General features: G+C 47.8%; 1 protein-coding gene across 1 annotated transcript; it reads right to left on the bottom strand.

The window, feature by feature from the left end:
- Window positions 1–38,466: 38,466 nt before the first annotated feature.
- SCD (stearoyl-CoA desaturase) lies at window positions 38,467–51,963 on the bottom strand. The gene is made up of 6 exons (XM_040992301.1): window positions 51,567–51,963; window positions 50,854–51,139; window positions 47,831–47,961; window positions 46,045–46,250; window positions 44,517–44,749; window positions 38,467–42,056 (listed from the first exon to the last, which is right to left on the bottom strand). Exons 1-6 carry the CDS (start codon window positions 51,588–51,590, stop codon window positions 41,857–41,859), a joined length of 1,080 nt encoding a protein of 359 aa, XP_040848235.1. The 5' UTR covers window positions 51,591–51,963; the 3' UTR covers window positions 38,467–41,856.
- Window positions 51,964–71,575: the final 19,612 nt, after the last annotated feature.

The following is a 71,575-nucleotide window of genomic DNA, read 5'->3' as shown; positions in this document are numbered from 1 at the left end:
TCAGTTAAGGGAGGAAATGCATCACAAGAGGGAGCTAAACATCAAGAATTGCCAATGGGGCAGCAGAGACAGGGACAGAGACACCATGAATTGTAAAAGGCGCTTTTGCCAAGTAACATCAACTTCCAAGCTCATATTGATAGTAAAGACCAACTCTGCAGTGGCAGACAAGGCCTAAACATATTACAGAAATCCCAGCGGGGTTGTCCAGTGTCCATGCAAAGGGAGGTGGAGATGCCTTCAGGTGGTTGTAGAGACATCCGCCGCGCCCTGCCATGCAGCAGGAAATTCCTTGCAGCCCTGCCTGCAATGGAACAATACTCTTCACACTTTCGTGTCTTCCACACCCACGGTCCAGAGCCCAGCACCCTGTTTCCCATCCAGCTTCCTGTTTGTAGCCTGGGAAAACAGCTGAAGACGGCCCAAAGTCGTGGGACCCTGTACCCACATGGGAACCCTGGAAGGAGTTCGTGGTTTCTGGCTTTAGATCAGCTCAGCTGTGGCCATTACAGCCTCTTGGGGAGTAAATCAACAGATAGAAGATCTTTCTATCTTGTCTCTCTTCTCTATATATCTGACTTTGTAATAAAAATAAATAAATCTTCAAAAAATAATAAAGCCATTTCCCCAAGAGCAAAGTGAACAGACAGGAACAATAAGAGGAAATGAGAAAAATGAACAGGAAAGGCCACAGAAGGGTAACAGTTTGTTCACAGCATTACTTTTATTCTTTCTTGGCTCATTTTGGCCAACATGATGGACTCATCTTTTACTCCACTTCAGATTTTATGCACACACACACAAACACACACACCCTGATAAAACACATACATACATTTTAATAGAAGTAGAGCTCATACAATATAAAACTAATCACTCTAAACCAAACAATTCTTTAGCATTTACTATATTTTCTGTATAGTGTAATCACCAACTATGGTTTCAAAACTTTTACATCACCCCACAAGAAAACCCCAAGCCATTGGCTCCACCTTGTCCTCTCCTCTTGTCCCTGAATATCAATATTGCCTTTCTGCGGTTATGTCTTGAACTATGTGAGAATTTCACTGAAACAGAAAATGCAGTATGTGACTTTCTTTTCTCAGCTTCCTTTCTTAAGCCTAAAGCTTTCAATATGCAGGAACAGATGTGCACACCTCCCACTGCCAATGGTACTCCTTGTACACTGATTCTACAGCAGGTTCTCTGGTCCATTCAGACGTGAATATAAGGATTTATTCCAATATCCCACCCTGGACCCTGCGCCATTTCTTCTTCCTCACTGCTCACAGAATTCGCGCCAGTCCAGCCATCCACCAATCAGATGTAACCTGGCATTCCACCTGAGAATCCCACCCCCACTCTCCCAGCCCCTTCCCCAACCCGCCCACTCGCCAATCATCCCCAGGCATTCACCTGCAGGCACCAATCCCCTGGGGCCTTGACCTCAATCCCTCCCAATCCCCGCCCCCCCCACACCTGGCAGACAAAAAAGGCCCCCAGGTGCGGTTCGCCCTCTCTTGCTCTCTTGCTTTCTTGCTTTCTTGCTCTCTTTTGTTCTCTCTTGCCCTCTCTTGCTCTCTCTCTTGCTCTCTCTTGCTCTCTCTCTCTCTCTCTCTCTTGCTCTCTCTTGCTCTCTCTTGCTCTCTCTCTTGCTCTTGCTCTCCTCGGTTCTTCTCCTCTGCTCTCCCTCTCTCTCCTCCTTCTTACCTCCCTTCCCCCCCTTCCCCTTCCCCTTCCCCTTTTCCTGCCCCGCTGGAATAAACTTCCTAGGATATGTCGTTGCGTCTGGTGTTTCAGCTCACGGTAAAGAACCAGGTTGCGAGAATTAGCTGCGCGTAAAGTATCTTAATATCGTATAACCTAAAACTAGAACTCTTACATTCTTTTAAATAACTAACAGTGACCATCTGAGTTGTCCCCATCTTGTTGCTGCTGTCAACACCTCCATACAAACACTGGGGGACCTGTGCAACTCACTGGGGCATCTCCCAGACAGGAGGGACTGGCATACAGGGCTGCTGGGTGTGACTGCTGTCTGGAGACACCCAACTGCTGTCCACAGGGGCTCATAACACACCAGCTCCCCCATGCCCTTCCTGTGGACACAGCCGTCCTCTCTCCTCCCTACTTCCCAGAACATCAGTGCCCAGACTGCCCTTGCCCTGGGGGACAGCGTGGCCAGAGTGGCATCTCTGCTAGAAACACTCTCCCCACGCCCAAGTGTCCACTCTCGCTTTTGCCACCCTGGAGCAATGGGCACTGCAGCAGGCCACGTCATGCGCCCCCTAACCGTGGTCACTTGGGCACAGCCACTATGCCACCCATCTGACCACAACACCATGCCACCAGCCACCTCCAACACCTCTGTCCTCACGCACACCACATTAAACTCTCCCAAACAGGCACAGCCCAAGCGGCTCCAAGCAGAAGCTGCCAGCCCGCATCAGCCCTGCCCTGGCGGTGGGCATGCCAAGCTCGGCTCCAGTTCAACAACACTGACACACATCCCACCCTCCTCTCGCCCAGCCCCCTCTGCTGAGCGCAGGCAGACCTGGCTGGGCCTGGCTGGGCCTGGCTGGTGGCCAACAGGCACCAGAGCATGGCTGCGCGCCCCGCCCTCCCACCGGGGTTACTGCCGGTCAGCGACCCGGCCCCGGGCGCTATTGACATTCACAGAGGCCAACAGCGCCTGACCCGGCCGAGCCAATCAGCAAGCGCCGAGCTTGTCTGATTCTGTCTGCTCCAATCAGGAGGCGCGATCCTACCATCCTCTCCTGCTTTGGGAACAGCCCAGAGTCACGTACCATTTCAGCTGGGGAGCCACCTGCCGTCTAGAAGCGGAAGTCTCATTGGAATGGAGAAGCTGTTCTGTGCCAGCCAAGACTTGTGGTTAATCTGTTGAAAAAATGTTCAGAAGCTTTTAGCCTTGCTCATCGGCTGCCCCTCCCTGACTGAAAATTACCTCTCTGATGGATCTTGTCCTGCAGCTGCCTTTGAGTGCTGTGGTTCTTGTTAGCCATGGCAGGCTCGTAGGCTACTGCTCTGTTTTCCAACCATCTCCCTTCTTGGCCTGCACCCACGAGGAAGACCCTGAATAAGCTCCTGGTTCCTGGCTTCGGATTGGCTTAGCTCGGGCCGTTGCAATCACTTGGGAGTCATCAAGTGGACAGATCTTTCTCTCTCCTCTCTGTAAATCTGCCTTTCCAATAAAATAAATAAATTGTTTTAAAACTGACATATCTTGGGGTTTTGACCTGCCGGCAGGTCCCAAGGTCACCAAGGGTGAGGCAGAGGGTGGCCTTTGGCTGAACCACCGGAGACAAACTGGGGAGGAATGTCCACTTTATCACACACAGGATACAGGTTTTAAAGGGTAAGGATGGGGAGGGCAGGAGGGAGCCTTCTGGTCGCCCCCACGCCAACCTAAGACACTTTAATTGGCTGTATGACATGTCTACCTAGATCTTTTGGTGATGTCAGAGGTCATGTTCAGGTATACTTCCCTTGACCTTCTAGCCATGTTGGAGGTCACACTCCACATGTAGGCCTGAAGGCTGTGCCTCAGGTCAAGGGGAAGGTTAGGCTTAAGCCACGCCCCCTAAGCAGAGGGCAGGAGCCTGGGGTGATCACCTACAGAAATATATACTCAGGTAATATCACTTTATGTTTGATGGACATATACATGAATACACAGTAATATCTGAGCAGGGTAAGCACATTTACCTACTCAAACACTTTTATTGTATGGATAACATTCACAATCTTTTTCAAGAACACACAGGAAGCTATCATTGAAAGCAGAGAGAGATCAATTGCCTAACTGCTGCTTCAGTCCCTAAATATCTGCAGCACCAGTGCTGTGCCAGAGGGAAGTCAGGAATCCAGGAGTCAGCCTAGGTCTCCCTGATCCAACCACTGAGCTATGGTTGCATTGCCCCCAGGGTAGGCTTTAGGGAGCTGGAACCAGATGGAACCCAGGACTGGATCCCACCCACTCCTGGATGTGGCCATCCCCAAGCAACATTGCCATCCCTGTGTCAAGTACCTGCCCCCAATCATCCTGCTGAGCACAACACTCAAACTTCTTTATTAAACTGTAACAGGCTGTTATTTAAACTTCCTCTATCCCTCTCTTCTCCCTAGACCAGATATTCTGGCTATTACCATTGTACATTCATTTTTTGTTGTATCAATTATCTTACAATCTACATCTTGGCGAGCTTGTGTGTATTTTGTACTTGGCTTTTTTCCCACTTAACCTAATGCCCTTTAGTTCCATTCAGATATTTCCAACTGACAATATTTGTGTGTGTGTATGTGGCTGAACAGTATTCCATTGTATGCATCTATCATATTTTCTTTATCCAGCCATCAATGCATGGACACTTTGGTTATTTCCAGTCTTTGCTATTGTGAGAAATGCTGCCATAGGCAAGGAGTGCAGGTGTCTCTTCAATAGACGAAGTTCATTTTCCTTGGCTGTACAACCAGGAGTGGAACTGCAGTACCTTAATCCATTTTGAATTGATTCTTTGTATGATGAAAGACAGATGGTAGCCATGTGCTTGTTATATACGGCCTCTGTTACGATGGGGTGTGTTCCTTCTACATATACATTTTTCAGTGGTACTTTCTTGGAGAGAGATGTTGAATTTTATTAAATACCTCTTCTGCATCTAGTGAAATGATCTGCCTAGTACTGGTTTTAGCATCCTGTGATTTCTTGCTCTCTGTCCCTTGGCGGCCTAAGCTAAGCCAGCACTATGCTGGGTCACACCTTCTCACAGTATCTCAGTGGTGAACACCAGGCCTAAGCAAGTGGAGATGATACATGCCGAAATGAGTGTCTCCATGGGATGCAGGTCTCCATCTGCAGGCCTGCATGTCTGGAGCTGCAGATGCCAGCACCACAGTCATGCAGAGGACTTAGGGATTTTTTCATTTACTGGTTCTGTGACCCAACAATGAATTTTTTTTTTTTAAGATTTGTTTATTTATTGGAAAGTCAGATATACAGAGAGGAAGAGAGACAAAGAGGAAGATCTTCCGTCTGATGATTCACTCCCAAGGTGAGCGCAACGGCCGATGCTATGCCAATCCAAAGCCAGGATCCAGGAACTTCTTGTGGGCATCCCACACGGGTGCAGGGTCCCAAGGCTTTGGGCCGTCCTCGACTGCTTTCCCAGGCCACAAGGAGGGAGCTGGATGGGAGGTGGGGCCACCAGGATTAGAACCGGCGCCCAGATGGGATCCCAGCACGTTCAAAGAGAGGACTTAACCGCTAGGCCACTGTGTCGGGCCCAACGAGTCAGTTTTTTCTCTTTTTAAGATTTATTGATTTTTATTGCAAAGTCAGATATATAGACAGGAGGAGAGACAGAGAAGATCTTCCATCCAAGTGACTGCAACAGCCAGAGCTGAGCTGATCTGAAGCCAGGAGCCAAGAGCTTCTTCCAGGCCTCCCACGTGGGTACAGGGTCCCAAGGCTTTGAGTCTTCCTCCATTGCCTTCCCAGGCCACAAGTGTGGAGCTGGATGGGAAGTGGGGCAGCCAGGATTAGAGCCGGCACCATATGGGATCCTGGCACATTCAAGGAGAGGACTTTAGCCGTTTGGCCACTACGTCGGGCCCCAACAATGAATTCTGAGGCAGAGTCCTGGCTTCTCTGTCCTGACCTACTTCCCAGAAGCTGGAGTCTTTTTCTGGTCGACCAGAGTTTGGGGGAGGGGTGGTGTGGGGCAGTCTCTTATGTACCTGGCCGAGGGCCTCAGGACTCAACTTACAGGTACGACTTTAGCCTTTGGGAGTCGATGTGTGAGGCCCCATTTGTCTCTGTTTTTTCCCACAACAGGCCTGACATGGCTTTTAAAGTCTAGTTCTCTGCAGGGTATCCCCTCCTCTCTCCAGCGGAGAAGGCGTCTCCACAGCGGTACTTGTGAGGGAAGGTTGCTGCCGGCAACTCCTTCCTGCCTTCTTCCGTGTGATTTTCCTTATTTTCATACCGTATGATCTCTCACCTGGCTCCTGTAGCTCCCGAGGAGATGAATTGGAGCATGAGTAGTTATTCAAGCTGGTCTTTCTGAGGACAGCGTCACCTGAGCAGGACTCAGCCGCCATCTTGTGCTATCCCGGCAGGTTATGATGGAGCCGCTAGGGGGAGCTGTTGCCTGATGACATCATCGTCGCCGCGCTGTCGCAGAGTGACGTATCACGCATGTTGATATCGCGGGTGCTGCCAAGCCAGACCGAGCAGAACTCGTGCAGTGAGAAAGATGCTTATAGTAATTATAAATACCTGTGTTACTGATCTGTGGACCGAATGCACCTCCCGTCATTATTTTAGTGTTGTTCTATGTAGAAAAGGAAAATGTCAGATATTAAGCAGTTAACTTCGAGCTCATGAATTCGTGCTCCGGAGGAAGGCATTGTTATCACAGGAGGTGGCGGCTAGCTACATGGGTGCATCTGGCCCTCACGACCAACCTGTGGGACAAGCTGTGGACGCTGAAGGCAGATTTCCGTGATCCTGACCTTGTATTGGTCCAGGTTAGCGTGTGTGTTTGCGTCTTCGTTTTTAACAACCATAAAAAGTTTTAAAAAAAACACTAAACATTGTGAAAACAGGGGGAAAAAAAGCTTATAAAAGTGAGTATGGAAAGGATATGAATGCTTTTGTCAGCTATATATGTGTTTATGTCATAAGCTAACAGGAAAGAGCCCAAAAGTTAATCAAATTGTAAAAGTTACAGTACACCAGATTTATTGTGGGAAGAAAGAAGAATGTTTTATAAAGTCACAGAAGGCTGAGTCTGCAGTGTTTATAAAGTTTGCAGTAGAGGACAGTAACATCTTAGACCTGCACGTTCACTCATCACTCACTGATTCACACAGAGCAGCTTCCAGTTGCCATCATGGCCTGTTCAGGGCCTATTCCGGTTGATCTTTTTCTTTTGTAAATAGTTAATTTATTGGAAGGCAGCATTCCTTAGAGAGAAGGAGAGACAGAGAGGGATCTTTTTTATCTGCTGGTTCATTCCAAAAATGACTGCACCAGCCAGGGCTGGGCCAGACTGAAGCCAGGAGTCTGGAATTCATAAGCGTCCCTGTAGGTACAGGAACACATACACTCAGGTCATCTTCCATTGCTTTCCCATTTCCTTTAGCAGGGACTGGATCAGAAGTGGAGCACCTGGGCCTATAACCCACACCTGTATGGAATGCTGGCATTGCAGGTGGTGGTAGCCCATTGGGCTACAAGCAGACGAGGCTGGTCTTTTATTTCATATTTTTACTGTGCTTTTACTTAAAGACACAAATACTATTGTATTATAGTCACCTAAAATATTGAGTATGTGCTGCTCAGAACCTTGGTGTGAGGTGGGTTATCTCAGGTAGGTTTGTGTAAGTACCTTCATCATGTTTGTACAATGATGAAATCCCCTACCAGTACATTTCTCAGAGCATCCCCATTGATAATTGGAGCATGATTGTACCTAAGCTGCTTCATTTCTCAGACAGGCATGCTAAGCACTCTCACAAAAAATTGCACAATTTTTTAAAAAAAATATTTCTCCCTGTATGCCTTTGTTTTTCTTTTGTGAATTCTGAGACTCAGCCACCAGAAAGGCCAAGTAATTAGAAGATTAGAGGTTTTAGTCTCAGGTACTGAAAGGCAGAGCCTGGAACTCTTAAATTTCAGAACACATTGGGGAACCAGGCAGGCAGTGCTTGAAGAACACGCACCAACCCCTTCCCACCCACACACCTGCATTTCTTTCATCTAGACTTAACAAACCAACATATGTATACAAAGTCTGTCCCTGAGTTTTGTGAGTCATTCCAGCCAAATTAGCCAACCCGTGGAGGGAGCATGGGAACCCTTGACTGATAGACGGTCAATACTAGGGGTCCAGTCTTCTACTTGGCGACCTACATGGAGGCAGTCTTCTGGAACCAAGCTCTCAGTCTGTGAAATCTGAAGCTAACTCTGCTAAACAGTGTCATTATTGAATTAGACTATGGATGGAATGAGACCCAGATGGATTGCAGAGAGTTGGGTAATTATATCACATGCGCAAATTCATCCTGGGTGTCACACATGTTGTCTGAGAGTATAGAAAAAAAGGATGTTTTCCAGGGTTTTTGTTGTTGTTTTCCTTTTTCTCCCCTCTTACTTTGCTTTAGGCCTATATCTTGTAAATAGTGTATGGCTGTTACAGTTTCTATTTTTCAACCCATCTGGGAACCTACGCATTGATAGGGGAGTTTAATTCCTCCAATTGAGTATGATCATTAACTTTGGGATGTAACCATGTTTCTACTTTATAGTGTCTGTTTATCATACATTCTTGTTGCTTCTGCATCTTCCTCTCCATGCTCATCATTTATCGCAGTGTTGGCTTCATGTTTCTTCTCTAACTCTTTATAAGTTACATTATGCTAATCTGTCCTTTAGTAGTCACCCTTAAATTTTAAACTGTTTCATTTATAGTTTCCTGTTGGCACATAGAGTTTATCTGCACCTATATCCTTTTCCTGAACAGCTTTTTGTCTACAAATCTTCTTGGCACCTCTGGTGACACTTTCTATGCCTTTCTGCTGGCTGGACTATATTCTCTCTCTCCACCTCCCAGCACTTCCTAAGTGCTTACAAATGTCAGCCTTAATTCTTGTGAAATAAGCATACAACCTTGGGTAAATATTGTTATCACTCAATAATAAAAAGTTGTGTCCAAATGTGGGTATTTGGTCTAGCACTTACTATGCCTGCATGCCATGTGGAAGTACCTGATTTGATGGAAAACTTCAGTTCCTGAATCCAGCCTCCTATATATTAATTGAGACTCTTGGAAGTAAGTGGCTGAGTTGGCTCAGGTAACTGGGCTTCTGTTAACCAGATAGGAGACCCAAATTGAGCTCCAAGATCTTAACTTTGACCCTGGTTATTTTCAGCAGTTTTGGTCATTTGGAAAGTGAATCAGCAGATTAAAAACTCTCTTGATCTCAACTTAAAACCAAACAAAAACAAATCAAACCAAACACAGTCATGTTCAGTTTTTGGTTGTACTCTTAGTCCATGAGCTAGGGGATTCACCTGTTTTGTCTTTCTCTTATTTCCCACTATGGCTGTTCCTTGCCTTTTTTTTTTTTTCTGATTGCTTTAACACTGTGATAAAATTGGTGAACACATGGCACGAGATGATAATGATTGCTTGCTCATCATGACTCCTGTCCCCTCTCTGATGTTATTCTGAAACTGATCTTTACATGCACATCTGTATTCATACATGAACTTATGAGTAACCTGTTCATAGCTTTAGTTCTTTAAAAGCTCCTGGTATTTCACTGGCTGGAAGGAATGTCAATGTTGTGCTGCACAATTTTAGTTGCATTTTCCCCTTCTGGAAGTTTCCTCCATCTTAGAAGGCTGTACAAGCCTGAGTGACTGCTACCAGCACATCATCACGTGCCTCAATTTTCTTGGGGATCTGTCCCCTCTCAACTGCCCTGATTCAAGTATGAGAAAGCCTTTTCTTCCTTTAATTCAGCCAAGATAAAACAGTTGTAAAATAAAATAAAATAAAATAAAATAAAATAAAATAAAATAAATATTTGAAAAGTTAAAGAATAAAATTTGAAACCGTACAAAGGGGTAAATTTAGAGAGCACAAAATTTCTAGTAGTAACTAAATATATCAAGCAATTCCTCACCTCTATAAAGGGGTATACATCAATGAGGTCATTTCCTTACCACAAGCCTGTGGGGGATGCAGAGTTAGTACTGCTCTCATGTATGGGTAAAGTACCGGAGTCTCAAAGAGACGAAGGTAAAATGCACTGTTTTACACTGTGTACTCTAGGCAAGCATTAGGCAAGCATTAGGCTGTGAAGGTACAGCTTGGGATGCCTCCCATATCAGAGTGTCTAGATTCCAATACTGACTTTGTTTCCGATTCCAGCTTCCTGCTAACATATACCCTGAGAGGTGCCAAAAGATGGCTGAAGTCCTTGGTTCCCTGCCCACAGAGAGGCTTGGGTGGAGGCTCCTGGCATTGGTCTGACCCAGCCCTAACTTTAATGTGTAATGGGGAAGAGAACCTGCAGAAGATAAGTGTCTTTCTGTATCTGCATCATTTGGCCTTCCTTCCAGCCAGTGAAATACCAGGAGCTTTTAAAGAATTAAAGCTATATTAAGACACCACCAAAGTTGCTGTTTTAGAAACCCTCATGAGCCCCATAGGATAAGAACAAATGAGTGCTGAGGGCTCCCCTGCTAGACCACCACTCCCACTGGAGAGTGTGACTTGGGATGGGGACAGACCAGGCTGGGCAGGGCTACAATAACTGTTGACCTCATGTGGGCTGAATCAGGAGCAAGCCAGGCTGGGTTGACTGTTCTTACTGGTACATGTCTAAGTCAGAGTGAATGTGGGCTGGGTGGGTTTTGCTGCAGCAAGAACTGGCAGATGCTGGCACAGGGGGCAAATTCTGTTAAGTTAAACTGCAGAACCACCTGGAGAGTGCAAAATCTGGGAGTGGGAGTGGGTCCAGCAGGGAAACTGTGGGCATCTCCCTCTTGGGTTGCCACTCCAACTGGTGAGCATAAGAACCAGGACTGGGTCAGGCATGACTAGACATAGAGTGACACCCACCAACACGTGTGTGGGCTAGATAATGGGGCTGGTCGGGTTGAACTAGGCTACCATGCCCATTGACATATATGAAAGCTGAATGGGATGTGAGACAGATGGGACCAATTGCTGTACATATTGGCAAGCATGGGAACCTGGGTAGCGGGTGGGCCTGATGGAGGTTATTGTGGATCACTCCAACTAGGCTTCAGCTCCCACTAATATACGTGAAGGCTGAGTGTGCAGTGGGCAAGATCTGCTAGGCTGCAACACCCAACACCCATTGGCTCACGTGGAAGACAGGACTGGAGGCAGAACTGATCCAGCAATAGCAACCACCAGCATGTGCATAAGCTGATTGGGGCAACAGACAGTGCCGGACCCTGTATTGCCAAGCATGTACACACGAGAATCAGGTCTGGGATCACCTCAGATGAAGTTTATATGGGGATCCCCTATCTGAATTGCTGGACTCAGAACCCCAACCATAGAGAGAATTGCAGTTCCATGGTCTGACCATGGAGTGCATGTGTCAGAGCTGTGACTCCTTAATGGCTTAGATGGAGCAGTGGACAGCATATTGAGTTATACATGGAGGATATGACAGTACAGTGGCATCTGCAGATGACACTTAGTACCACAACAGAGGATGGAGGATAGAACAAATCAATCAACTACCCTAGCCAAGTGTTGGCAGAGAATAACTGGGTAGAGACTCTAAGGTGGATTATGTCAACCAGTGGACTCTAGAGAGATTTCATCATGCTTGGAGTGGTGAGATCAGCAGTAATTTGGAACTGTTGAACTATTGAAACCTCTTGAACAGGACCTCAGAGCATGCCCCACATCGGGGACCCTGGGGTGGTGTTGGATGGCTGTCTTCCAACAGGGTGCAGAGGCATCTGGGAGATTGGGTATGGCTTCTCTCTTTGTCTCCCCCTCTCCCCAGATACAGAAAGGAAAAAAAAAAGAGAGAGAGAGAATGTGGAAATGGTTATCTCACTCACCTTCCTGTAGCCCTTGACCCTTTGCACCCTAATCAATTATGTAAAAACCATCAAAAATAAAAATAATTAATAATTTTTAAAAAAGGAAGACATGAGTGTCATAGTGTTGCAATTCAAACACAAGTGTGGTTTCTGCAGGATCAGTGACCTGTAATACAGAGTGTAGAAAATCAATTTCCTCATTCTCAGAGCAACAGAGGCATGACCCAGAAGACAGGAACGTTCCACAGGGAATGCTCATGTTGGTGCGTGTTGAGTCCTAGGAGAATGTCAAAGAATCCAGTGCCAATTAGGAAATTAATGTTAGCATGTTCCCCAAGGGCAAGCTGGGCCTTGTGAGACAGGAAGCAGCTGCCCATTGTGGGACAACCCTGTGAGAACGAGGGTGATAATTATAAAGTTGGTCAGCCAACTCTGATAGATACCCTCTGCACACACAACTGCCCATAATCCACTTTTCCATAATTTAGAAAGCTTTTTCTACTTTCAATTATCTTCATTTGTTTTTATAGTTCACTGTGCTGTGTGTTTTGCCTTTGCATCACTTCCAAACAACACAGATATAAATTGTGGCCATTGAGAGAGGTCTAATGCATTGTGTATGTTTGTAAATTCAACTCTGTGAGAGCACCTTGTCACAACAATGAGTGCACAACACTGTGCCTGTACACAAAAATGTTGCAACTCCCTCCATTAATGAAGAGATGTCCTCTTCGTATGTCTGCGTTTGTGAAACATCAGTCATCTCAAGAGTCTCTGGGCAACTGTGTGGGCTGGACGGAGGTCTGAGCTGTCTGAAGGCTTAGGAGAGGGCAAGCTCTTGGCTTTAGCTTTGAAGGCACCTGCCGGACTTCCTGATGTGGCTCTGTTTTAGATTGCAGCTTCCTGACAATAGCACTGTGGGAGGCGAGAGGTGATGGGTCAAGTGGTTGGATCCCCGCCATACATGTGGGAGATCTGGATTAGTTCCCGGACTTGTGGGGAGTGAACCAGCAGCTAGGAACTCTCCATCCATTTAACTGTCTCTAAGAGAGAAAAAGAGAGGGATAGAGGGAGAAAGGAAGAAAAAGAGAGGAAGGGTTCATGCGCTTATCACCATTATAACCCATTGGACTGTTAGTATATCTGCGTGTTTACACTTGCAAAATATATATGCTATGATTATCTATTTAGTTACATAAAAGTGTTATGTTTTTGTTTCCCAAATTCCCTTTTAAATTGTAGACAAATGTCAAGAAAATTATTTTTAAATACTATTTTCCACAATTAATATTCCTGAGATTTTAATCTTTCAGAATTTCAGCATTTAGGATTATGGTCCAAGCCCATCTACTTCAAAACTTCTTCCCATTTGAACTTAACAATTTGTCTGAAAGTTCGAGCATTCTCACAAAAAGGTGCTATGAAGCACGTGTAAAATCTAAAGAAAAAAATGATGAAGAAAGAGATGGAGAGACAGGCACTGTGTCACACGCACCCTATGTGGGAGCCAGTTCACACTGTTCATTTTCTGATCCAGCTTTACATACCTGGAAATGTCACCTAGAAAAACAGCAGAAGACGGGCCAGGTGGTTGGGCTGCTGCCACCCATTGGGGAGACAGGACAGAGTTCCTGGTTTGTTATGTCTATTTGGGGAATAAAACCAGAAGATAGAAGATTCTCTCCCTGTCTCCTCCTCTGCCTTTCAAACAAATAAATAAATCCTTATGGATTTATTATATTTTAATTTGAAAGTCAGAGTTACAGAAAGTGAAGGAGACACACACACACAGATCTTCCATGTACTGGTTCACTCCCTAAATGACTGCAACAGCCAAAGACAAGCCAGCCCAAAGTCATGAGGCAAAAGCTTCTTCCAGATCTGATACATGGGTGCAGGGACCCAAGGACTTGAGCCATCCTCCACTGCTTTTTCAGGTCATAATCAGGGAGCTGGATGGGAAATGGAGCAGCCAGGACACAAAACAGCGTCTAGGTTTGTACAGCAGCGAGTAGTCAGTTACCATAGGCTGAGTCTTGGCCTACTATGCCACAGCAATGGCCCCATAATATTTTTTAAGAGATGGGGTGATGTGAGGTCTACCCTTTTTATTTTTTTATTGGAAAGTCAGGTTTACAAAAAGAAGGAGAGATAGAGAGAAAGAAAGATTTCCCATTCGGTGATTCACTCCCCAAATGGCTGCAACGGCCAGAGATGAGCTGATCCAAAGCCAGGAGCCCAGAGCCTCTTCCAGGTTTCCCACGCAGGTGCAGGGTCCCAAGGCTTTGGGCCATCCTTGACTGCTTTCCCAGACCACAGGCAGGGAGGTGGATGGGAAGCAGGGCTGCAGGGATTAGAACCGGCACCCATATGGGATCCTGGCATGTGCAAGGCAAGAACTTTAGCCGCTAGGCTACCATGCTGGGCCCCAGGCCTGCCCTTTTAAGGCAAGTACTTAAAAATGGATATTTCCTTATGAGGATGATTGCAGGCAATGATGCACTGATTATGAGCTTCCAAAATGAAGGCCGAGGCAGGAAACTTCAACAGGAGCCAGCAGAGAACAGGAATATGAGAAATCATGGGAAACAGAACTAGCGTTTGGAGGGCCCAGTGGAAAATGGGTTACCATCAGACCAAAGCCCTTTACCAGACACCTAGAAGACCAGAAACCTCTGCCTCCTACTCCTCCCCAGGAGAGAAGGCAGCTGCTTGAGGAAGGATCCAGGCAGCTGGAAGGAGGAACTTTCTGACATAAGAGCTGTTGGCAGCCCGACTCACTTGTTGGAAAGTGGAGGTTCTTCTCCTGAGACACTGAAGGAGAGGGCAGGCCAGTTCTGGGGGGCTGCTTGGTGTGGGGCAGATTCGTTGAGCACAAAGCCCATAGAGCCACACCCCGAGCCATGACCTGCAGTGCAGCGGAGCCATGAGGGAAGAAGATGCGACCTTGTCTCAGGAGGAGGTGGTGGAGGTGAACAAATGGAAAGATAATTTCTGGTAGTACATGTTATGAAACTAAAAGCTTAATAGGGATGATTGGAGGCCCTTTTTTTAATGTGGTCATGAAGTAGCTGATGGGTAATGATCTATGAGGACAGATCTGAAATCAGCAAAGAGTGACCAGGCACACAGCGAGGGACGACCAGAGGCCAGAGGCGGTCAGGCAGGTTTCCAGAACATAAGAGCTGCGCATGCTCACAGCAGAGGCTCCGGAGAGCGCCTGGAGCCAGGGCAGCCTGCAGGCAGGCAGGCAGGCGATGCAGGCTGTCAGGGAGAGCCTTCCTGCAGCTGCCTGAGAGTGGAAAGCTGGAGGAAGCTGTGCATGGGAGCAAGCAGGGAAGGAGTGGGCACTGTTTAAATGGAAGAAAAATGTGTGCTTGCCGGGTGAGGAATAAAATAGAGGGGGGTAGAATGAAAACATTTGACAGGCAAGCCGGATAACATGGAAACATTTGACAGGTGGGTGCTGTGGCCAAGTGTGGTGGCAGTAGTGGCTACACAGACCAATGAAAAGAGCAGATGGCTTTTCCAGTAGTTTGAGTGATATGATTTTTTTCAAAGGAATTGCATTGCTATTATTTCTTTAAGATGTATTTATTTTTATTGAAAGGTCAGATATGCAGGGAGGAGGAAAGACTCCCTAAGTGGCAATGACTAGAGCTGCACCAAACCAAAGCCAGAAGCCAGGAGATTCTTCCAGGTTTCCCACATGGGTGCAGGGTCCCAAGGCTTTGGGCTGTCCTCGACTGCTTTCCCAGGCCACAGGCAGGGAGCTGGATGGGAAGCAGGGCTGCCGGGATTAGAACTGGTGTACATATGGGATCCCGGCATGTTCAAGGAGAGGACTTTAGCTGTTAGGCTACCATGCTGGGCCTGCTATTATTTTCCAATGAAAGTTAATGTAGATGAGCAAGAAAACAGGAACACCTGGCTCAGCGATTTCACAATGGTGACTGGGAAGGGGAAAGGTGTGCTTTGTGATGAGAACACTCAAACCAATATCCAGCTGGCATTATGGCATTGACGTATGGAAGACACAGCCCCTGCTTGTACATCCACAGCAGCTTTTCTCTTGTGCTCAGCTCCCAGTCTGCCATGCTGACTGGCTGCAAGGCCAGCGAGAGGGGTGAGGGCAGACTGCAAAGCTGGTAGGTATGCTGGGCAGGATGCCTCACCTTGTCCCACAGCAGGAGTCACTGCAGGTGCATCTGAACAAGAATAACATGACCAAGACATTATAAAGAGTTACCTTAGTGAAGAATGGATCCTAGGACAGAGACCCTAGGGACAGGAACATTGCTTATGAAACTATTGCAATTGTGCATACAAAAAGGACAAAGTGTTAGACACGAGAGAGCTTGAGGGGAGGATGAGATGGAAGCTTTTGGACGCTGAGTTGTGAAGAGCAGCATTTACAGCATTTACAGGTGGAACTGATAGGAGTTAATAAGTGGAACAGAAAAAGTCAGGGCTTGATGTGGAGATTTTCAATGTCTACCACTAAGAGAAAATGGGGGTACCAAGAGTGAGATGGTTCGGGGAAAGAGAACAGACCTGACATCCGTGTATCCTTAATACTGAGCCAGACACAGAAGATGGGCAAAACGTTAAGTGTCATGCACTTTTCACCACAACAGAAGACATGGAATAAAGGGAAGAATAACGAGGCAAGCTCTCTGACAGTGACAGCAACTGCTGGAGGGCAGGTGGCAGAGAGAGAAGGATGCCTGAGTCTGGTGTCTCAAGACAGGCCGCTCAGCCCAAATCCTGCCACACACACGGGGATCTGGTGGCCCCAGGAGCCTCTCCCCATGCATCCTGCTGCAGAATCCCTTGGAGATTTAATTTCACTCTGAGTGCCTAAGGGGCAGCTTCTGTGTTTTCAAAAAGATGAGCAGAATACGTACCCAAAGTTGCCCCCACCTGCTTCTGCTGGTCTCTCTGCTGCTGTGCTGGAGAGGAGAGAGGAAACCACAGCTCCCCTGTGCAGCACCTGGCTCCTTGCTTGCCCATTGCCTTTGCCGCATGGCAGCCCCCATTCTCCTGAGCCTAGCCTGGAGGGCTCCTGCTAGGGTGCCTCATGGCCAAGTTTCCCATCAGCCGTGGTTTCCTTCTCGTCAGATGCTCCCCAGGCCCTCACTCTGTAGGAACATCACGATCCATGGATAGAGAGCCGGGAATTGAGTGGCAGCTCTGTTCCCGTCAATGTTGTCCTGTTTATTGGGATTCTACAAAGTACATAAGTGACCATTGTTTCCTATGCATTAGCCTCCAAGGATCGTCAAATTGGTTTCATGCTAGTCGGTAACAACCTACAACTCTTAGATACTATGAATGCCCATGAAGTAACGTATTGCAAGAAGCACATGTTTGGTTCATGTCAAAAGTAAGATGCTTAGCTGAGATGACTAGCTAGCAGAACAGCTACAAGAAGCTAGCTTGCACAGTAGCTAGGTTACATGCACCTGGAAAGTGTGTAGGCAAACAGGATGTTCAGTATAGACAAATGCTAGGAGGATCCTAACCCCATAGTTACTTATCCAATGAGGAAGTGGGGCAAGAGGCAGGGGGCACTCTGCCTTCTGTGCTAGGAAATAAACAGCCCACCCACTTCCCAATCATGCAAGATCCTTAATAAAGGCTATGCTTACTGTCTGAGTTCATCCTTTAAGTGGACATGTAAGGGTATTTCTCACACATATCACCTATTACTATGCTGTTAGCATTGTTACATTAAAATTTTTTCTAACTTCTTTAAACAGGCATGGTTGGTAAAGTGTATACTTTGTATAATTTTGCATTGGAGTGCACCTGTGACTACACCACAGCAATTAAGATATCGGACACATCCATCAAGCCTCAAGCCTCTGCTCCTCCTCCCCTCTGGACCTCCTCAGCCGACCGTCCCACAGCCCGTCCCCAGGCAATCACTGACCTCTCCCAAGGCGAGTTTGCACTTTCCACAATTTTATATAAATGGATTCATACAGCATGTACCTTTTGGGTTCCCTCACTTTGTGTAATGTTTCAAGATTCTCCCAAGTTGTTGTCATGATAAACAGTTCATTTTTCTTATTGCTGAGTACAATTCCAAAGTATGACTACACCACTTTCTGTCTTCAACCACCTGTTAATGGTCATTGGATTGTTTCCAGGTTTGCTTGCATTTAGACCTTAAAAATATACATGTTGCTGAAGCAAGCACTAGACATTAAAAATAAAGGACATATAAGCATTCGGGATAGGTCATATGCAGAGATATGCTTTCGTTTATTCTGGGTAAATATCTAGATATGATGCAATGGCTGAGTCATATGGTGCATGCATGCTAAACATTTCTAAAATTGTTAGGCTTGTCAAAATGGTTTTGCCAACACTTGCTGTGGTCGGACCGTGGATTAGGGCTCTCCCAGTAAACGCGCTGTGCTGTCCCGCCAAGGCTGTCACTTGCCTTTCGCTGCTGGCTAGGGATGCTGAGCATCTTTCTGGGTGCACCCTTGCTATCTGTGAGTCTTCTCGCCCCATTCTACAACAGGGTTGTTTACTGCCTTTTTACCAACTTTTCAGAGTTCTCTATTTGGAATGTAAGTCTTTTCTCAGATAGACTTGTAACTGTATTCTCTCAGTCTTTTGCTTCTTGTTCCTTTAGTATTAAAAAAAACCAGCTATTCTCAATTTTTTAAAACAAAGAGAGATGTGTTTATTTTCATTTGAGAAGCAAATTTACACAGAGAAAGAGAAACAGAGAGATCTTCTATCCACTGGGAAACTCCCCAGATGGGCTGGTCTGGGGCCAGGAGTCAGGGGCTTCATCTGGGTTGCCCACATGGGTTTATAGACCCAAGGACTTGGACCATCTGCCCTCCCATGCATATCAGCAGGGAGATGGATTGAAATAGGAGTAGCCAGGATTTTTACCAATGTGCACATAGGATATCAGCACCATAGGCAGACACCCAAAATGTCTAAGCCATGGTGCCGTTCTATGGTCTAAGCCATGGTGCTGTTCTCCACAATTTTGAGGACATTCAAATTTTCATTTTTTCTTATATGGACCATGCTTTGGGTATTACATGATTTTTTTTTTTTGCTGTGTCAGGCACAAAGACATGTTTTTTTGTTTGTTAAGATGTATTTATTTTTATTGGAAAGTCAAATTTTACAGAGAGAAGGAGAGAAAGGGAGGAAGATCTTCTGTCCATTGATTCACTCACCAAGTGGCCGCAATGGCTGGAGCTGAGTCAATCCGAAGCCAGGAGCCAGGAGCCTCTTCTGGGTCTCCCACACAGGTGCAGAGTCCCAGGGCTTTGGGCTGTCTTCGACTGCTTTCCCAGGCCACAAGCAGGGAGCTGGATGGGAAGTAGGGCTGCCGTGGTTAGAACCGGCGCACATATGGTATCCTGGAGCATTTAAGGCGAGGACTTTAGGCACTAGGCCGCCATGCTGGGCCCAATGACAGTTTTCTATGTGATGAAACGTGTGGATGGCTTCCATTTGCTGGTAGTACAGGCAGGGAACTGTACTTTGATCACTTTGCGTTCTCTGCAGGTGATGGGGGCAAGGTCCAGGAGCCCTCCTCAAAGCCAGGCACAAAACAGGCTCGTGGAGATTGGATGACAATGTCTCTGGGCAACTCAGGCAGCAGTGGGCATGTAGGAGCTGACACCTCCATCAGAACTCACCCAGCACCGCTTACATGCGGGGTGCAGCGCTGGCTCTGTGATATACTAAACTAAGCTTCTGCCTGGGTGCCAGCATTACATATGGGAGCAGGTTTGTTTCCCAGATGTTCCACTTCCCTTCCAGCTCCCTTCTAATGGTCTGGGAAAGCAGTAGAGGATGGCCCAAAAACTTGGGACCTTGTACCTACGTGGGAGACTTGGAAGAGGCTCCTAGCTCCTGGCTTTGGATCAGCTCAGCTCCAGCCGTTGTGTCCACTCTGGGAATGAACCAGCAAATGAAGGATCATTCTCCCTGTCTCTCCTTCTCTTTATAACTGTGCTTTTCCAAGAAAAAAAATAAACAAAAATTTAAAATAAATAAAAGTAACATGTGGAAATCTGGAGGTTTCAGCTTAGTCAGGTCTGGGGACTTCTCATGGGGGACACCACTCCCAGAGAAGGGGATAACTTTCCAGAAGGCAGTGGGTCACATTCTAGGTGCCAGGGAACCCTACTGGGCAAGAAGAGCCCCCCTTAACTTTCTTCTTTCCCTCTCCCCTCCTACTATTTCCTGATGCCCCTAACAGTCCCCCTCCATTTCCTCCACCAAATCTGCACCACACCAAAAAGCCTGTATAGTGGCACTTAGAGCAGCAGTGCCACCTGGTGACAACAACATGCAGCTCTAGAACCACGCAGACCGCTGCCGTGAGGCCCTTGGGGGGGGGGGGTGCAGTAACCCTCCTGGGCTGCAGGGAGCAGCACTTGCCTACTTGTTCTACCCAGCCCTTCCTTGGTGTCCCTGCATAGGGTGTGACTCAGGGGACATCCCCTGGAATGGACATGGGGTGTGGCCTTGGTGGATCTGGAATCAAAACCTGCACGTGATGCAAGCTGAGGAAACCAAAGATCAGGAGGGCATGTTGTAGTTCAGTGTGATGTGCTTCTCCCTGATGTGTCGTGGTTTTGTGTAAGGTGCCTCTCCCCACGTGTCTGCTGTCCCCTAATGGCGCTGTGGGCCCTGGACCACAGGCTCCGAGCGCGGACCTCCTGTGGCCCAGGAGCTCCACCTCCCACACTGCTGGATGCTGCTTGCTCAACCCAGGAGTCTGGGCTGGGAGCTGGTAAGGAGAGGGTGTCACAGAAGAAAAGAGGCAGGAGGGAGAAAGGAGTAAGGCAGCATGCTGCTCAGACTGACCGAGGAGAGGCAGTCATGTCAGCTGAGGCCACCTGCAGGTAGGGGGCTGGGAGTCTCCTAGGTTCCCAAAGTGGGAATGCCTCTGTCACAAGCCCAACTTCAGAGGACACAATCCAGGGCAATGGAATGAGACCTCCTTGTATGGAAGGGGCAGTGAATGGCACCGGGGTGTCCTGGGAGGCAGAGCTGCCCCTTTGGACAGGGTTCAGTTTGATGAATGACTCCCCGTGTCTGATACAGGATGGGCTTAAAATGCTCTCAAGTAGGAGAAATGAATGTTGAATATCAAAATCACATATAACTCTTGCATTGTTGTTCTACAAGTTAAAGTGATCTAATGGACCATTCAAACTTGAAATAAAAAAGGATACTTGGAAAATAGATGAATAGATGGTTCACTCCTTGTATTTGAATTTACTTCTGTAAGATAGATTTTTTTTTTAAGTCTTTAAAAAACTACATGTTTAACAGCAGAGTGATGGAGATTATCTACCCCCTGGTTCACTCCCTAAACGGTCACAGTGGATAGGCCAGGGCCAACCCTTAGCCTAGAGGCTGGGAGCCCACTGGCTCCTGTATGTGGGAGGCCCGGAGCCTGGGCCTTCACCTGCCGCATCCTAGGACCCCAGGTAGGAGCCTGAGTGACAAGGACAGCAGCTTGAATGTCACTCCCGCTGCTTCTGACTTGCATGATCATTTTGTTGCCTTGTAAGAGACTGCTCCTGCGTATGTGTTTCATACTGTTTGCAGCAGGAGAAATCACTGACTTTGTTCCTATAAATCTTGAGGAACAGGAATCAGCAATTTGGTCATGGTTGTAAAGAAGAATAAATACATCGGAAGTAAAGATTGGGAAGAAGGCATGCTGGTTAGCTGGGTTTCTGATGAGTTGCGGATCTCCCTTGAAGAGCACTGTCCATTTCTGGGCTTTGGTAAGTGCTCTGAGGAGCATCCAGAAGTCTGTCCCAAGGTGCTGCCCACCAGGGCACAGGGACAGCGTGGGTGAATGGGCTGTGACTGCCCTGTGGCTGTGGCAGGCTGTAGGGCTTCCCTGGGCACACAGGCTGTGACTGTCCCATGGCTGCCGTGGCTACGGTGTCACCTGGCTCCCAGGCACTCCTCTCCTTCACAGTAAGCCCCCATGGCCTCCCTGGCATCGTGGACATGTCTATCTTGACCATGTGCAGAGACATCACTGCCCACACCCTCAGCCCACAGGGGCCTGTGGAGATGAGGAACTCGCCATCCTTACTGACCAGATGAGACATGACGCTGCAGCACACAGCCCAGGCGGGAGTAGACTGGCCAGGGCCAGCCGGGACCTCTATGGCCATGCTAGTGGCTCTCCTGCCATGTTTGCTGTCCCAGGCTCCTGCGGGTTAGGATACTTGTCATCTGTGGTCTGGAGCCCCATAGCGGCTAACTTGCAATTCAGAACTGGGTGTTTGAGTTTCTCAGTGAGGGAACTCAATTCCACAGAGCGTCATCCACACAGGGCAGAGCTGACTGTGCTGTCCCCTGCCGTGTACCTGAGGCTGGAAACACCATCTGTCCCGAGAGGCCCTGTGGGCGTGTGCTGAGTGAAGAAATGAAACAGGGGGTGGCGTGTTCAGCTGACGCAGGGAGCTGGATCTTGAGCTGGGGGCCCACACAAGGACCCCACAGACCCCTCGGCTCTCTGAGGGCGTGCACGTTCCCTAGCTGGGTCATCGGCGCCAACACCCGAGCATGCAGGTGCACAAGGCAGAAGAGATGACTAGGGAGTGATGCTGTGGAATGGCATCGTGACCTTGTCTCCTGCTTTGGCCCTGCGTCTCACTCTGGACCAAAGCTGAGTGTTCTGAAGTTAGCAGCCTGCATGTTAGATGGTAAAGCCCTCTTGAGAGTTGAGCGAATGCACAGGTGGGGAAGTGGCCAGCTCGGGCTCCGCACAGCTCCACTGATGAGGACTGTGGTGACCCAGGCTGGCTGACACGGGTCTCTGTCAGCGAGGCACACACAGGTGACCATCCAGCCAGTGTCCTGTTCATGCTATCCCACGTGCCCTGTGGCTCTCACAGCTGGGAGTGTGCTTCAACACCTGATAAGCCCTCCAGGGTTGAGAAATACTCCAGCCACAAGCCCCAGAATGGACACATTGCAAAAGCCTCTGCCTCAGGGGCAGTTTAAAGTTTAACAGTGTGGTCAGGCCTTGGGCTGTGCCCACAGGAGCAAGAGCGTCCCAGCAAAGCATCCAGAGTCAGGAGCTGGTGAGAAGATGTGGCCACCCTGATGCCATGCTCACCCTCTGCAGGACTGGGGTGAGAAATCCCACACTGCCTGCTCACAGGTCCCCAAGGCCACTCCCAGAGCCTGCCTGTGGCCTTCTGAGGGGGCTGCCCTGCCCGTGCACACCTGGCCGGGCCCACGAGGTGGCTGTGTGCAGGGTCTGTGACCAGGACTGAGCTGTGTGAGCTGCAGTGTTCCCGTGAGGCAGCCTGGACCCTCACTCCCCCTGTGCACAGCCAGGGCTGGGGAGAAGGGAGCTGGCTGCAGGGCGGGGCCCAGCTCTGCCCCCAGCTCCACCTGCCACTGTGCATCTCTGCGTGGTCTGAGAGTTCTCAAGCCAAATTGAGCCTCCCAGGTCACGCAGGCTCATGTGTCGAGATCAAAGGAAAGGACACGTGAGCATCTCTGAGTGGCTTGTCACTGCAGACATCCACTGTCCCTCTTCTCTTCCCGTGGCCCTGCCAAGGCTGGGCCCCATTTGGGGATCTTTGCTATCAGGAGCAAGTTGGGAAAGTGCAGATTAAAGAGCCCACTGGGCCTGTCTGTGCCTTTTGCCACAATAGTTTCATCTGCTAGTTTGGCATTGATGGGCCAAGTTGGCCCTGGAGTAAGTCAGCACATGCCAAACAGAGCCAAAGGTCAGTGACTGCAGGTGGCCTGAGCCGGAGGACCAGCCCTGCCTCCCTCCCACGTCCCTGGATGGGCAGGGCCCTGTCGCAGTCAGCCCTGCCGAGCCCACCTCCTCTATGCATGCGACCTTCCAGGCCTCCATCTGCTTCTCCAGACAGGTCTCCCCCGCTTCTCCTTCCTGCCTTCTTTCCTCTCCCCTCTTTCCTTTGGCATGGCACCTTTTGTTGGGATTGTCTTTGGTTCTAGAATGCCACAACCTTGGATTGCAGCATGCTGACCAGTGTGTGGCACCAAGCCAGACCCTTGCTCGTCCCAGTGTGCAAGGCCCCGGGAACCCCTCAGCAAGGCCTGGAGCTCCCCTGCACCTCTCTCCCCAGCTCCCTACACAGAGTGGACTCTGCTCTTACTGCCTCTGCAGCCTCTGGACACAGAGCAGCGCAGACGTGGCTATGTTTTATTCATGAGGAACGGCATGTAAGCAGTGCACAGTGAGGAAGAACTCTGTCTCACAGGGCAGTTTTTTCATCCTCACCCACATGGTGGTGACAATCTCAGCACTTGTGTCCTTTCTGATTAAGAGTTAACATGACCTATCCTGGCTGTTGCACAGTCCCACTCATGCAAATAGGACAGTGGAGACTGGACCCAAGGGTAGAGGATTGTGGGTCACTGAAGGGCAAAGCTTCCTTCTGGTTCTAAGGGTCTGGAGCTTTAACTTATGGACACTTGGGTAGTGGGATTCTCAGGGAAACAGGAGATGCTTTCCGTTCTCTCAGTGTTGACATTGCCCAGTCTGGCTGAGTTTGAACTTGACACCTTAGCTCTCATCTGGGCCAAAATCACTGAAGGTCACAAGATCACAAATGGAATTTTTTTCAAGGCTATCTGTCTTATGGGGATGAATACAAAAGATAGGAAAAAAGGGCTGCCTTTCACACACTCCTAGCTGTCCCTTTATTAAATTATTAGGCTAAGGAGGAAGAAGGATAGGTTTTAGAAGTCAGCATTCATGGAAGGGGAGCCCTGAGCTGGTGTAATGCAGAAACAACGTGCACGGGTGTGTGGGCCACGTGTTCGCAGAGGGAAGGTGGGAAGGTAAACACACAGCCACCAGCAAGAAGTCTTGGTCTCACGTTGGAAAGAATGAGCTGGCACCAGGAGCACAGGGGCCACCATCACACCTGCCTGCAGCTGCCCTCCCGCTCGGAGCCAGCGGCAATGGCTGCTGAGCGTCAGAGCCCACACCTGGCCGGGCAGCCTCCGTGGCCCCCTTGAACTGTGCTGCATCCTGGGCCCATGTCAGGAAGCAGCTCCTGGTCCCTGCATGTGTCCAGTGCTTGGGGGACATGCTGCCCTCGCTTGGATGCTTGCTGAGGCGTGCACAGGTAGCGCATGCTTGTCCCTCGCCTGAGAGTGATCCAAGCACGTTCCTGTGTTTCCTCCTAATTATCTTGCAACCAAGCTTGGTAGAAAGAGCGTTCTAGGCAGTGTTTAAGGACAATGGCAACTGAGAGGATGGCAGCTCTTATTCCTGATGTCTTGATGAAGAGAATTATTTTCCCCCATCCTGGTCCCGAGACGAGATGCACATCATGTCTCTAGCTGGTATTGGCGAGTCCCGTCATTGTCTCGCTTCTTGCCTGATCTCTGTGACCATTGCAGCACCAGGAGAGCGCTCCCCTGGTGGAACTGTGAAAAGACTTTAATCCCAAACCCAGCTTCCCTGGCTGTGTTCAGGTGACTGTGTGACTCAGCAAAGTCCCTAAGGGAGGTCTTGGTGTGTGCTCCACTCTGTGCCAGCCTTAAAAATGGGAAGTCTGGGGCCCAGCGCAGTAGCCTAGTGGCTAAAGTCCTCGTCTTGAATGTGACAGGATCCCAGGTCAGGGAAAGTAGTTGAAGATGATTCAAAGCCTTGGGATCCTGCACCCGCGTGGGAAACCCAGAAGAGGCTCCAGGCTCCTGGCTTTGGATCAGTTCAGCTTTGGCCGTTGCAGCCACTTGAGCAGTGAATTAGCAGATGGAAGATCTTCCTTTCTGACTCTCCTTCTTTCTGCATATCTGACTTTGCAATAAAAAAATAAATCTTTTTAAAAAGGGGAAGTCTGGGAAGGGAAGTCTGGGAGCTAGTGTCGTGCTGTGATCATCTTATAACTGAGTGCCGGCCCAAGCCCCTGCCACTTTGCTTTTGATCCAACCCCTTGCAAAAGCACCTAGGAAAGAAGTGAAAGATGCCCAAGTAATTGGGCCCATGATTCAATATAGTAGACTCAGATGGGGTTCCTAGCTCTCAGCTTCAGCATGGCCCAAATCCAGCCCTGTGGCCTTTGGAGAGTAATCAACAGCTGGAATATCTCCCTCCACCCCCTCTTCCTCTTTTCTCTCTCTCTCGCTTTCCCTCTTTCTGCCTTTCAAATAAATAAACAAATCATTTAAATGTGGGAAGTTAGATTTTATTTTTTTTTAAAAAAAAAAAGATTTATTTACTTTTATTTGAAAAGTAGATTTTACAAAGAGAAGGAGAGACACAGAGAGAGACCTTCTGTTTTCTGGTTCACTCTCCAAATGGCTGCAACAGCCAAAACTGGACCAGTCAGTAGCCACAAGCCTGAAGCTTCTTCCAGGTCTCCCATTTAGGTGGAAGGCCATCTTCTGCTGATTTGCCAGGCACATTAGCAAGGAGCTGGTTCAGAGTGGGGCAGCCATAGGGAATGCTGGCATTACAGATGAAAACTTAATGTACTATGCCACAGCACTAACCTTACATTAGCTTTTAATTCAATAAGCCAAAATGGAAATGTTTGTCTAGCTTTGTATAGTTTTCTGATTTTATCTGTATAACATGATTGAGCAGACAAAAAGCTAAGGGAAAAGTTCTATTCCATATAGGTCTGTATTGGTTGGGAAACCAACGTGGGTGCAGGGTCCCAAGGCTTTGGGCCATCCTCTACTGCTTTCCCAGGTCAAAAGCAGGGAAGGGATGGGAAGTGGAGCAGCTAGGACAGAAACCAGCACCCATATAGCATTCTGGCACTTGCAAAGTAAAGATTTAGTCATTGAGCCATTACGTCAGGGTCTCATTCTGCTTTCTTGAATATCATTTGTTCACATTTCAACAACTCTTCAATTGAGTAGCTATCATGAGTCACAAAATGTTCCCAAGACCTCTTTTGGAGACTGTCCTAGGAAGGCCAGGCAGTATGCAGCAAGATTGGACTGGCAGTTAACTGGCATAGCTTGAGTTTTGGCTGCACCATCCATCACCAGTGTGACTTCAGGTCACGTAATCTCTGAAGACTTCATTTCCTCACTTGTAGATGAAGCTAGTGATTTAAGCCTGATCAGGCCACTGTAAGTTGCAACATAGGAGGAACCAACACAGTTCTAAGGTCACAAGCACCACTTAGAGTTAGTGGCTTTGATTATGGCTCTGAACGAAGCACAAGCCTGCAAGAATGTGAACTGGCACTTGAGAGATGGATAAATAGGAATCATAAGATCAAGCTACCTTGCTTCATACACCAAAGCAAATATCAAACGCAGGATAAATTAAATGTTTCCCTGCCAAAATAATATGGTTTATATCACTCATTTATATTAAAATGCCATTATTTTAAAAGAAAAAATATTTATTTTTACTGGAAAGGCAGATTTTTACAGAGAGGAGAGATGGAGAATATGATCTTTCATCCACTGATCCATACCCCAAAACAGCCACAACAGCTGGGATTGAGTTGATCCAAAGCCAGGAACCTGGAGCCTCTTCCAGGTCTCCCTCATGGGTGCAGGACCCCAAGGCTTTTGGGTCATCCTTAACAGATTCCCCAGGCCACAAGCAGGGAGCTGGATGGGAAGCAGGGCTGCTGGGATTAGAACTGGCACCCATATGGGATCTCAGTACATTCAGGCGTGGACGTTAGCCATTAGGCTACTGTGCTGGGCCCTAAAAATATATTTATTTTTAAATAAAGATTCAGAAGGTTGGTGCCATGGCATTGAATTGGGTGCTAATTCAGTTCCTGGCTGTTCCACTTCTAATCCATCCCAGCGTACAAGGCAAGGATTTTAGTTACGAGGTCACTGCCCCCAACCTTTCAAATGAAAATCAAAATAAATTTTAGGGACCAGTGTGATGACCTGATGGCTAAAGTCCTTGCCTTACATGCACTGGGATCCCATATGAGCACCAATTCATGTCCCAGCTGTTCCACTTTCTATCCAGCTCTCCATTTGTGGCCTGGGAAAGCAGTAGAGAATGGCCCAAAGCCTTGGGACCCTACATGTGGGAGACCCGGACGAAGCTCCTGGCTTTGGATCAGCTCAGCTCCAGCTACTGCAGCCACTTGGGGAAAAACCCAGTGTCTCTCTCTAAAATCTGACTTTCCAATAAAAATAAATATATACATTTTTTTAAAGTCTCAACACAGAACAAACATTTCTAGACTGGAAAAGTCCACTGAGTGTCCATACTTTGTGGGAATGAATCCTAAATCAAGGATCATCACATGAAATTTTGAAAAATAGAGAATAAGGGTCATATTTGTAAATGCTCTTTTTTTTCTGCCATAAAACAAAACCAAAATGGGATTCTTCAAAGCGTGGCTACTAAGAGGAACACAGATGACCAAGGGGCAGGGGCTTCCAATGAGAGGGAAGAAAGGGAGCCCTCTAGAATGACGCTGAAGAGAATCCGCAGGCCAAGAATCATATAACATGTTTACAGAACATCAGTCCAGCCAGGAGCAGGATAGGATACAGGACAGAGTGTTTCCAAAAAAAAAAAAAAAAAATGAAATTGGTGCACTCCTGATGGGAGCAAATGTTGAGAGGCCATGGAGACCCCTGGCCTGGGATATTGGGCTGAATTCATGAGAAGTACCTCAGACAGCATAAAGGGTAATTAAGATCATTACTGAATCTATGCCCTACGCGGTAGCCTAGTGGCTAAAGTCCACGTCTTGCACATGCTGGGATCCCATATAGGTGTTGGTTCGTGTCCTAGAAACCCCATCCAGTGCCCTGCCTGTGACCTGAAAAAGAGTCAAGGACGGCCCAGAGCCTTGGGACCCTGCACCCACATGGGAGACCCGGAAGAGGCTCTGGGCTCCTGGCTTCAGATCAACTCAGCTCCGGGGAGTGAATCAGTGGATAGAAGATCTTCCTCTCTGTCTTTCCTCCTCTCTATAAATCTGAGTTTCCAATAAAAATAAAACAAATCTTGTTTTTAAAGATCATTATTGAATCTGGAAAAAATTTTTAAAAAGTTGTACAAGAAAGAAGTCATGCATGCCTTATATAACTCAAGTGTGAACACTATGTACAGAGTGCTAGGAATGCAAACAGTGACTATGGATATTACCCAGACTGCAACACAACTGGATGGGGAGGATGGAGAGTGAGGCATGCAGGTGGCAGAGGTGGCATCCAGTTTGTCATTTAGAGATACAGAGAGAAATGTCAATATTTCAGGGCAAATGGTACAAAGAAGGACTCACTTTAGTTCTTGTTTCACATGAAAGAACTTCCTTGCAAACAGCAAAGTGAGCAGAGCAAGATGTACTAAAGTCTCCCCTCACCTATCTGTAGGCAACTGCGTAGGTTGCCTTGTACCTAGGCAAGTGTTCTACTCCTGGGAGAAAAGCAGCTAATAGCTAGTAGGCATCCTGGGCCTGGTTAATGCCAAATTTGTTAGCTGTACCAGTGTGCCAGCATAGTTGCTTATTTTTGTTGCTGTTAAACATGTGGGAGGCAGATGCTGGCATGCCAGCAGACACAGTCTGGAACCCATGCATGTGCAAGTGTTTGTGGGCCCTGGGTAGGCAGGCAAAGTCCCAGGCTAGCACAGCATACTGCTGGAGGACTGGGCTTGGAGATTTGTGCGCTTGTGGGCATGGGGGGCTGTGGATTGCTCAGTGAAGCATGTCTAGAGGTGTGTGGGAGGTAGGAATGCTGAGGGAGAATGTCAGGGTGAGGAATGAATTCTGGGGCGGGGGCTAAGTGATCATATCCACGGATGCATGAATATGACAGAGTAAATGCAGGCTAGTTGGACTTTACCACAGCATCAGCTGGCAGGTGCTGGAAATGGGAGTAAATCCTATCAGTTGAGGATGGCCCAAAACTTTGGAACCCTACACCCACATGGGAGACTCACAAGAGGCTCCAGGCTCCTGGCTTCAAGTCAGCTCAGCTCCAGCCATTGTGGCCACTTGGGGAGTGAATCATCAGATGGAAAATCTTTGTTTCTTCCCTCTCTGTATATCTGACTTTCCGATGGAAATAAGTCGTTTTTAAAAAAAAAAATAAAATTTTGCTACTGAGTTTCTAAACATGAAGCCCAGCCTTGACTTAGTCTGCTGTAGCTCCTCTTCTACACATTCCACAATGCTTGATTCTTTTTTTCCTTTAAAAAGACTTATTTATTTTTCTTGGAAAATCAGATATACAGAGAGGAGGAGAGACAAAAAGGGAGATCTTCCGTCCATTGATGCACTGATTCACTCACCAAGTGTCTCCCACACGGGTGCAGGGTCCCAAAGCTTTAGGTCATCCTTAACTGCTTTCCCAGGCCACAAGCAGGGAGCTGGATGGGAAACGGGGCTGCCAGGACACAAACTGGTGCCCATATGGGATCCTGGCATGTGCAAAGTGAGAATTTTAGTCACTAGGCTACCGTGTCAGGCCCTCAATCCTTAATTCTGACAGCAACTTCTTCTCTTTCCTGCCTGTTTTCTCCTTTAGTGGCTACAATGGCCTTGGGGTCCATCTGCCCTGGGAGAACTTATACTTGCCACAACTTCAATATGTGGGTACTTGGTTACTTGGATCACAGGCTCTGTTGTGACCTTTCACCTCACTTTATTGCCTTCACTGGCACAAAGGTCAAAAGTGTTGTGGGCTGCGATTTAAAAAAAAAAAAAAGAAATCTTCTATACAAAATTCTAGAATGTTCCCTTTTTTCTCCAATGCCTTTTCTGCCTGCTGATTCTGAAGCTGGTCCATGATGTAAATAAGTGGGCTGTTGAGAGGTCAAAGTCAGAATGACCATGGTGGACCAGATGGGCTGCTCCGTGCACTTCACCGTGTTCAAGGGAGCTGGTGTCCTGTTTCAGATGAGGTCAAAGCGAAACATCCCCCTTTATCCTTGGCTCTGACCCAGACAGCCCCCTTATCTGCTATCCAGTAGGCATGTTTATTCTGTTTTCAATTAAACAAAGACTGCTGGGGTATTTGATAGCTGAGAGGAAGGAATTGGGTTTCCCAAAGCTCTCAATAGGTTCCCAAGTCAAGCTTCACAAACAAATGGAACTTATCAGACTTACATTTGAAGTCTCCTATTTATGATCAAAATATTCTTTCCTAAGTACAGGATGGGGACAACTTCACGGTTCATATGAAAAAGCCTGTGAATCCTAGCTAACAACAAGCCTAACACGTTCACAGCTTTGTAGTGATTGCAAAAACAAAGGTTTTTCCTTTATATCATCCTGAGGTCATAGGGAAGGTTGTTTCTGTTGTATCAATCAGTTTGCCAGTAAATATTTACTAAAGATTGGCTGTGGGCCCAGCATAGTAGCCTAGTGGCTAAAGTCCTCGCCTTGCATGCATCGGGATCCCGGCTGCTCTACTTCTCTTCCTGCTTCCTACTCATGGCCTGGGAAAGAGGAGGGTGGCCCCAAAGCCTTAGAATCCTGAACCTATGTGGGAGACCAGAAAGAAGCCCTTGGATCAGCGCAGCTCTGGCCGTTAGGGCCACTTGGGGGAGTAAACTGGTGGATGAAAGATCTTTCTGTCTCTTTTTCTTTCTGTAAATCTCACTTGCAGCAACAATAAATAAACATTAAAAAAAAAAAAGATTGGCTATGTGTGTAGTTCCAGCAGGCTGCTCTGCCAGGTCAAAAAGAAATGAACTTAAGGATCTTTCAGCAGGTGGACAGATAATCAAGAAGTTGATGACAGTAATGAAAACTTAAATTCATCCTGTCCAACCATTTGCATCATCCTTTTCGATTTCATAGTTGCTCTAGGAGTTGCTAAACCAAATAGAGTGACCATTTCAAAGATAAGAAAACAGGTTCAAAGAAGTTAGATCAGCGATTCTCAACTTCACACAATGTACAAACTTGAAATAAAAATTACTATTTAAATATAAGAGCTGCAAAACTCCTAGACGAGTAGGCGTAAAGTGTTTGACTCTTAGGATCAACGCTGTGGCATTGTAGCTACTCTCCTCCTGCAGCACCCGTACCCCACACACCAGTCTGTGTCCCAGCTGTTCTACTATCGACCGACACTGCTCATACACCGGGGAAAACAGTGAGAAATGACCCAAAAGAGGGAGAGCCAGGCGAAGCTCCTGGTTCCTGCTTTAGTCTGCCTTAGCCCCAGACATTGTGGTCACCTGGGGAGTGAACCAGCGGATGGAAGCGCTCTCTCTCTCTCTCTCTCTCTCACTGTGCCTTTCAAAGACTCATCTGATACAATAATAGTAGGTCTGATTTTGACATTGGTCCTACGATAGCTCTCCTTGCTGCCTCTGTGACTTTGTCCATTCTGGAAGTTTCATGTTAATACGATCATACGTATGTTCTCTAGGAATCTGTGAGCCAGTCCCACATAAAAGTTCACAAAATTCTAAATTTTCCTTAAGGTGTCAAATTTTATCATTGGAACAGGAAACATACAGTTTCTTTCCTATAACAATTCTGCTTTATTATCATTTGAGAAAATATCATCCAAATGTATGTATCTGATTAACCATAGTTGCTCTTCATTCATTTAAGAAAAAAATAATGAGACAGGAAAATGTGGCTGATTTAGTTGGCAACCAGAATGATTACAGTGATGCTTTCTTAAAGACAGCCATGATTCTTTGGCAGGTTTCTTCAGGTGTACTTTCTATTTCATGCCATAAAAAGATGTATCTCAAAGATTAATATTTAACCTTACTAATAATTCTCCTTTCTTGGGCCTGGCGTTGTGGCTCAGTGACTAAATCCTCACTTTGCATGCACCAGGATCCCATATGAGCGCTGGTTCTAATCCCGGCTACTTCAGTTCCCATCTAGCTCCCTGCTTGTGGCCTGGGAAAGCAGTCGAGGATGGCCCAAGGTCTTGGGACCTGCACCTGGAAGAAGCTCCTGGCTCTTGGCTTCAGATTGGTTCAGCTTCGGCCCTGGGGGCCACTTGGGGAGTGAACCAGCAGATGGAGGATCTTTTTCCCTCCTTCTCTTTGTAAGTCTCCCATTCTAATAAAAAATAAATGAATCTTTAAAAAAAATATTCCTTTATTAACAACATCTTAAATGAAAGTGAATTGATCTTTAAGAGCATGGTAGTGGAAAGTAGAATGAGCAGAGACATGGCTTGGTGTCATTGCCCAACTTCTGGGTAAGATACAGGAGCTGACTTAGTACTGCTTTGATACTCTGCATACAAACTTCAAAATGCAAGTGAAAAATGACAAACCGAAGTTACATATCATCACAAACATCACTGTGGCCTTGCAGATCTTCAGAAAACTCAGTGGAGTGAATTCAGGGGTTCACGGGCCATCCACAGAAAGCCTCTACTTTGGGCCAGTATTGTGGTAAAGTGAATTAAGCTACCCCCTGCGGTGCCAGCATTCCAAATCAGAGCCCAGTTCAACCTCCAGGTGCTCCAATTCTAATGCAGCTCCTTGCTGGGGCTGCTGGGTAAGAAGCCAAAGACAATTGAAGTGCTTGGGCCCCGGCCACCCATGTGGGATATCAGGATGCAATTTGGGCTTCCTAGTTTTGCTTTGGTCTAGACCCTGGCTGTTGGATCCATTTGGGAAATGAAGGAGCAAATGGAAGATGTCTAAGTTAAAATCACAGGGTCTTGAAAGTGGAGAAATCTGGGCCTGATGCGGTGATCTAGTGGCTAAAGTCCTCCCCTTGAATGTACAGGGATCCCATATGGGCGCTGGTTCTAATCCCGGCAGCCCCACTTCCCATCCATCTCCCTGCTTGTGACCAAGGATGGCCCAAAGCCTTGGGATCCTGCACCCAAGTGGGAGAAATGGAGAAAGTTCCTGGCTCCTAGCTTCGGATGGGCGCAGAGTGAATCAATGGACGAAGATCTTCCTCTGTGTCTGCAATTCTCTCTTTATACTGACTTCGCAATAATAATAAGATAAAACTTTAAAAAAAAAATTTTTTTTTTAAGTAGAAAAATCTAAGAGAAAGTCTGGTCTTGAAATTGTCGGACAGCCTTGCATCATCCAGAGCAAAATAAATGCCGCACTCGGACCCAACGCTACAACAAAGACAGTGGAGGACCTGCAGCCCAGAGAGGAGGGAGCTGATGGAGGAGGGGCCAGCTGCGGGGAAGGAACCTCCTCCATTACCAGGCTAGAGACGCCCTCGCCCACAAGTAAGCCCTCATTTCCCCATTCCCGCCGCGGGAACACTGAGGCCTCAGGGAGCAGAGTCCTGAGGCAGAGCCTTGAAAAGGAAAAGGCAGCCAGACCCTGTGGTTCACAAGAGCAGGAGAGGCTGGAAGATCGCGCCTCCTGATTGGAGCAGACAGAATCAGACACGCTCGGCGCCTGCTGATTGGCTCGGCCGGGTCAGGCGCTGTTGGCATCTGTGAATGTCAATAGCGCCCGGGGCCGGGTCGCTGACCGGCAGTAACCCCGGTGGGAGGGCGGGGCGCGCAGCCATGCTCTGGTGCCTGTTGGCCACCAGCCAGGCCCAGCCAGGCCCAGCCAGGTCTGCCTGCGCTCAGCAGAGGGGGCTGGGCGAGAGGAGGGTGGGATGTGTGTCAGTGTTGTTGAACTGGAGCCGAGCTTGGCATGCCCACCGCCAGGGCAGGGCTGATGCGGGCTGGCAGCTTCTGCTTGGAGCCGCTTGGGCTGTGCCTGTTTGGGAGAGTTTAATGTGGTGTGCGTGAGGACAGAGGTGTTGGAGGTGGCTGGTGGCATGGTGTTGTGGTCAGGTGGGTGGCTTAGTGGCTGTGCCCACGTGACCACGGTTAGGGGGCACATGACGTGGCCTGCTGCAGTGCCCATTGCTCCAGGGTGGCAAAAGCGAGAGTGGACACTTGGGCGTGGGGAGAGTGTTTCTAGCAGAGATGCCACTCTGGCCACGCTGTCCCCCAGGGCAAGGGCAGTCTGGGCACTGATGTTCTGGGAAGTAGGGAGGAGAGAGGACTGCTGTGTCCACAGGAAGGGCATGGGGGGAGCTGGTGTGTTATGAGCCCCTGTGGACAGCAGTTGGGTGTCTCCAGACAGCAGTCACACCCAGCAGCCCTGTATGCCAGTCCCTCCTGTCTGGGAGATGCCCCAGTGAGTTGCACAGGTCCCCCAGTGTTTGTATGGAGGTGTTGACAGCAGCAACAAGATGGGGACAACTCAGCTGGCCATGGGTGTCTGAACTGAGAAGCCAGCAATGGGATCAGAGCACAGTTTAGCACTCATTGGCAGCACTGGTTCCTGCCACGGCACAGCAGCTTTATTCTAAGAAAACACAGTGCAGCTAGGAAGGTTGTCCCTTTGATTGTAGTCCTAAGAAATATCCCGACTAGGTACATTCATGGCAATGGAAAGAAGCTGGTCTTGTCCAGTGTCAAGTAGTAAGGGGAAGATGAGGAATCCCTGTTGATTAGGTTAAGTGAATTCTCTTCAGATGATAACAATATATTGGATGAAATAATGACTGCACAATATAGTGAATGTCATGAATGACAAGGAATCTAAATGTAGTGTATGTTTGTGTATGAAGCAATAAACCCACTAAAAGATGATTCTCTGCTTCCAAAATTTTCCAAGGCATGTCAGTTGAGCCATAGTTCATTCTGGGACCTCCATGGCCTTTATGTTCTCTTTCCTTGTAACTCATTTCCTCTCTTTGTTCACCAAGGTTTCTAAAGCCTTGCCTGGCCCCAGCTGCTCCCTTCTCTCTGTGGGAAATAGTCTGAGGGAGAGGCCCTTTCAGCCACTCTGAGAAGGCCCTGGCCTGGGCAGAGAAGCCGTGTGAGTCAGCCTCCACAGAGCACACTGAGCCCTTGTGAGCTTTTGGTGGCCTGGGTGTGGCAGGCGGGGCAGACTCCATGGGAGAGGGGACCTGTGTCCCCAGAGGGCGAGGCTTGTGCTTCCAGCAGTCCCATGGAATTCCTTGGAGCCTATGATTAGGGCTTGTGGCATTTGCCCCACAGTTAATGAGTAAGAGCCATTTTACTGGAGGCCTAAAATGTTAAGTGCAAGTCAGCCCAAGGACTCCCACTCTGTGTGACATTTTACAGAGCCACACAGGCAGAATCTGAAGCGGGATGTGAGATTTTTCCAGCTCTGCATTTCTGACTTCATTTCTTTCTTTTATAAAATTCATTTTTAGTGGAAAGTCAAATATAGAGAGAAGAGGAGAGACAGAGAGGAACATCTTTTATCTGCTGACTCACTCCCCAAATGCCCACATGGCCAAAGCTGAGCCTATCTGAAGCCAGGAGCCAGAGCCTTCTTCCATGTCTCCCACATGGGTGCAGGGTCCCAAGGTTGGGCCCATCCTTGGCTGCTTTCTCAGGCCACAAGCAGGGAGCTGAATGGGGAGAGGGGCTGCTGGGATTAAATCCCGTGTCCATATAGGATCCTGGCACTTTCTAGGTGAGAACTTTAACCGTTAGTCCACCATGCCGGTCCCTGGACTCTTCATTTCTTAGGAGGAGGATGCCCTGGTGAATTGCAAGGCTGCAGGAAGGTGGACAGTGTGGGACAAGTGAGAGAAGAGGTCCAGAATGCTTCGAAACCAGTGGTTGATGATGAGGATGGGTTCCCCGTGGGAGTGAGTGGGTCTTCTTGACAGAGGAAGTGTGTGCAGTTCGTGTGTGAGGAAAGCTCTCTGCCATTGTCACCCAAGAGGGCCACAGTGCAGGCTTTGCCTCTGAGTGTCACTGAATATCCCTGGGCATACACTGGATGTGAGAAATGTAAGAGTAACTCGTTTGACATCTTCTCAACACCCAGCAGTCAGGTGTTAGATCAGAGCTCTGGACCCAGATCACAGCACATGGCTGCTCCTTCCCAGTATTCATCTTGACAGAACCCAGGCACCTCAGCAAAAAATATGGGCAGAAAGACTATTGCCCCAGGCCTGCTGCTCCACTTCTGATCCAACCCATGCTGTTTGTCTTGGAAAGCAATGGAGGATGGCCCAAAATCTTGGGACCCTGCACCTATGTGGGAGACATGGAAAAAGCTCCTAGCTCCTGGTTTCAGATGAGTCAGCTCTGGCTTTGTAAGCACTGGGCAAGTATACCAGCAGATGAAAGATCATTTTGTCACTCCTATTAAATCTGCCTTTGCAAAGCCAGGAGGCAGGAGCTTCTTCCTGCACTTGCATGCGTGTGCAGGGTCCTAAGGACTTGTGCCAGCCTCCAGTACTTTCCCAAGTCTTAAATAGGGAGCTGGATGAGTAGTTAAGTATCTGGGAGAAGAACTGGTGCCCATATGGAATCCTGGAGCTTGCAAAGTGAGGGTTTAGCTATTAAATCATTGTGCTAGGTCCAAAAATAAATAAATCTTAAGCAAATAATAATCAGGACCATATGATCTGCATTGTTTTGGAGTTTTGGCTTTAAATCCCATCAAAGTTCCAGCACATAGCAGTTCTCATAGTTTTTCATGACTGAATATTATTTTGTTGCCTGAACTTACCACATTTATGTTGTTTATACTTTTTCACTATTTTATCATGCATCTGTGAATATTCATGTGTGTAGAAGGACATTGTGACCCTAGAAGGTAGTGAGCACAGGATTACAATTGATTGGATAACGTTTGGATACCTTTTGTATAACTGATTGGCTGTCAGTTGTATGAAAACAACTGAGTATGTACCATTCGCATAGCTAAATGAATATAATTTGTATAAGAACAGCTGAGTGGATAGCACGTGAATGAGAACACTTGGTGAGATATACAAGATTTCCAAACAAGAACAAATGATGGGTTCAGCTGATAAGCTCAATACCTCCTCCCTTATCCCATATGACCCTCAGGTCTATATAAAGTCTGATGCCACTAATAAACTCTGGCTTTCAACCGTCAATCAGAGTCAGTGTTGTTATCGGCTCTGTGCACCAAATCCATCACTGCAGAACAGCAAATTTCTCTATGATAAATATTCCCAGTTCTCTTGGATATGAAATTAGAAGGTGAATTGCTGAGTTTCCTATAACCTCTATGTTAAAAAAAAAAATGTTTATTTTCATTTGCTTAAAAGGTAGAGTGACAGAGTATTCTTCACCCACTGGTTCACTACTCAAATGCCCACAAACAGAAGAGTTGTGTGAAGCTGAAGCCTGGAGCCCAAAGTTCCATCTAACCCTTCCATGTGGGTAGCCGAAGTGCAAGCACTTGAATCATCATCCAACGCCTCCCAGTTTCACTAGTTGGATGCTGGATTAGAAGCAGAGGTGATATCAGTACTCTGTGGAATGTGAGTGTCCCAAGCAGGGGGCTTAACCTGTGAAGCACTAGCTCACTCTGCCCTAAGATTAAATCTAGATTCCTAACAGGACCTCAACATCTTTACATCATCCTCTCCCAAACATGTGACATGACCCTCTATTCTACATCTCATCCTTACAGGACAACTCAGGACTGTTCCCTCCTGAATTCAACTAACATCTGAATTCAACTAACATCTCTCCCTTTTCTAACATTTCAGACAGCAATGAGCTGGGCTGCCCAGTGGGAGTTGCAAGGTCACCAATAGCTTTCCCAGGATTGGGTTTCCTTTTGATCTCTTCCTCTCCCAGAATCCTCTTGGAACTTTTGTTTCCTCTTGGGTCTGTGAGACCATGTGATGACTGATGACCAGCCTGGTTGCTGGCAGGCTGAGATGCAGGAGGTGTTAGCGTTTGACCTAATGGCAGCCAGCTCTGGTTTGCAATAGCCTGGAGTTTAACCTAAAGTAACCTTTCTGAAGGGTGGGACAGATTCCTGGGTGTGAGTCAACCTGCAGCTTCCACTTCTGTTTTACTCTTAAAGGTGCAGGATATATATAAATAGGGTGATGGGCCATAGAAGCTGGTCCCGGGAGACTGAATCACAGCCAGACACAGTGCAATCAGAATCATTTCCCTTTTTATTATGAATCAACACAGTGTCAGATCAGTACAACTAGCTTCAGAGTTGACAGGAATAGAAACTTTTGTAAAATTATCAAGTGACAAATAACTACTATCCCAGACAAAGAGGGAAAATTGACCCAAGCCAGGAAGAGGTGTCCTGTGCTTGTTTTTGTGGCACTGAAGATGCGTCCTCATGTATTCTCTGAATAGTTATCCAGCACTTACCCATCTAACAGATTAAGTCAGCCTTGAGAGAGAGACTAAACAGAGTACCCAGGACATAAGAACATACAAGTCCACAGTGGGTACTGCTGCCATAGAAATCCTCAGGACTTGAGAATTCTTCTACTGAAGGATCCCAAAATGCTTTATAAAAAGTTATTAGTCATGCATCCAACCTTTCCTTTTGGTGTGAGTCAGTGTTATGGTGTTTATTTCACTAGGACAATGAGGCACATTATAATGGAATGCCTAGGGTCACAAAGCAAGTCAGTGGCAAAGTGGTAAGAAAGGCCTGGCCTTACCTGCCAGCATAACCTAGCCACCTTGCTTTCCTACCTTTCCTGCTGACCCATTTGAGGTATGCTTACAGAGAACTCACTGAGCATCCTAGCAAGCCAAGAAACTTCTTTTAAAATGTTACAGGCATCATTTATTTTAAAGACAAATTGCAAATTGAATACATTCAGATTATTTTCACTGTCCATCAAATGTGGGCACTGAACCAAAGCATCCCTCAGAAAAAATTTCCAAAGTGAAGCTCAACAAATCCTGAAAGCGATTAGCCTGATCCTTCCTCAGTGGGTTCCTTTTTTTACCTGCCCTTGCTGTGGACACACAGGTGCAAGAGGGCTCCACTGAGGGAGTGAGGGCCAGCTTCATGCTGCATGGATTAGCAAAGATGTAAGGCACTAGATAAGGTGTCAATACAGTCACAGCACAGAACTGTTAGAAAAACTCTCCTGCTGATTACATCTGAGTTACTCATTAATGTGGCAACCCAACTGGGGCTTAAAGGCTTGAAAATATGGCTCCTTACTCAGCAGTCACACCTGGAGGCCCGCAAGCTGAGGTGTCCCTGCAGCCCTGTAGAGATTCACACCATGAATCAAATCCATGAAACAGGATTAGAAGGGAAAACTGATTACATTGTTCATACGATGTAAAACAGGCTGCTGATGACCTGTGTGATGAAAACTGCCCTACAGACATTTCCAGAGGATGGACGTGCAAGTTGGCAAATGGCCAACAACTGTGACGTTCGATCAGATTCCTTTCTACTGAACTGAAAGGCTCCAAAGACAAGGATGCCTTTCATCCACTTTGATCCTGTGGCTTCTATTCAATTAACACATGTAACCCCCTTCTACCACGGGGGTCACAGTGACAAGTGTGTGGCATTGGACACTTCCAGTCATAACAGAGCAAAGCCTGGTTTGCGCACTGATGGCTAAGGAACAGGGGACAGGAGTCCAAGAATCTCAAAACACTGATGTTCTGCTTTCCAGATTCTCCTATGCTATTGGCTGTCCATGGCTGGGGGTGGAGGGGCAGTGATGCTGGCTATTTGTTGAACAGATAATCTGTTCAGCAAGGTGCATGGTGTCTTAGGTGTGTCTCAAGCTAAAGCTGTGCAGTACTCACTGCCTCAGGATTAGGGACTCATTTCAAAGTGAGGCACTTGGGAACTGGGTCTTGCTTCTTGTGCTTACTAGCAAGGACTAGGCATCCTCCTTCTTATACAAGCACTGCTCAATCAGCTGGGAGCCCTGATGCTCAGAGGTGCCAGCTGACTGAGCAAGCAGGGTACACTGAGCATGCTCTGTGCTCTGACCCCGACACATATCTTCCTTGGCTCAATGGCGTAACAGGAGTATATGGCTTAAGTATGTGTTATGTGAGAGGGCCTTAGGAGCCAGGGAGGGTTCTAGGAAGCTGTGCCAGCCATGTCTGGAGGCATCAGTGTGACCGAGGGGCACGGGAATGTGGAGCAGCTCTCCTTGTGGAAGGGAAGCAGAGGTCAGGGGCCCCTGAGCATTGTCTGCAGGAGGAGCTGCCTGGACAGCAGGTTGTCACTGTCTCTGAACACATGCATGGAGGCTGCCTTGCCAGAGCCAGAGTCAACATGAGGGAAGGGCCAAGATCAAAACAAGACAGGACAGAGCCAGAAGTGAAGAACATGTGTGGCTAACAGAGTCCTACCTTGCTTTCCAGGCACTCCTATACTCTAGGCTAGTTCTTAACAGCAAAATATCACTCAAGGCAAGAGGTCAACTGTCAGAGAACTAATACATGAACTTGACATTGAACAGGTTTCATTAGGACACTCAATTACTTAGAAATATGAATCCATGACAATGTAATGTCTGAATCCTTTCTTTAGAAAGTTACCACTTACAAGCTACCTATAGATCCTGCCCCTCAACCTCTCCATTCTCTGCCAGCCAATAAAGTGGGGGTTGGAGGTAGAAGGACCAGGCAAATCAGCTCATTTCCCCCATCCTTGAAGCTTCCATAAATATTCCTTACTCAAAGGAAAACACTTTTGGGAAAATATTTCCGGGTTCCAAGTAAAGGACTTAGGCTTACCTATTTTTGCTTGACCAAACTGTACAATGCTGCTGCCTTAACCTCTGTCCAGAGCCTGCTAAGGCATTGAGATTTGCTGTTGTGTGTTGCCTGTCCAAGCTCCAGGCCAGTCCTCCTCACAGTCAGGAGAGAAAGGAAGCGTTCCATGTGGAGGGGCTGCACGTCCTGGCTAGGCAGGCAGCTGTGTGCCTCCTCACAGCGAGACCATTTTCTGCTCAAATCCCACCTCAACCCCTCCCTCACTTACCAGTCATGCCTGGCAGCGAGCCTCTCTCCTGACAGTTGACCTGCACTCACTGTCCCTCTGGCTCAAGCCACCTATGTTAAAGCTGGACAGCACAAGAAAAATGTTACCCAGGGTTTAGAAGTCAAGAGACAATTCGAGTTGAGAAAGGAAGTTGATAGGAACAAAGCAAGGAGGAGAATGGGAATAGAATAGATAAGCAGGATTTATCAGCTTAGCATCGTATAGTTGTTGGTTATCAATAATTTTTTAAGAATGCTAAAATTTATTCTGATTAAAAAATTGACATAAAGTTTTATGTATTTCTCATGTACAACATGATATTTTGAAATATATATGTCTATACATATATATAAATGATTATTGTTTGGCTAATTAACATGTGGATTACCTAAATAAGTTATCAAAACCTTTGCATTTTAAAAAGATATTGTACTGGAATGGGTTAGGGTTGTCATCTTTAGTGTCCTGGGAGCATTATTCAGTAGTTAATAAACAGAACAGTGAACCTCTGCTTGGCTGGCTTTTGGAAAAGAAGATGATAACTCAAAACTCAGCCACTCTTGTGACTTCCATCTCCAGTCCTCTTAATCCTGGCCAAGACTGCAGCCTTGGATACTTTCTTCCGATCATAAGCCAGGCCCAGGGCAGCCATGCAGTCGATGAAGAATGTGGTGAAGTTGAGGTGCCAGCGGTACTCGCTGGTGGAGTAGTCATAGGGAAAGGAGTGGTGGTAGTTGTGGAAGCCCTCACCTGCAAGGAAAGCAAAGAGAGCCGTCATGGAGCTTTGCTGATTGCCATCTTCCTTTCATTGAGCACCAGCTTCCTAGCAGAGTACCTGAACCCAGGAGAAATCAGCTGTTGTGGAGTGGCGGGATGGAGGGAGGGATGGAACCAATCTGTTGTACTCTACTGCACACAGATCACGCCTGGAGGACATTAAGAAATGATTGATGAGGCCCCTGTCACACCTGCTTGCTTTTCTCAGGGTATGCATGAGTTGAGTAGAAAAGGTCTGAGTGTTGAGAATGTAGTATAGACTGAAGACTCCCAGAGTTTCAGGAAACATGACCTAAAACCCTAAAGGTTCTGTGTGTATGTGCATGCATGCACACTGGGGTGAAAGGGGAGAGCCCAGAATGAAGAATTTGGACTGTGTTGCTTACACAGTGAGCAAAGGAGCATGCTCTCCGCACCACAACAGCACCACCATGAGGGTGGGATGCTCCAGTGGAATAGGAAGAGTTGCCCAACAGTCAGAGGAATATGAGTCCAGCCCAGGGACTGCAAATTCCTCAGTCTCTGATGGTCCAGAGCAGGACTCTTTGCTTTTTTATTGTCTGAGCTTTGACCCTGGGCTGGGGGTGATGGTGATAAGGAGATTCTTTGAGGAAAGAAGAAACAAATTGCTTAAATATTCCCTCTAACCTCAGAGATGCTGAGAAGTCATGGAATAAACATTTCACATGGATCGCCAGAGAGAAATAGAACATTCTGTACTGAGAATAACTCTGCAGCAGTCAAAGGGAGGTTGCCAACTCTTGCCTGGACCCCTCTTTTCTAGCTGCAAGCAGCACTGACACACTGACCCTTGTCAGGTCAGGGTGAAGGGATGCTGACAAGAGGCTGTTGGGCCTTCTGTGGGAAACCTACTCCAGATAGGGAAGGGATGACACTAGCAACAAGCAAGGCCATGTGTCCTTCAGAGAGAGTGATCCCAGGTAGCTCATCTCCAGGTGGGTGCCTCCTCTGTGAGGCCTGATCTCCCACAGTGTGAGCTGAGAAGGAGGTGGGTAAGTCCAAGGTTCAGGTGCTGATAGAGGGCTGCTGAGCTCTCAAATGAGTTACAGTGATTCTCTGGGTGAGCACCTGCGTGGCCCACAGACACCAGCCTTAACATAGAGTCAGTCCCCGCTGTGCAGAGAAAACTGAGACTGGTATAAGGGAATGTCAGTGGGTCCAGTTAGCACAAAGGCCACAGTGGGTTAGACGAGGATGTCAGCTATTGTAGAGATGGGATTAACATGTAGGGGAAGTGTGTCAAGAAGCAAAATGGAAAAGCAGAAAACAGGATGAGGGAGGAACAGAGGGGTGGGAAAACGAATAGGAGAGCAGAAATATGGAGAAATGAACGATAAACAGATAGCTGGGGGGAAGCTCACTCTGGGCTTATTGAACACTTAGGTCTTCCATATAAAATACACCTCAGTGGAAGAGGCCTTCCCTGTAACAGCATGGGTGGTTCACTTCAAACATGGGTCAAAGTGAGACCACCCAATGGTAGGTGTTTGAAATAAAATGAGAAATGCACAAAAATCGGATGACCAACAGCAACGAGCACTGATGGAGGAGACCATTGGTTCTGTTTTGAGAAAACTAGTTTGAGACATTAGTCCAAGCCTATACACAACAGAGTGGGGAAAAATGGAGATGGAGACAACCGGTAGAGAACTCTGTTGCTTGCATCTCTAGTAATCGAGATTGGAGCTATAGGGAGAAATACATTCAGGGGCAGGCAAAATTAGATCAGGAAGCAAGAATCTAACATCAAACTAACTACCTTTGTGAGAAATTTCCTAAGCCGTGTTGTGGGAAATAATATGACAGAGTAGTAAACGAAAGAAAAGACCTTTCAAAAGGGACAAGGGTATAGGGGCTGATGGGAAAGAAGCACCAAGAGTTGGTCTGATGTTCTTCATATTGGAATCACTAAGCAATAATGTATGGCTCCCACCTGAAGTATGATGCAGGGAGGTAAAATATACACTCAATGTGACAGTTCAACAAAATCCCAAACATTTCCACATTTTATACAGCATTTTTACATAGACAATGCCTGTCTAACAGGTCACTGTGATTACCCCATTGTCTTATACTTTGCCTGTTCTTTTCCCTTGGCCATGCAAGAGTGAAGTCCAGGAGAAAGGACAGCAGGAAAAAAAAAAAAAAAAAGAGAAGAAAAGAAAATCAAAACACCTAGCATTTAGAAACGATTTGGAAATCCAGAATCATAGTGAAATTTTCTTAATCTGTCATTTCACACAATACTTATTGCCTATGCATAAGGGTTTTCCAATGTTGTACCCTTCTTTCCTGATGGGGAAAAACGAGATAAAAATGACCACAAGGCAGATTAAGCTGTGATTGCTGGTTCCTAGCCTATACACTTATCAGTATACTACAGCACAGTCTTGCTATGGACTGATGACTTACCCACAGCTCCCAGAGAAACCAGGATATTCTCTCGGGATTGAATGTTCTTGTCATATGGGCGATATCCATACATGTGAGCAGCACTGTTCACCAGCCAGGTGGCATTGAGCACTAAAGCATAACGCAGGAAAGTGGCCACATACAAGCTGTGTCGAAAAGTTTCACCCCAGAAGTACCAGGGCACAAACGTGGGCAGGATGAAGCACATCAGCAGGACAGCAGGTTTGTAGTACCTGTGTAGAGAGATCGCAGGCTGAGCTGGGCCCTGGGATCAAGACCTGCCCCTTACCGTCCCTCTCACAGGGCTGGGCTGTCTCTTTCTTCCTCCTTGTGAGCACATAGGTGGGATCAGTTGAGCATGCCAAGACTGGCCCTCTCTGTGCAGATGGGGTGAAGAGGAGGCTGAGGGACTTCTCTAGCCTCCCAGTATGGGAACCAGCCCATCATGGCTAGGATGCTGGGCCCCTAGCTCTTTCCATTATGCACGAAGCCCTGGTGGTGAAGTGATAGGTAAGGTCCCTGCCCCTGGAGCTGCAGAGTCCTGCTCTCTGGGCCCATGTCTCTCTGCCTTTGGGCTCCCTCCTCTTCCCCATCGCATTTTGGGCACAAAATCCACAGGTAGTGTTCTGCCTCCATTTTCTGTGATGCCCCTGCCTGTTATTCTCTTCCCTTGAAAGAGCACTGAATAGCCTTCGTCACATATGAGGCCTGTCCCTCTCTTTATTCTCCCAGGGGACAGGCCATTGACAGACTGCAGGAGGGATCCCCTTCATCCTCACTGTGGATCACTGATGTTTCCTGTGAGTCCATCCTTCCTGTTCCTGCCCCTGCTTCCCCAGGGTGGGTTCCCTGGCCCCCTAACTTCTGTCCCTGCCTCTCCTCTCTGGCCCATGTTCTGAGAGCTGCCCTTCTACAGGACACTTCATACTGCCATCCTGTGCTTACCCAGGAGTGCCTTCCTGCTGTGCCCAAATCGCACCCCATGTCTACCTTCCTGACCCGATCAGGACACAGGCTCTCTCCAGTCTATTTCCTGTCCCACCCTGTCCTCCAGGCAGAAGCATTTGGGGTGGAAAACTCTGGGTGTTGTGGCTCATCTGCGCTTTCTGTTTGCGCTGTTCCTGCCCATGTGTCCTAGTGAACATTCCTGTCCCCTTGTGGAATTTCTGCAATTCTCTTCATAAGCCCTTTCCTGGAGTCCCCACCATGTAGGCTATCTCACTGTCATGATTCTTCAGGTACTTGGATTATCCTGCACTGTCCCGTAAGCTACTAACTTCATGAAAGTAAAAAGTGCTATACTCATTTAAGTAATCACGTGTTGTGCTTGGTTGATTTAATTAAGGCAGCTCAGAGAAGGAGGACCAAAGCCTTGGTGCAGGGCTGTGGGCCTGAGGTTTGCAATGATGGTTTTGCATCTGCAAACACAGTCAGTTATTCAACATGAGCTTACTAAGGCAATGGAGTAAAAGCAGAGTCCCTCTGCCACAGGTGCAGGATCACCCTAGCTGTACAGTTCCTCACTCACCTTCTCTGGAACATCACCAGTTTCTCAGCTTTGAGGTCAGACAGGTCCAGCAGCCCACCCTTCTCCTTGACGGCCGGGTGTTTGCGCACCAGCAGCCAGCCCACGTGAGAGAAGAAGAAGCCGCGTCTGGAGTTATGGGGATCAGCATCAGTTTCTGAGAACTTGTGGTGGGCGCGGTGGTCTCGGGCCCATTCAAACACATCATTCTGTAGGGACAGAGAATGGAGGCAGCTGAGGAGAGACGTCCTCTGAGGAGAACCCCGAGTCTCGGGCATCCTCTCAACCCTGGGGCATCCTGGAGGTACTGCCCCTCTGCCACACACTGCCACTGAGGCTCTGTGCCCTCCAGAGGCTCTGGGACAGTCCCTGCCACCTCCTGGGGGTCACCTGATGGGTGGGGAAGGCCCCAGAGCACAGGCAGCTTCATCAGGAGTGAGCACCGCACTTCCTCAAACAGAGGAGATTGGGAAATGTCTTCATGGTCTGCCTGATCCCTGGACAAGAAGAATGTGAGGCAGGCCATGGAGTGTTAGGGTCCTGGTTGGGGAGCTCCATTCTAATGGCAAAAGATGGCTCAAATTGCCTGGGTATCCTTCCCATCCCTTAATGAAGGTACCAATGGCTAACGCAGGACACAATGATTAAAATGTTGCTAGAGAGGACTGTGTGTGGATTGATGCCTAGCTTCAAGTCTAAAGACAACTGTTGATTGCAGGTTTCTGCTAAGGCTCACCCTGCAAGGCTACAGGATGACACCTATGGTCTTGGGATTCCTGTGGCCCATGTGGGGAAACTGAATGGGGCCCATCCCACTGCTGCTGCTGTAGGCACTTGGGGAGTGAACCAGTGAACACATCTCTTGGAATCTATCTCCATCCCTCTTTCAAACAAAATAATTTAAAAATATTAATGTAATAGTATATTCATATATATTCCTTCCTCTTTCTTGATGGGACCTATCAAGGTATGCGTTACTATGTGGAGATGATTAAGTAAATGTGTCAAGTAGCATGGACAGTGCCATGAGCAACAGGACTAAGTTGATTCCCTTTCTTCTGTCCCCAAGCTAAGCCCCACACCACTGCTGTCCTTTGCCCCTCACCACATCCTACTGACTTTCAGAGTCTCTCTTCTATATTCTTTTCATTCCATCTCTTTTTAGCTGAGAATCTTCAATTCCTGACTTCAAGGCAGCTCAGGACCACAGTGCTTGTCTATCATTCTGTCAGTGACTGTGTTTCAATGGGGGATCATAGCAGCTACATTGCAAGAGTCGTGGATTTAATGAGCTAACCTGTGTCTGCAAATGCTTAGATGAGCACTAGGTATGTAGTCCTTGCTATAAAGCTGTTGTCTATTGCAAAACCTCAGAGTGCAGCATTCTGGGAAAACTAATTTCACTGCTGTGTTATCCTCGGATGTTCCAGTTATACTGTGCATTGTCTACTATCTGCCCAGGAAACCAAGGTTAGTTACTGCCTTGTGGCTCCTGTGGACAGAGGGGGCACCACCGCCAGACAGAATAATGTGGGGACTTTAGGATCAAACCAGCCCTATCTGTGAAGAGTATGCCCTACTAAGCTCCCCTTCCCATTCCAGGGACTCAGAGCGTCCACCTGCTTTGCAGACTTCACAGCTGAGCCTGTACTTGCAGTGACATAGAGAAGAGGAGAGTGCCACGGCTGTCAGACTGGCTCCTCTGTAGGCGCCAATCCCCTCTGTTCTGCTCCCAAACCATCTCTAGGTTCAGTGGAGAAACAAGAGCTGAGCCCTGCCAGTTCCTTACCTGGAAGGCCATGGTGTTGGCAACGATCAGGAAGAGTCTCAGGGGCAGCCGGGCTTTGTAAGTCCTGTGGCTCCACAGACGGTGTGCTCCTGCTGTGATGCCCAGGGCACTGACTAAGTAATAGAATATCCCTGCCAGGAAAAGACAGTGGGTGTTAGGGATGGAAAGACAGTAAAAGTTAAGGAAGCTGTCCCGATGCCAGAATCTTGTCTTGTCTTGTCTTAGGCTTCAGGTGAGGGTCTGCTTGCTTCCAATCTGGAACCCCAAGAGCTATTGGACATAAGCGCCAACTGGAAAGTGGGTAGTTGGGTGTACCCATCACTTTCAGTTTTCAGCAGCCTAGGAGGCAGGGGCTGAGCCTTATTGGAAACTGTGAACCATAACGCCTGGTGGCTAAATCCTTGCCTTGCATACCCTAGAATCCCATATGGGCACTGGTTCAGGTCCCAGCTGCTCCACTTGCCATCCAGCTCCCTGCTTGTGGCCTAGGAAAGCAATCAAGGATAGCCCAATGCCTTGGGACTCTGAACTCATGTGGGAGACCTAGAAGAAGCTCTTGGCTCCAGGCTTTGGATTAGCTCAACTCTGGCCATTGCGGCCACTTGGGAAGCAAACCAATAGATGGAAAATCTTTTTCTCTGTATATGTGCCTTTCCAATAAAAACAAATAAATCTTTAAAAAAAAAAAGTGCCTGGGGAACTGGTTATAGTTAAGAGACACCGCATAAGCAGCACGTGGTAACTGTCCTGTGTGCCTGTTGGAGCCATAGACAGGAGTTTCCTAACAGCCTCCTCCTCTCCCACTCCACCTCCTCCACCCTATTCTCTCCCTCCCATAGGACCCCCTGGAGAGCCATACAGTCTGAGTGTCCCAGGGAAAGTTCTTGCCACATTCCTGCCAAGCTGGACCTTAGGCCCTAGGGGACTCGCTGATGTTAAGCCACGTGGTGATAAATGGCCTCTTCCCAGGACCAGAACCTGCCTGTCTCTGTACCTGCATAAACAACTGCTCAGTGAGAGCCTTGCAAGCACCCAAGACAAAGCAAACAGCCCTGTGGCAAGAGCGCAGGGGCACTGTGCTGGGAAGCAAGGACCACTTCACGCTGGCAAGCTGACAGGGAAAGCACCTAATACCCCAGACTAGCACGGGAACTGGGAAAAGAGCCCAGGCACTGTGGTGCCTCTGTCTCCAAGACAAAGATTGTTCATGTCCATACTGGTGATTGAGCAACACCTCATAACTGTGGCCTGAAGCAAGAGTTTTTCCCTGGGGCCCTCAGGGCTGCCACGGCAGTCTATTCTGTTCTTTCCCTCGGGGCTGCTCTGTGATGTTCCAAAGAGAACTGGGTAGAAGCTTCTGAATGTAGGTCAGTCAAGAGAACTGCTGCAATGACACCCACATAACTTGAAAAATATGACCTACCTAGTGGTAAAAAAAAAAAAAAAAGTGTTGCCACCCCAAGACAAATGGAAAGACATCCTGAGGAAGGGCCTATTTTCAATAGTCTTTGACTGTGGCACTTGCATTGTCTTCCATCTAGAGGCTCAAAGACCTCCAACACAATATCACTGTGCAAGTGCCGGGATCCCATATGACTGCCAGTTTGTGTTCCAGCCGCTCCACTTCCCATGCAGCTCCTGCTTATGGCCTGGGAAAGCAGTAGAGGACAGCCCAAAGCCTTGGGACCCTGCACCCATGTGGGAGACATGGAAGAAGCTCCTGGCTTCAGAATGGCTCAACTCCAGCCATTGCAGCCACATGGGGAGAGAACTGACAGATGGAGATCTTTCTCTCTGTCTCTCCTTCATCTGTAAATCTGCCTTTCCAATAAAGATAAATAAATCTAAAAAAAAAAAAAGGCTCACAGAAGCTCTCTCACTTGTTCTTACAGTTTTAGGAAGATCCATGAGGTCCCATAAGATCTCCCTGCCTGTCCATAGAACCATCCAGCAGGATGAGCTTCATGCAAAAGTGCCCCACCAGAAACTACTCTAGGAAACCTCAAGTTAATTCAGGGGATGAGGTTCCTAGTTCAGGGCCCCTCATGCTGGGTCGGTAGACGTTCCTGAGGCCCCTTCCAGACTGAGGTTTCTGGGGGCAGACGTGAAACTGCATCGAGAGCACATGTGTGTCCTGAGGGCAGGGGCGGCATCCCTGACCAGATGAGCCAAACAAGGTCAAGCAAGAACTGGAAACTGGCTCCTTCTCACCCCAGCCTCCAGGCCAAGGCTGCACGGGGCTTCTTTTCAGACCCTGCCAGGCTATTCCTGATGAAATTTGGGAGACGGCCACAGAGGAGTAGGGAAAAAGGTTGAAGCCAGGAGCTTGGCACTTCACAGCATCAGCAGAAGCCTGGGAAGGGCTGCATGGGAGATGCCACATGAAGCATGTACTTTTTATCAGCTGCAGAACAGATGACAAGCTGTGCAGTACCCTGGAGACATGCATGAGCAACAGAGCACCACATCTGTGTACTATGTACTGGTGTATATAGGAACCTTCTCCATCCTTATCTATACCAAAGGAGTGTGGCCTGGCCAAGGAAGAGGACTCAGAATTCCCTGGATAGTCACCTTTGCCTTCCTGCTTCCAGCAAGCCCTCTCCCTCAACAGAGGCCCCCTGCTCGATCCCGAGTGGGCCCATTGTCCACCATAAAGCCGTGGGTGTGTGCCAGGCTCCCCTGCCTCTCACTCAGGGGCTGGTCTTGTTTCTGGCAGGGCTGAGACAGGAGCCAAGCAAATGACTCAAACATCAAAGTTCTCAAAGCCGGCCGACTCTGGCACAGGTCACTTCAGTCACATGGCACATGGTCTCAGAGCTCCTTCCTGAAGACCCTTGCTAAAGGGCCCCCAGGATTCACTTTCCAGCAGTATCCAAGCCCCCAGACCACGTTCCCAACCCAATGGAGAAATGCCTGGCAAAGCCAGGGTTGGGAGGACCCGGGGCTCTGTGGGAGAGCCTGCCTCCCTCCAGAGCAGGGAGAAGCCCTGGGCTTGCTCAGCAGGGTGGGAAGCCACTTACCCCAGAGCCAGGTGTGGAACTTGCAACTGGGCACCAAGGTGATCCCATACAGGGCTCCGATGTGTAGCAGAGCCATGAGGATGATGTTTCTCCAGACATACTGGAGCTTGGGCCTGGGGCCCTCCTCGTCCTGGTAGCTGGGGTCATAGATGTCATCTTTGAACTCAGGACGAATGTCTTCCTCAGCGGGCAGGGGGTTCTTCCCCAGCTTGTCCTCTCCACCCTGTGGGAGCCTGGAGTGTGGTGTGGTGACAGTAGCAGTTGTGGTTGTGTAGGAGCTGGAGACCTGTATGAGAGGGAAGAGGAGGCAGAGGAGAAAGTGGCAGCCACTTGACTTTCTGATCCTGCAAGGGATAAGGGAGCGGTGCAGGCTCAGACCCTGGTTCATCACTAGGTGTTAGGGTAGGTCGAGTGTGCAAAGTGAGGAAGGTTGAGGTTCCCAGGAACTCTGCAGAGGGAGTGGGGAAAACCTGGTGATGAAGTGCTCTCACTCCTGTTAATACACAAAGGAAACGATGCAAGTATACATAAAGTTGCCTGCAGGCTGTGCTTTTCTTTCAAAGTTTAAGAAAAAAGGTGGGGTGGGGTGGGGGGAACCAGTACTCTGATCAGAACGAACATCTGCAATCCAGTGAGGCCGGGCACCTAGGGAGAGATGACAGAGCCCCAACGGGGCGAACCCACTAGCTCGGGGCGGATGCTGGGAAGCTCACCTCTTGTAACAAGTGGGCGGGCATCTTCTCTGGCCTCTGGGTTGCTGGATCGCGTCAGAGGCCGAGAGTGAGGACTGGAGTTTGGAAGCGCTGGGAAAGACGGAGGGCTTGGGATCCGGAGCGCGCTGGAGTGAGAAGATCTTCGCTCTGCGGTCGGAAGCTTTGTGGGCGCGAGATCGTGTAGGCTTCTGAACTCGATGTGCGAGGGCCTCCTCGCGGCCGTGTATTTAAAGGCAAGAGCTGGCAGTGAGTGCTCGCGTCCTGGATTTCCTCAGACCCCTCTCATCCGCTGCCAAGCAGGAGCAAAGTACGCAGAGCTGGATTAATGTGGAGCCCGCGTGGAGGTGAGGGCGGGACAAGGGAGGGGACAGAAAGGTGGGGCGGGCAGCAACTACAGTAGCCACGCGGGGATGCTGCAGACTCCAACGCGCCGCGTCTGCCCCGGCCGCTGCCCCAGGGGAAATGCTAATGAGGCTTCTGTGAACTCTGACGCGTCATTGGCCAAAGGGAATTTGGTGCCACCTAGGCTGCTATTACCATTGGCTCGGCGCAATCTGCTGTTCCCTCCGCCGCCGGCTCCTCGCTCCCCCTCCCTTCCCTCTCTCTCCCACCATGCGCGGTGCCTCTGCTTGTTTTCAGAGGGGCTCGAAACCTCCGTCTGGCGGACAGGACTTTGTGTTGCAGCAGGAATGTCAGGGAGTGGAGCAAATGCCAGGGAACGGGACACAGGTTGCACAGAAAGTATCTGGGAAGCTGCAGTGGTGCCCACTGCTCTCTTTGCCACCTAACCTTTCCATTTCTTAGATCCTAGAAAGGGGACGCTTGACTGTCACTCCCAGAATTGGAGCCCCAGGCATTGGACCAACCCCTACCTCCAACTCCCCACCCCCACCTCCATCCCTAGAGGATGCAACGATAGGGGTTTTGGAGGGACAATAGCTCCAAGACGGAGAACCCAGAGCTGGCTGCATCTCCCAGGCTGAGTGCATGTGAGTCTGCACGTACTCTGCGGGCAAACTGGGCAGTCCCATCAGCAAGTCATGCTGCAGCTGTGCAGAACACGTTGGATCATCATGTTGTAGGGAGAGGTTGTTGGGGGAGTGTTGGACTCTTCCTGAAGAAGAGCAGTATGCCCAGTCTCATGTCCTCACAGCAGCAGGGTAGGGGGTTGAGGATAGAATGAGAGGAGCCTGCATGTCTTGAGTGATCGCTGCCAGTTCACCGTCATTTTGCTGTATTTTGCTCTGATGACTCTGCGAGGTGGGCATTTTGTAAACCCAAAGGAAAGAGAAGTTGTGGGCAGATGCCATACTTGCTCTTGGCCATAGCAGCCAGGAAGTGGTGAGCTCAGACTCGGCTCAGAAATGCTAAAACAAAGCCCAGCTCTTAATACTGCCCAGGACCTTAGGGTCCTAGGATACCCAGAGCTGTGACCCATGGACCTGTCCCTTTTGCCACATATTCTCTGTGCCCTGAGGAGCCTCATCTACAGAGCTGGAAAGCAGGGATGGCATGCCTTCAGGCAGTCTCGTTCCATGCCCAATGTGCTCCACACTGCCCAGGATCCTGCTGCCGGAAGAGAAGAAGGCCAGGAGTCCTGTGCTGAGGATGGGCTCCAAGGAGGGGAGCCCATGGGCTTGCCCGGAGGAAGACAAGGCAGCTCCCCTTAGGCCCTGTGTGGTCCCTGTGCCATGCAAAGGAGCTGAGTGAGAGCAGGTGCTCTTGGAGGGCACAGTGGGTCTGATTGTGGTTGGGGAGAGTTCTGCATGGGCAAGGAGTCCTTGCTGTGCTTCTGCTCCTCAGGGTTTCTGCAGGGAGGCATGTGCCAGCCCCTTTCCAAACAGCAGGTGTCACTCAGTGGGTCAGTCTGTTTCATCTGCTCCCACAGAGCAAACTGCTGTGGAACAGTTTCCATAACAGCAAATATTCCTCACAGTTCTGGACACTGGCAAGTCCTAGGTCAGACACCGGCAGGTGGGGTGTCTGGTGCAGGCCCCTTTCCTGCTGTGTGGATGGCCATCTTTCACTGTATGTTCCTTTGGGGGAGGGGTCTGAGATATTTTGGGGGATTCTTTTCCAGAGTCAGTGATGTCATTCATGAAAACCCTGCATTCATGACCCAAACACCTGCTAAGCACCAAGCTCAAAATAAATACAAAATTCCATCCCAAGAGGCTGTGCTTCCCTAAAATGTTAGGAGGAGGAGGGGATACACCTTTATTCTACTGCATTCATGAGGGAAGAGAGCTCAAGATTTCTTCTGGGGCCTACCTCCACTGTGGCTCGAGATGGCCATACCGTGGACACCAGCTGTGCTTAGATTGTAACTGCCCAGGCACACTCACCCTGGTGTCTCCCAGTGCTGTGCCCATCGGGAATCATCTGACATGCCAGGATTCCCTGGACACTGCTCTCCTGTGTCCTTAGATCCTGGTGGACACCACTGCTGCTGTGCTTACTTTGGGCTGGTGGCATTGCTTAGGCATCGTCTTTTGCCAGAGAAAGCAAGGGGAGGTATGCCCAGGCCAAGCATGGGACAGAGACATCATCTTCCTCCCTAAAGACTGCTGCTCTGAGAGAGTCCAGAGAAGGTTTGGATGAGGGACAGGACAGCACCCTTTTCTAGGTCTGGAACCAGGCCCCGAAGTGGTGAGTGGTTCATGCATGTGTGTCCCAGGGCTGTGATGTGTCACCCACTGCTTCCCATCTGTCAGGAGCTCACACTGCCCCCTAATTAGGGCTGCATGGTAGGAATAGCATTATGTGAAGAACAGGAGGCTTACTATCAAAAGTATGAGGTCAACAAACAATCAGAAGTTTTAAATAAGTATATGATCAGCATTTGTACACAGTTGAGTTCAAAATGACTCAGCTCTGGTAGCTCAGATCTAACGCTCCCCTCTTAATAGCCTCAAGCCAAGGGTGTAATTGAAAGAAGACACCAAGATCTTAAGAACATGCTTGAAAAGCAGAGGGGGTAATATACTATCCCTCATGAATGTGTTAACTTGGCCTCATTCTCCCTAAATTTTCATCATATTTCATGTTCTGTTGAGCCACCAGATGCACATCGCAGGCCTGATGCAGATGCCTTTGTTTTGATGGAGGGACCCAGCCACCCACAAGTGGAGAGGTCCTGACCCCTTGCTAACTGTGGGAGGAGGTCTGCTTCTGTTTTCGCAGAACCTGAGCCACAGCCTGTGTGGGTGCCTGCTTGTAATGTCAAGGCCTGGACCCCATCCACTGGAGGATGCCCCTCCAGTAAGACAACCTCGTGATCTCATCCTGAAAGATCCATCACCATCGAGGAGACAATGGAGGAGGATGCCAGACCCCTCCCAACACTGGGTGACATGGGGGATCTTAAGGGATGGGTAGATGAAGCACAGCAACTGTCCCTGACCTCATGATGTATTCAAATCTGTAGTAGATCAGGGCCACAGAGAAATCTTCCACATTAAAATGTTTAAAAAAGACCTTAAAAAATCCTCAGCTAGATCCTAACTCCGTGAGAAACAGATGATTTATAAGTGACAGATTCTTAACTGATTTGGACATTAAGAAAAGCTGTAGAGACTTACAGTGGGACCTTTGGGCATCTTTATTACCTCTTAGAGGTGGATACATGGTCTCTTATAGACCAGGAAGGGATCCCTTTGCAGAGCAAGAGGACAAAAGGAGGTTTGTAATCCTAGTCCCAGTGAGACACTTGGAGGCCTCCCAAGAACGTTCGCTGCAGACTTCTTCGCCAAGGGCTGTCAAGTAGGACACCCAGGACCATGTCCCAACTGCCAAAGAGAACAATGGAGGTTTGACTTCCCCTGAAGGCCAAGAACTTTGGGGTCAGCCACTCTCCATTGAGTCTCCCACTCAGGACTGAAGCAGCCCAGAATTCTCTGCAGGCTCCGGTGCCACACCAGGCCAGCACCCAGGAGCCCCGGGTGGTCCTCATGTTAAAGGGAAACATAAAGTTTTCCCTCTGGACACGGGAGAGCAGCTTTCTCTTTCTTTAGCTCTATCTTTGGTATCCTTTCCTCTTAGAATGACCATAAGGATCTCTCAGAGCCCAGCTTAGCTCAGATAAAGACTTCTATTCTCATTTAGAACAGAGACAGAAACTAATATAGAAGATGAGGGCCCGGCGGCGTGGCCTAGTGGCTAAAGTCCTCGCCTTGAACGTGCTGGGATCCCATATGGGTGCTGGTTCTAATCCCGGCAGCTCCACTTCCCATCCAGCTCCCTGCTTGTGACCTGGGAAAGCAGTGAAGGAAAAGCTTTGGGACCCTGCGCCTGTGTGGGAGACCTGGAGGAAGTTCCTGGCTCCTGGCTTCAGTATGACACTCACCGACCATTGCACTCACTTGGGGAGTGAATCATCAAACAGAAGATCTTCCTCTCTATCTCTCCTTCTCCCAGTATATCTGACTTTGTTACAAAATAAAATAAATCTTTAAAAAAAAAGAAGATTAGAAAATTGAGGAAAGTTGGCTGGTCTATTACTACCCAGCCTGTTCTATTGACCAGGCCCTCCAGGGCTATTTGCCAGCCTTCCTTTAGGATTTTTTGCTAGACTCATGGAGATATAGGATAACTATTGCTCTGATGCAGAGTCCATGTCTTCCTCACATGTTAACTTATTGAGGATTTTCTTGTCTACCTAAGACTATTCTGTTCCCTAATTGTCAATATTTAGCTTGTTCTCTTAGAACCATTTAATCACTTGTCTCTGTCATAAGTATATAAACTTCTGCAAAATCTTACTGATGGCTGCCCAGGGCACTGGAGACTAGGGTCTGGTCTGCCCCGCCCCCACATCTCCTAGTCTCCAGCCTGTAATAGGATGAGGGGCCACAGGAGCCAGTTATGTCACCTACCTGGAGGGATTCCAGGTGACCAATGGCACACCTGAATGGACATTCCTTGCATAGTTGGGGCACAGACAGCCCCTTTGCCTTCCCACGTGTCTAGATGGGTATAAAACTCCTCCACATGTATCTCAGACGCCCTTTTCACTTCCCTCTTCCTTCCCCTCTGTGTGAAGGGGGCCCAGGAGTGGATTTTCCAATAAAGCTTCCATCTCAACTCTGAACAACTTGCCGAAATTATTCCACCAGCAGGCGGGCGGTCGGTGGTCATCATCTAACGTTTACTAGAGTACTAATAACTGCTGGATTGTTGTGTAGATCTTTGCAAGCTACTATATGATTCACATAAGTCTTTATAACAAGTGCTTTGTTATTGTACTATGTTCTAGGATACTGTAATTGCTTTAGAGGATCTAACATTGCCTGTTTCCTGACTAGATGCAAAATGACCTTAGCATCTTAATGCTCAAAAGTCAGCAAGAGAAGCCTCCAAGCTCCGATCAATATGTCAGACATGGATAACTTCTACCTTCTATCAGAGACCTCTAGAAATGAACCCCTGGAGAGTGCCCTGCTGCTACCCTTGGCCTTTCAATGCCCCCTTTTCAGCACGAAGACGCCAGAGTGGTCGTTGTCCTATGTCCCTGGCAGCAGCTAGGGTCCATTCTCCTAGGGGCATATGAAGAGCCAGATGGGTAATAGGCAGTTAGGGTCTCTGGTCCCTGGTGAAGTTACCTTTTAACTTCCACAGTGTATTGGGATTAATATCAAGGACATTCAACATTGCTGTGATAGGCATTCTGCCTGCAATATGATGCTATAGCATATGATGCTCTCAAATTAAATTTTGCCCTCAAATGTCTGTGCCAACATCCTAGAATCACAGGACTTACAACTGCCCTTATGGTGGAAGTTTTTGTGGTATAATTTGTTCCAAAAACAGATGGGGGAGATGTGGGCAATCTCCCCAGGCCTCTTCCCTGCTGCCTGGAGGGAATGGCTTAAGCCTAACCCTCCCCTGGACCTGAGGCACAGCCTTCAGGCCTACATGTGGAGTGTGACCTCCAACATGGCTAGAAGGTCTAGGGAAGTAAGTCTGAACCTGACCTCTGACATAATCAAAGGATCTAGGGAGATAGTTGTATCATACAGCCAATTGCAGTGTCTTTGGTCAGCGTGGGGTTGACCAGAAGGCTCCCTTCTGCCCTCCCCTCCCCTCCCCTCCCCTTACCCTTTAAAACCTGTAACCTGTGTGTAATAAAGCAGACATTCCTCACCAAAAAAAAGGGTCTCGGCTGCTAGGGCTGCTAGAGAACTCAGTGTAGATGTGGGAAGTACAAAGCACCTTAGGAGCTGGAGACCTGAATCACAGACTCTCCTGCAGGAGAAGTGGTTCTTACATCTCAAGTTGATTCTTCATTTCAGGAGAGCAAGAGAATCAGGCCCCTGAGGCATCCTTTGTAAGTAATGTGTCTCTAACAAGGAGGCCCAAACAAGATCTTGTATTCATTTAATCCTCTCCAGTGTTCTCATGTCCGATTCTTTTGGCAAAGAATTGTTTGAATGTAGGCACGTCTGGGAATACAAATCAGTGCTTGGAAAACATTCTCTGATTTCCGCCCCCTTGCCATTCCTCTGAATGTGTTAAGCTGGAAATCCTGTAGAGCGGATAGTGATGGGACACCATAGACCCACCAGGGTGTGAGTGTAACAAATGCCAGAAACTTAATTATCTCTCAATCACACCCTAGGAAAATTGCTACTACTTTCTTTTTTTTTTTTTTTTTTAAAGATTTATTTTTATTATTTTTTCATTGGAAAGGCGGATATACAGAGAGAGGAGAGAGAGAGAGAGGAAGATCTTCCGTCCGATGACTCACTCCCCAAGTGAGCAATTGCTACTACTTTCACATGAGCTTGACAAAAACATAATTTAGAAGAATGATGCATGCTATAACATAATTGAACATAATTGAACTTTGAAAAAAAACTAACAGAATAAAGCCAATCCCAAAGGGCCACTGATTGTATCATTTCATCTTCATAAAATGTCCGTATATACAAATGTATAGAGACTGAAGATTCCTTTTTTCTAGGGAAGTAAAAGTTTGGGGCTTTGGTTAAGGTAGCTGAATAAGAAGTGCCACAGCTGGGACTGAAATTAGTGCCCATATGGGATGCTAGCACTGCAAACAGAGGCTTTATTACGCCATGACACCAGCCCCTCTCAGCCTTTTATGATTTGATAATTCAAGTATTTGTATCTCCTCATGGTCAGCTTTAGAATAAATTTATTGAGATATAATTAACATGCATAATATATGAAACATACATTTAAATAATACAATGTTATGACTTTTAGTATATTTACAAAGTGGTGCATCTATCATTACAATCACTTTTAGAACACCTTCAGTACTCCAAAAATGAAACTACACTCAAAGGATTCAACCAAAAGAAAAATCTAGAATAAGTTCTAGCCTGTAACATACAAGGTTGATGCACAGAATCAATCACTCCTACATGCTAGCAATAAAAAAATCGAAAATAAAAACACAATACTATTTACATTAGCACCCCCAATAAAATGCTTAGGAATAAGTATAACAAAATATGTACAAGACTTATATTAGAAAAACTATAAAATCTTAAAGATATTAAAGAACTAAATATATGAAAAACTATTTCATGTTCATAGATAGGAAGATTCAATATTGACAAGATATTAGTTATTTACCTATAGATTCAATGCAATCCCAAGCAATATGCCAGCCAAGTATTCTTTAGACACCAACAGTTTTATTCTAAAGTTTAGAGGGACAATTGATCCAGAACAAATACAACATCAAAGGAGAACAAAGTTGGAGAACTGACATCGTTCAATTTTAAGAATGTTATAGGGCCCAGCACAATAGCCTAGTGATGGAACCTCACCTTACACACACGGGATCCCATATGGGTGCCGCTTCTCTCTGCAGATCTGCCTTTCCAATGAAAATAAAAAATCTTTAAAAAATTTAAAAAATAATAACTACAAATCAATTACTTGATTATTGTTATAATCAGGACAGTGTAGTACTCTTAGAAGAACAAAAAACACAATGGTGCAGAAATTTTTTAATTTTCAAAATTTTAAAAATTAATTCACATAAATAGAGTCAACATCTTTGAAATAAGAGTAAAGGTAATTCAATGGAGAAAAGGAAGTCTTTTCAACAGATGGTTGTGAAACAACTGGACATGCTTAGGTAAATAAAATGAATCTAGACACAGATTTTACACTCTTCATAAAATCAAGCTCATAAAGTCAGCATCCCGTATGGGCAACAGTTTATGTCTTGTCTGCTCCTTCTGGTCCAGCTCCCTGCTATTGGCCTGGGAAAGTCAGTGGAAGCTGACCCAAGTGCTTGGACCCCTTTATCTGAATGGGAGACCTGGAGGAAGCTCCAGGATTTTGCTTTAGTCTGAAACAGCCTCAGCTATTGCAGCCCTCTAGGGAGTGAACTGTGTGTTTCTCTTTTTGTCTTTCTGTCTTTCCCTCTCTCTTGCTCTGGCTTTTAAATAAATAAATAAACCTTAATTTTTAAAAATTAAACTATAAAAACTGGAAAAGATAAAGTGATGTAGAATGACCTTGAGTTTGGTGGTGATTTTTTGGTGTGACACCAAAGGCATGACTCATGAAGGAAATTACAGATAAGTTGGACTTCATTAAAAATAAATTCCTCTTTGGCAAATTGTCAGGTAAATGAAAAGCCAAAGACTGGGAGTATGTATTTCATAAGACATATACAATAAAGGACTGTTATCCAAAATATCTTTAAAACTCAACAATAAGAAAATAACTTGATTAAAAATTGGACAAAAACCCAGACACCTCAGCAAGAAAGATATACAAGCGGCAGTGTTGTGTGTAGCGGATAAAACCACTGAGTTCAACACAAGTATCCCACATGGGCACCAGTCCCAGCGGCTTCTCCTCTGATCCAGCTCCCTGCTAATGACCAAGGAAAAGCAGCGGAGGATGGCCCAAGTTCTTGGGGCCTCTGTTATTCATGGGAGATGAATCTTCTGGCTCAGAATTTCAGTTTGCCCCAAACCTGACCATTCAGACCATATGGGAGTGAACCATCAGATGGAAACTTTCTCCATCTAACTCTTTCAAGTAAATAAACCTTTAAAAAATGTACAGAAGGTAAGCAAGTTGAAGAGATGAGAGCATATAGGTGCTCTTATTCACTGCTGATGATAATGCAAATGATTGCCATACGTGGGACATATCAATTTTTTTTCAGGTAACTTGTTTTTTCATATTTTTAATTTTCTTTTTGATCTTGTTTTCCATAGTTGAAATGCATATATGCCCACACGAACTTCTTATTAGGGTGGGGAGGGTTGAGGTGTGGAGGAAGGTGGATGGGATAAATGTTTCAGTTCTTTTTTTTTTTCTCCTGTGTCTGCAGAAAGGTAAGGAGAGGGGCCACTCCTTGCTGCAAAGCTATATTAGCATCAGTGGTGAGTGACAGTCATTTAGTGATGCCTTGAAGACCCCGATGTGGGGAAGAGAATGCTGAGGGTGTTACTTGAGTGCTTTTGATAGTTCTCAGATGCTGTCTACTTCGTAGGGGCTTGTTAATTAAAGGGGCAGGGAGTGCATCTTATATCTCTGTACATTTCATTTCATTTTCTTTTGAAATGAAAGCTCCTTTTAAAAATTAGAAATAAAATGTTTAAAAAAGAATAAACTGCAAATGCATGCAAAGATACGGATGAGAAATTTAGACATAGAGAATAGATACTGAATCCTTCCCTTCTGTGAAATAATAGAAGCAAATCTAGAGTGTTCGAAGTCAGAGTGCGGTTGCTTAGGACAACAAGGAACTGTTTCAGAAGGGACTGGAAGGAAGGAAGTTTCATATCGTGGAAATGTTCTAATCTTTTGGGTGATGGTTACCTGAGTATATGAAATTGTCAAGATTTGTCAAGCTGAGTTCTTACAATCCAACATTTGATTATTTGGTAATCATACGTCAACTGAAAAAAATAACAATGGCAAGGAACAAGAGGAGCCCAGGAAAGGGTGTCCTGAATTTTGCTTCATTCATTCCTTCAAGATGCAATATTTGTTGAGCTTTATTGTAGACCTGCTACCATTCCGAGAGAAATAATGATGAACAAATTCCATATTCCTGCCTTCAAGGAGTTTACATTCTAGTGGGAGAGACAAATGACAAAAATACACCAAGGTATTTAATATCAGGTGCTGGGAAAATGTGAAGGGAACTCAGAGTAAAATGTTCTATGAAATGCAAGAACACTCAGGCTTAGGGTTCATCTGCTCCAGAGGGATGTGTACCTAACTGCATTTTTTTTGTTTTGTTTTGTTTTTACTTAAAATCTACTTGCCCTATCAGCCTGGTGCTTCAACCCTATGCCTAATGATTTTCCTAGCTGAGTTTCCATTTGGCTGTGGCTTTTTCTGGCTCACCTTTGGAGCTACAAATACTGTAACCAGGAGTTTGCTATCAGGGATGTCTTGGGGGCCTGAGTGCAGAGTAGGCAGAATTTCCAGAGTAGGCAGATTTCAAGAACACAGTTTGTTCTCAGTCCCACTTTGAGAGCAGGTTTAATAGGAGACTGAATCAGAGAACTGGGACTCCTATCCCTTCTTGACCTTTGCAGGGGTAGGGATCTCTCTGAGGAATTCTTTGTCCTAGGATTTATTTTGGTTTTGTTTCTCATTGGAATCTTGGCAGCTGAACCATCCCCAGGACCCGAGCTGTTGCATTTACCTGACCTTTGTCTCAGGGACATCTAATTGGAGGGAGGAAAGTGCAGAGGAATTCTCTGCCTCTCTCCACTGCTAAAAGGGCAAAGACCTTAAAATTTCCCTTTGTACCAAGGAAGGCCATGACCTGTAGTAAATCCGGAGACAAGCTGCTCAGAGCAGCATAGGCCGCTCCACTCGCTCCTGGGGAGGCCTTCCCTTTACAACCTCAGTGCTGCAAGCACTTGGGTGCAAGGCTTTGGGTTTCCCAGTCTACAGAGTCCAATGATACTGCCCTGGTATTCACTTGGAAGCTGTGATCTCTTCTGGGGAGCTGGGATGGGGAAGGTGGCACAAACTCAAAGTTTTGCAGAAGTAGCCAACTTGCAGGACTTATTTTGGTTTTTCTCTAGTGGCTGAGAATCTCTCTGACTACAAAATCAGTGGCCATGTGGGTCAAGACTGTACCTCTTGTTGGGTCTGACACGGGGGAGGGTTCTGAAACCTAAAGACTTGCTCTGGCCTGTCAATGTCTAAGGGCCACTCTGCTTCCTGGTATCAAGTGAAAGACCCCCAAGTCCTGGGCATCTGATTTGCTTTGTGACCAATGCAGGTTACATCCTTTGCATCAGGGTGAAGTGGTAGCCAGCCTCGTGAAGGAAATCAGCCGGTCCTTGGCAGCATGTGATTTGTGTAAAGAACATTGATTTTGGAGCTTGTTGCTTCTTCCAAGGCTAGTTCAAACTTCCCTGACTTGCTTGTCCAATGTTTTGTTCCATTTGTGAGACAGGAAGAACAGCTTTCAGTTTCCATGTATTTCTCTAGAGGTGGTAGGATACACATCCAGCTGTGGTCTCGCAGAGGTCTGGGGGAAAGGAAGAAGTCTCCAGTGACGGACTTTCTATACAATTGTCATCTTAATCTCAGGAGCCATGTCATTCACACGGATGCCCACTTAGAACATGGACAGGCTTGATAGCTTAGCTCTCCTTTCTCTGTTCTTGACACATGTAGGAAGATTGAACATGAGGATACATACTAGAGTTAAGGTACATCAGTCTGTAGAAAGAAGGGAGATGAGCGTTGTCACTCAAAGATGGGGACCAATCATTGGATGACACTTACTTTGAGCTAAATGTCAATAAGGGAAAGGACAATCTTTCCCTGGAGATCCTATTTGGAATTCTCTTCCTTTTGATTCTCTGGGTTCCTTGCAAGGAAAGACTAGAAATAGCTAGAAAGCTTTGGCCCTGAGGTAAGGTAAGACTTACACAAGACTGACTGTGAACCCCAGAACTACTGAGGAGCCTTAGGGTTGTCCATTTTCTCAGCTACCTTCAGCTTTGTCCTTCCTAACCTTCTTCATCCTCCTCCATCACACAGAGCTCAGCCAAATATTGGATACATGTAAGAAAAGAACACATTCTCTTGCGTTAACATCCCAGATACAAAGTTGGATCAATCCCACTCCAGTGTCTGGCAGGTGCTCAGTCCAAGTGTTTTCTCAGGGACTATCACTTGAGCAACTCAGGATCCTGAGACTAAAGTGTAATAATAAGCTCACCAGGGCCTGTTATCCAATCATCTGCAAATATCTGTCCATCTACACCACATGTGACACAGTCCATTGGGCAAGAGGTCAGAGCTGTAGAAACTTACTTCATAACCCTGGACCTCTGATGGTTTCCTATAACAGAAGGCAGTGTGAGCATCAGCTTCTGTCCAAGAGCCAGACTTCTCTCCTGGTATTTGAGCCTAGTGAAGTCAGCAAGGGCTCCTCGCTGTCCAGGAGTCCGTGCTGAGTCAGAGAAACAGACAGGAGAGATGATGTGATGAGACTCCTTTTGGACTGCCAAAGCACAGGCCCATGGTTAATCTGCTTGTCCAGAGCCAGTCTGGACATGACTGGCTTCTGGAAATTGAGTGAAACAAAGCATGGGATGGTATAAGGTCCTGACAGCTCGCGACAGTGTAGATCTTTATGGCTTTGGGATGTTGAAATTCAGCACAGGGTGTTAGGGACTCAGAGGAAAGGCAGATGCCAGAGCAGCTGGGCGAAACAGGGAAGACTTCCTGGAGCAGATGCTGGTACTCAGACCTCAGGGGTTATTAGAGGTTCAGTGACAGAAATTTCCAGAGCACTCCTGAAACTCAGCTTCCTGGGTTGCCTGACCTCTATTGCTGCACACTATCCAGGGTCCAAACATCCCCTACCACTCCAGGCCTTCCTTACTATAAAAGGCAGAGATAGACTCTGTGTGCATGCGTGTGTGTGTGTGTGTGTGTGTGTGTGTGTGTGTGTGCACGCACGCACACGCACGTAGTCATGTTTCCCCGCCCAGGTTTGTGTACTGGGGAGAGGTCACAACCCAGTCATACCACTTAGCTAGGAATCTGGGAGTAGGTCTGCAGGTGGGACAGTGAGTGTGACCAGGAATAGCTAATGTCTCAGGGGTGTGTGTGGTCTGAAAACTCGCAGGACAGGCCAGACCAGAGGATGTAGCTGACAAGACCAGGGCTAGGATGAAGGCAAGGTGAACCTTCTCATCTCACAAGTGGTCTGACCTTGTGCAAATGCCTCCTCCCAGGTGACAGGCCACTCCCTCCCTTCCCTAGAGTCAGCAGAGGAACTTCCCACACCACCCCCAAAGCCAGCCCCTCACCAGAGTGCCTTCAGTGAGGGTGGACACACAGGGAACACAAGAGCCCAGGGGCCCAGGGCCACTGACAGCAAGTCAATGAACCAGGAGGAAAGGCTTCTTTGTCCAACTCAACTCTGGGCCAACATGGGAATGGGAAGGGAGCTTGCCCCCTCCTGGCCTGGATGGTCAGAGGCAAGGGTTCCCCTACTTGCTCCCTGCAACTGTCTCCCAGAGGGCCTGGGGGGCATGGAGGGACCCCAGTCATCCCTGCCTTCCCCCTCCTCAGACTGCCCTCTCCCTTGAGCCTTCCCTACAAGGCTCCCCCTACAAGGCAATCTTCCCTGAGTCCAGCAGGTCCTGGCCATCAGGGCAACACAGACAGTCAGCACCCTGGCCCTGGCCTCTCTCTGCCTGACAGTAACCTCTGCCACACTGATGTCACCCTGGCTTTGCAGAGACACAGCAGCTGAGCCATGAGGTCCAGAGGGCAGCTGGCTGTGTGTGAAGCCAAGCTCCCTTGAGAGTCTGCATCTCCCCCAAGCCCAGTCTGGGCACTCCTGGCTCCATCTGGGGACTGAGTGCTGACAGCACCTCCTCTGTGCCCAGCAGGGGGCCAAGCTCTGCTCTGCAGTAGGGAGGAGGAACCTGGGTCAGAACCAGGGGAGTACAGATTCCCAAGAGCAACAGGACAGGCACCACAGGAGACCAGGCGCTGGCATCTGGTGTGGGCAGGACGCCAACAGGAGAAATGGACTGAGAGGTCAGGGAAGGGGGGAGGGTCCCCACCCTACAGAGGCTCCTCCAATCAGGAAAGCGAGAGAATGGGCTACAGACAGGATGTTTTGTTTTGTTTTATGCCTACTTAAATGACCTGTGGTAGGTGCTTGGGTAATCAATGAATGCTCACGTGCATATTTTCCTACTCTGCAAGGCTCAGAAAAGTTGTAGCGGCCTGGGGTTGGTGGGATAGGGCATGTGGTGAGGGTGTTGGTTTAGCACCCACCTTCTGTCACATATATGCAAGTGCTTTGTGTGTCTTCTCTAGTAAGAAATACAAAATGCCATGGGATGGCAAATTAAGCCTTTGACTGTGGTGCTGGCATCCAATATAGTGTTGGTTGAGTCCTGGGTACCCCACTTCCAATCCAGCTCCCCAGTAATGTACCTGGGGAAGCATCAAAACATGGCCCAAGGCCTTGGACCCCTGCACCCACGTTAGAGACCAGAAGGAAACTCCAGGATCCTGGCTTCAGATTGGCCCATTTCTGGTTATAGCAGCCACTGGGGAGTGAACCAGTGGATGAAAGAGCCCCCTCTCTCTTTCCTTCTCTCTGTAAAATCTGCATTTCAAATAAAAACAAAAATAAGTAATTTTTAAAAATCATAAATTTCAAAGGACTGTTGCTGCACTCTGTGTCTCCCCATCCCACCACCGGCCACTCTCCCCCTGCAATGCTCCCAAACCAGGCTGAAGAAAACCTGAGAGCTTGAGTCCTGGCCTCTGTGCAGGGGGAGAGTCAGATGGCTTCCTGGGGCAGATGGAGGCTCCCTTCTCCAGATCCACATTTCCTCCTCATCTCTCCCCACCCACAGGAAAGAAGGAGAACCCTGCCAGCCCTGCTCCTTGCCTTTGGCATCCAAGGTGTCAGTGAATGCCATCTTCATGGAAGTCCATGCAACTTCTCAGTTACTCCCACACTAGACACTTGCTGGCTGGATTCCCTGTTAAAGCCCAGGGTTATTTCCATTCATTTCCCACTGGGACACTAGATCCGTTGTGCCTTCTGCTCCAAACATGGTCTTGCAGAAGCCTTGGTTTCACCATGTCCTCCTTTCAAACGACAGCACAGAGAGCCAAGTGTAGCTGCCCAGGCCTCCCAAGCCTGCCTTTCAGCTCAGCACTGGCCAGCAGGAAAGGAGCCAAGTCCAGAGCCCCATACACAGCAGGCCCCTCAGCCCCTCCTCGGTGCTTCCGACCTCAGGGTACAGATGGGGACAGTGCCTGAGCAAACACTCTGCACCTAACACTCCCTTTATCAAACTCCTGCTAACCCCAGAGATGCCAGTGTTTCCTTCCTGAGCCCCAAGCAGCTGGCAAAGCTATAGCTACCCTCTCTCAAAACTTCCGCTCAACTGGGGCCAGGACCTCCCCATCAACTCTAGTGTCAGGAGAGGGGCACCACAGAAACAGGAACCCCAGGAAAGACATGGAGCCTGGGGCTGGCCAACCAGCTTTCTGCCAGGGCATGCTGGCACCTGGCTGAGTCAGAGCTAAAACCAATACTCATATAATCCTGTTACCTCCTTCATGTCTTAGGGCTTAGATGGAAGAAGGAGTCAAAATCCAGGCTTGGAAAGGCAGGTCTTGTGCCTAGGGGTGAGTGAACTGAATCCATGCAGGTGAGTGGGGACAGAGGTCCCTCGGAGGCAGGAGATGTCTGCTCTGTGATCACTGGGTAGGGCTGGGGAGCGGGTGTGTGAAATGGCAACATGAGCAGATGGAAGAGGATTGAACATCTTCCTCAGAGGTAGAACTTGGTTGGGATCCCTGAAGGCCAAGGCTGTCCCTTCTCAAAAATAGGCAAGAAGATCATGGGAATAGGCCTCCCAGGCCTCCAGCCATGGGCTGAGCAATTGACCAAGAGCATCCATCTGGAGCTACACTTCCTGTGGCTACTCGTGACCCAGGAGCAGCCCCACCAGTATTGTAGCTTCACAGGGATTGTAAGCAAGCCCACACATGGAGGACACAGGAGGCCCAGAGGTCTTTCCACCCCTACGTAGAGTGAGCCCCCCGGCCATCCACCCAGTCTCCCCAAGTGTGCCCTTCACTCATCATGGACGTCCATCACAAGCCAGCTCTCCTAGTCTAGCCCCAGCTGCCCTGATGGTTTCCTTGCACAATGGCCCAGCCTTGGAGTCTCTCCTCAGGGGACCCAGCCTCACCCAGAAAGTTCCCAGACTGCTAAAAGGATAAAGCCCTGTGGGTAAAACCTGCTCACAGTGTCAGAAGGCAGCCTGCAGAGGTTGTCAGGGAAGAGGGTAAGGATCAGGAGGAAGTTGGAGGGTGGTGGAGGGGAAGGGTCCCTGGACTGACCAGGACTCCAGGAGAGCACAGTCCTCCAGGGGGTCTCTCACTTTCAGGAAAGAGCCCTCCCTCCCTACTGGCAGAGACTGGGCCAGAATTCCTGTTGCCTCCTGGTGGCCGTGCTGTGCACAACACCTTTGTCACATCCCATTTCGTGCTGGGATTCAGCTGGAGGGAGGAGCGGAGAATTTGCTGTGTTGTTTAATGTCCTCTCACACCCTCATTTACAGCAGGTTCCAGACCTAAGGCTCAGATTCTCCTGTTCTGAAGTCAGCTGTGTAGCTGTGCACGTGTGCAAATGATGGCCAGACTCATTATAATGTACAGGGTGAGTGGAGGAATTATGTAGTATGGGAACTCTACCTCAGCAGAGCTGAATTAAAACCTGTACTTTAAGAAGAGTTGGAGGATTCGATGGTTCTAGTTCATAAAGTGGTGATTGTTGGTTCAGTTTCTTGGCATATCTCCAAATAGTTATGCAAGATCACACAGTAGGTATTCAATGAATCCTCAATAAATCACTTGTTCAGTAAAATGTACCTGCTCCATTGCCTCACCATCTGCCTTTCCATGTATTCGCTGACTTCCTCAATTCTATGTGTGTCTAAAGCCTCCTCTCTTGTCCATGGTCACCTGAGATATTTGAGTATAAAATTTCAAAACCTTTGATATCATCAGACCTTCCTTGAACCTGGATAACATTCCACGCTGTCACTCATGACCTCCCGTCTTAAAAATCAGCTCCTCTTTATTTACAATGTTATTTGTAAAATTCATTTGTTTCCTTCTTTATTGATTTACTTGAGAAGTAGATAAACAATGAGAATAAGAGAAACAGAGAGAGGGAGGAAGAGAGAGAGAGAGAGAGAGAGAACGCTCTCTGGTTCACGCATCTCCTGGTTCACTCTCCAGTTGCCCACAATGGCCAGAATGAAATCAGGAGTTGAGAACTCAGTCCAGGTCTCTGACTCATGTGACCTAATTCCTGAAGCAATGGGACCCATTTGTAAAGTGAGCTAAAAAAGTATGTAGATGAAGTGTTTCTGCTTCTGATGGGTCTCATCTCAAAGGGATTCTCTTTCAGGGATCACTTAAAAAAAACTATGTATATATTTGAAGGTCAGTGTTATAGAGATAGGACAAAGAGAGAGAGAGACAAAGAGATAGGTTTTTCATCTGCTGGTTCACTCTCCGAGAAGTGCAATGGCCAGAGTCTGGAGCAGAGCCTGGAGCCAGAAGCTTAATCCAGGTAGATAGTCCAAGTGCTTGGGCTGTCTCCCACTGTTTCACCCAGGCCACTAGCCTAGATGGGAAGTTGTGCAACCAGGACACAAACTTGCAAACACATGGGATGCAGGCATTACAGTCAGTGGCTTTACCTGTGACACCATGCCAGTTTTAAGGATTGCTTTAAGCAAAAAGATTTATTTATTTTTATTGGAAAGTCCAATATACAGAGAGGTGTAGAGACAGAGAGGAAAATCTTCCATCTGTTGATTCATTCCCCAAGCAGCTACAACAGCGGGAGCTGCACTGATTCGAAGCCAGGAGTCTGAAGCCTCCTCCAGATCTCCCACGCAGGTTCAGAATCTCGAGACTTTGGGCCATCCTTGACTGCTTTTCCAGGCCACAAGCAGGGAACTGGATGGGAAGCAGAGCTGCCAGGATTAGAACTGGTGCCCATATGGGATTCTGATGCATTCAAGGCGAGAACTTTGGCTGCTAGGCCACCATGCCAAGTCTCCAAGGATTACTTTTACAGTCTCCTGCTACAGGGCATCATTCTGTTCTACTGGTGAAACAGACAATGTCAGTGAGGCCCTGGCTGAAGGGCTGTACCTTCCCCCCATGAATTGTTCTGTACAAGTGGCGTGCACAGAGCCTGGTGCAGCGGCTTGATTGGCTAATTCTCCCACTTTAAGCACCAGAATCCCATATGGACACCAGTTCATGTCCCAGCTACTCTACTTCCCAACCAGCTCCCAGAAAGCAGTCAAGGATGGCCTAAAGTTTTGGGGCGCTGCACCCACAGTGGAAGACCCGGAGGAAGCCCCTGACTCCTGGCTTAGGTCAGCTCAGCTCTGACTGTTGCAGGCACTTGGGGAGTGAACCAGTGGATGGAACATCTCTCTGTCTCTCCTCTCTGTAAATCTGCCTTTCCAATAAAGATAAATAAATCTTTTTAAAAAAGTAGGGTACACAAGAATGAATGCAGTGGTAAGATTCATAAATAAGTTTGACAATTGACCTAAACAATTCTTTAGGTCAGTGGAGCAGACACTGTTCTCAACACTTTGTAGAAACTAGTCTAAAACCCACTCACACTGCTAGGATGTTGCTGAGCCAACAGTTAAACTTAGGAATTCAGGCCAAATCAAGCTCAAGGTTCTGAGTTACTGCTGGGCAAGGCAGCGTGTGCCTAAGGACGTCTCTGACAGTGCCTGCTCTTTGTAACAGGAATAGTGAAGTGCCAGTAGAAGTTTGAGGACATGCAGAACTGGACACAAAATCACCAGGAGATTCCACTTGATTACCACATTTGCAACTTCTTGAGTAAGTTGAATTGCCACAGGAAGGCACAGCACCTTCTGGAAACATTTCTCAAGCTGTGTTACATCACCAGTGTTCCTGAGGCCATGGGGGTGATCCACGTGGGGAGGCCCAACCCTGAGCAGGGGAGAGCTCAGGGTTGTATCCCAGGAGGTGGCCATGAATAAAGCCGTCCAGCCATGGTGTGCTCAGAGGAGTGACCGCATCACATGCTGCACCTCTTGAGTCCACCCCACTTGTCACTGGCCTCCTCCAGAATTCAAATTAGCCCCAAGGGACTCGGAAACCATCTCCGGTTTTCTCTGGACCACAGTGTAGCTCTCTGTTCATCACCCTTGTCCTGAGGTCCACTTTTCCAAGTCCAGGATTGCCAATTGAGCAAAAGCTTATAGGCAGGAGGCAGCAGCTGCCCTTTCCCCCCAGACCAGCTGATTTGACACAGATGCTTGATAGTGTCGCAGTTCCTCAGACTTTTTCTTTCCAAAGAGCACAGGTGCCCTGGAGTGAACCTTACTAGCGGGAAAACAAGGAGATGGGTACCTCTCCCCCAACTGACAATTCCCCAGCTCCAGTCTAAGCAAGGAGATAATTCCCTTAGCAGTGCCGGGGCCTGGGGCAGGAGACTATTTTAACTGACTGAAAAGTATGATAACCACTTTTTGAACCACGTCTTAGAAGATGTTATTTATCAAAAGTTAAGACCAGCCCTCAGCTATGTGAAATCAAGATCCCTTTATAGGAGCACTCAAGACAGGCTCCACCAGGGTGAGGTTTTCCTGAACCAGAAAGAGGCATGTGGCCACTGCAGCTGCATAGTAGTAATGGGTGGGGAGCCCAGAGTTGGCAGAGGACAGCCTCCTGCCAGGCATCAGAGACTGAGGAGTACCAAGGGCACACAAGCCCTTTTGTAAAGTCAGACCCCTTCCAGGGCACGGTACATGCCTGTGGGAAGCCAGGCCAGGTGATAAAGCCACAGCTGGGATGTGCCTTGAGACTCATGTCAAGGAATTTACTAGATTCATTCCTTCATTTGAAAGGCAGTGAGACAGAGAGGAAGAACCAGATATCTACCATTTGCTGGTTTGTTCCCCCAAAGG

This window comes from Ochotona curzoniae, unplaced genomic scaffold (genome assembly GCF_017591425.1).
Source record: "Ochotona curzoniae isolate NIBS_2020 unplaced genomic scaffold, NIBS_Ocur_1.0 contig_66, whole genome shotgun sequence".
NCBI lineage: Eukaryota > Metazoa > Chordata > Mammalia > Lagomorpha > Ochotonidae > Ochotona > Ochotona curzoniae.
Note: the sequence above shows the minus strand (reverse complement) of the source record. Positions and strands in the feature narration are given on the sequence as shown.

Excerpts from the sequence above, each read along its gene's own strand:
- SCD (XM_040992301.1), bottom strand. The coding sequence starts at position 51,590 with ATGCCCGCCCACTTGTTACAAGAG. Across the intron at positions 47,962-50,853 it reads GTTCCACACCTGGCTCTGGG|GGATATTCTATTACTTAGTC; the intron begins GTAAGTGGCTTC and ends TTTTCCTGGCAG. Across the intron at positions 46,251-47,830 it reads CCAACACCATGGCCTTCCAG|AATGATGTGTTTGAATGGGC; the intron begins GTAAGGAACTGG and ends CTGTCCCTACAG.